This window comes from Vombatus ursinus, unplaced genomic scaffold (assembly GCF_900497805.2).
Source record: "Vombatus ursinus unplaced genomic scaffold, bare-nosed wombat genome assembly UNPS02014773.1, whole genome shotgun sequence".
NCBI lineage: Eukaryota > Metazoa > Chordata > Mammalia > Diprotodontia > Vombatidae > Vombatus > Vombatus ursinus.
This window is the reverse complement of record NW_020954551.1, coordinates 7,943,047-8,015,135: the sequence shown is the minus strand read 5'-3', so window position 1 is coordinate 8,015,135 and position 72,089 is coordinate 7,943,047. Positions and strand designations below refer to the sequence as shown.

At 40.8% G+C, this 72,089-nt stretch overlaps 1 protein-coding gene across 2 annotated transcripts; it reads right to left on the bottom strand.

Moving 5' to 3' along the window:
* Nucleotides 1–27,730: 27,730 nt before the first annotated feature.
* CUNH3orf14 (chromosome unknown C3orf14 homolog) lies at nt 27,731–46,416 on the bottom strand. 2 transcript variants are annotated; one of them, XM_027864004.1, is made up of 8 exons: nt 46,330–46,416; nt 43,590–43,683; nt 41,859–41,988; nt 34,806–35,000; nt 33,636–33,720; nt 32,956–33,083; nt 30,180–30,254; nt 27,731–28,177 (listed from the first exon to the last, which is right to left on the bottom strand). In XM_027864004.1, the coding sequence occupies exons 1-8, from the start codon at nt 46,403–46,405 to the stop codon at nt 28,043–28,045; spliced, it is 918 nt and encodes a 305-aa protein (XP_027719805.1). In that variant the 5' UTR covers nt 46,406–46,416; the 3' UTR covers nt 27,731–28,042. The 2 variants fall into 2 exon arrangements, with proteins under 2 accessions (XP_027719805.1, XP_027719806.1); XM_027864005.1 differs by having other exon boundaries at nt 32,956–33,080.
* Nucleotides 46,417–72,089: the final 25,673 nt, after the last annotated feature.

The following is a 72,089-nucleotide window of genomic DNA, read 5'->3' as shown; positions in this document are numbered from 1 at the left end:
AGATGAATAAACGTTGATTGGAGGGACAGTTGTTTCCAGAAACTAAGGGACTCATTTTTGATTTTCCAGTTTTCTATTCTTCCCGTCTTTTAAGTGGGGCCAGTACCACATAAGGGACTTCAATGTAGGGTGATTTTTTTAAGGGAGATTTTTCTTTTCCTTTCAGGGAAGGGGTGGGGGGAGGGGAAGCTATGTGAGGGTCACTCTGTTATAGGGAACTCCTCAGAAATTCTCTCCACTGACACAAATTGGCCATTCCTCTGTCATTCACAGTCTTAGTTGCCCAGGGCACTGAGAAGTTAAGGGACTTGCCCAGGATCACGAGGCTAATATGCAAACAGGCAGCCGAAGCAGCATTCAGACCTCTGGTTTTCTGACTCCAAGGTCAGTCAGCTTCTTGTCCACTCCACCTGCTGCCTCTCCTCGGGGGGTGGGGGGTGGGGGGGGGCCTTCCAATAAGTGCTTGCTAACAGCTATCACATTATTTCTGAGGATCTCACAATCTTTCTCTACAGTAACAACCCACATTTCAATAGCACCTTAAGGTTTGCAAGACATTTTCTTCATGAAAAGCCTGTGAGATAATGCAAGTAGTGTTTTGCCTACTTTAGAAATGAGGAAACTAAGGTTTTAAGAAAGCATGACTAACTCATGTTCATAGAACTAGCAAACATCTGAAGTGGAATGAAACCCAGGTCTCTTGAGTTTGACTCCAAATCATGTCTAGATGTAATTAAAGGGGCAAAATAAACATGCCAATTCAAAACCGAAACAGTTCTATAGCTCTCTTCCTCACCTTTGGCATCTTCAAATGAGTGCACATAATATCCAAATAAAGTCTGTCTTATTCAAAATAAAGGAACTATATTTTTTCTATTCTCATAAAATATCTTCATTCTACTAGTCTCATCCTGATAGAATTTTACCCAGTTATTTCCTTCCCTCAATCTTCTTCTCTCTCTCTCCTCCTCCTTCTACTCCTTCTCCTCCCTCCATTTCCCCTCCCCCATATCTCTTCCAGAAGACCATACAAACCCCCATCAGCCCCAAGTGGGCATGCCTATCTTCCCCTCCACCTTTCTTTGATGTTTTCAAAGACCACGCTCTTGCTGAAAATAAATCAGTGTCTCCATTCCACTTAACAATGGGTAAAGAAAATGCCTTTATGAAAATATGACTTTTGTTTAAAAACTGAGATTTCTAAGAAAATGAGACATTTACAAATGCAACTTCTAAGAAACTCAGAAAGTTGAGACTAACCTCATCCACTGAACTTCAACTCTCCTGCAAAGTGGGTGAAATACTTGAAAGACACTTAGGCTTCATTAGTCCAAGAATGTATAAACTTAGAATCTCTTTGGCCTTTCCTCCGCTGATGAAGATGTTGTCTCCTCTAAGCTTTTGGTAATAGCTTCATGAGTTTCAGCGGTCAAAATAACTCATTCCCCAGTGGCCTGCTTTCCAGTGAGGAGTATTTCTCTGCTTAGCCCAGCTGGACACAGACAAATGGCCTGTACCCTTTCCAAGTGTGATTATGAATATCCTGGGCTTTGTTCACAATCTTAGATCACCCCTATCTCTCTGGGAGGCGTTGGAACACGACTTCAGTACTGGATATTTGGGTTATTCTTGAAAAAGAAAGCTTTAGGGGGCAGCTAGGTGGTGTAGCAGATACAGTACCAGCCCCGAAGCCAGGAGGACCCGAGTTCAAATCTGATCTCAGACCAGACACTTGACACCTACTAGCTGTGTGACTCTGGGCAAGTCACTTAACCCCAATTGTCTTACCCTCCCCCCAAAAAAGGCTTTAAATTTCAAGGTTTTTTTTTTACTTCTTCAAGAATCTGTCATTTTGTTGGTATGATTGATTATTCCCTCCATTGACGCAGATGGCCATTTTTCTATAATCTAGTACATTCTAAGGCCATGGATAAAGAGCTTGAAACTCAGAGGACATCAAGTCTACCCCCATCTGATAAAATGAAGAATTTACAAGTGGTTGAGTGACTTGTCCAAGGTGACACAAGGTATTAAATGTTAATGGTGGGGTTTGAACACAGGTTTTCTGACTTCCAAGGCCAATTCTAGGTGGCTAGGCTGTGGAGTCAGAAAGACTCGAGTTCAAATCTGTTCTCAGACATTTACTAGCTACAAGACTTTGGGCAAGTCACTTAATAACCTCAGTCTCAGTTTCTTCGTCTGTAAAATGAGGGTCATAAGGAGCATGAGGATCAAATAAGAGAATATTTGTAAAGTGCTTAGCAAGCACCTGGTACATAGAAGGCACTTAATAATTGCTTGTTTCCTTCCTCCCTTCTTTTTCAACTATACCATGCTGCCATTTTTAAGAGCTGCTGTGGCTAAAAAAAAAAAACAACAATCTTCAGCCATCTTGGTGATGATCCTTTCTGAACTTAGGCTTGTCCTGGCAAAATAGGCAGAAAATTCATGCCAGTCACATAACTGCAGCCATCTCATTTTGGTAAGATCTGCCATAGCTTACATTCTGCTGGCAGTTATGAGCTACCAAACTAGGATCATTTATTCAGAGCTAGAAGAGAAGACAGAGGTCATCTAGTCCGAACCCCTCAGGTTATACATGAGGAAACTGAGGTTGGGAGAAATTAAGTGAAATGTCCAAGGTCATTATAGCTAGTAATTGTCAGAGGCAGATGGGTCACCCCATCTCTAGGTTCACTAGCTCATGCTCCTAAGAACGTAGCAGAGAGAGAATTCAAATGCAAATCCACTAAGTCTAAATGGTAAAGATTTGGTTTTGCTTTTTAAAACTAAGCTTTTTTCATAAATCACTGTGAATTCATTCTGTATTTATTCTGTATTTTTGTATTATTTATGTTATTATATTTTGTGTTATTGCCTGTGGACATAATGTAGATGACCCAGGCTCCTACATTTTTATCTGGAAAGGCCCTTAGAGACCGTCTAGTAAAACCCTTTCATTTTATACACAAGGAACTGGCTCTCCATTGAGGCCAAGGAACTTGTCTACATTCTCACAGATAGTAAGTAGCAGAGCTGGAATTTGAATCTAGGTCCCTTGACTCAAAATCTGGAATTGTGTCCAATATACCACATTGCCCAGTATTTTGTTGTCCTTTTCCAGTGCTGCCCAGAAGTATGGCCGGGTTTTATCTTTAAAGGCTGTAACACCTTTAAAAGGAGAAGCAAGTCAGCATGCAAAACTTTGCAAAGGTCAGGCATCATGGCAGCCCCCTAACGATGAGAAAGCCATCCCTCTGTGCAGCCTCCAACGGGTTAAATATATATTAGTTGCCATCCAAATGAAATGCTTAGGGAAGCCCATTTCAGAGAACTGGTGGAGCATGACCAAACAAGGAGGCCATCTTCTTCAACAAGTGAGAGGAAAATTAAGTCAGTCCCTAGGCATCCCCATAGGTCAGAAGGTTAATCCACCCAATACCCCCGGCAGCTAAGCTGCACTGCCCCCATGTGGTCAAACCAGCAGTGGCATGTGTAACATTCCTTTTATTAAACCTGGAAATGAGGTTGGTTGTAAGGCAGTTCCTGGAATGAATCAACCTGAATCTAATCAAATAAATGTATAATCTTTAGGGGAATCAATTTATGTTCCTGTCTGTTACATGCAAAGTTCTCAGGAGAGGGTTTCCCGGGTGGGAAACAAAAACAAGACCGACACCTGGACACACTGACCATTGACACTGACGAGAATGTCATCCCCCTATGCTAGGTTGCATCGTAATTGATCAAAGTCACAAATTTTATAGAAAGAGATGTTGCTGCCATGTTTTAAAGCGTTAGGTTTTCTAGCCAAGTCTCCAGATGGGATCATAAAAGCAACACATCCTATGACTTAAATGTGGCTGCTTAACAGTTATATTGGGTAGGCCATATTTCCTACAAGGAGGTGGTTGCTTGCCTTAGGAACTTGAGACTCTTAACAGACTTCTGGGTGAGAGCTTTCCTGGATCTCACCCACTTCTTCTCTTTCAGCCTAACCACTAGAAAACCCTACTATCTGTATTGTCTGGTCAGGATTCTATCCTACATTATTGGCATCATGGTGGACAGGGCATTGGACTTGTGATCAGTGAGACATGGGTTCAAATCTCATCTCAGGCACTACCTGGCTTCTTGATCCTGGGCAGTTTCTCCATCTGTAAAATGATAAGGTTGGACTCTAAATCTATAATCCTTTAATTCATTAAAGGATTCATTTAATTCATCATCATAGCTAACATTTATATGTACCTACTATGTGTAAGGCACTGGACTAAGTGCTCTACAATTACTTATTTCATTTGATTCACACAACAACCCTGGGAGGTGATCACTATTTTGCCTTTTTTTTTTGGTGAGGCAATCAGGGTTAAGTGACTTGCCCAGGGTCACACAGCTAGTAAGTGTCAAGTGTCTGAGGCCACATTTGAACTCAGGTCCTCCTGACTCCAAGGCTGGAGCTCTATCCAATGTGGCACCAAGCTGTCCCCCCCTCCCATTTCACATATTAGTAAACTAAGGCAAATGACTTTCTAAGACCACAAAGGTAGTAAGTATTTATGTCTGGATCTCAACTCAGGTTTTCCTGACTCCAGGCCCTGTGTTCACTTCAACATCTAGCTGTCCCCATCATGCCAGTAAGGACTATCATTCATTCATTCATAAAGAATTTATTAAACATCAGCCACACGCAAGAAACTGAGCAGGATACAAAGACAAAAACCAGCCCCTGCCCTCAAGGAGCTTACAGTCTATCAGAGGAAACATGTGAGTGAATACAAAACATACACCAAGTTATTTCTGGGTGCACTAGCAACTGGGGTAGGATTGGGGAGGAGAGTCAAGAAAAAATTCCTGTAGAATGTGGCACTTTACTCTGAAGGAAGCTGGGGATTCGGGGAGGGGGCGGTGAGGAGCGAGTGCATTCCAGGCCTGGGGGACAGCCAGTGCAAAGGTTCCAAGATGGAATGTCATGTGTGGGGAACACCAAGCCCTCCAGTCTAGCCGGAACACAGAAGGCATACAGAAAGGGGAGTAACATGCACTAAGCCTGGAAAGGTAAGCTACAGCCAGATTGGGAAGGGTTTTAAACGCCAAATAGAGGAATTTGTATTTTATCTCGAAGGCAACGGGAGTCACTGGAGTTCTCTGACACCCCGGAACCATTCTCAAACATAAGTTACATGTATTTTTAAACCTCCTCAAAATAGTTCTGAGCATTAGGATTCTGAAGTTCCAGAGAGTTTGGATTGCTTTTCTTTCAAATGTCAGTGGAACTAAGTGTTCTTATTTCCACCTGAGTAATTCCTCCCGGTGCAAAAGCTTCTTTTAAGCAGACCTTGATCACTCACTGTTAGAAGGACTCTCGGAGATATCTTGCCAAACCACTTCATCTTACACTTGAGGAGTTAAGGCCAAGAGATAAAAGTGAAATGTTCAATCAATCAACAAGCATTCACCTTGCTTAGTAAGCAAATGCCTTATGGGTTTCCATGGATTTAGATGTTCCTGAAATTCTGAAAGCATATCACCCTTCTTTAGACAGAGACACGGGAAACTATGGATGTGTAATATCACATATACTGTTGGAGACAATCAATTTATCATTTGGATTTGCTCAGAGTTTTCCTTCTTACAAGGGATGACTCCATAGGGAGTATACTGGGAAATGATTCTGTTGGGAAAAATGTAAAAATTAAAGTTATTAACTGAGAAAAAACTAAAATGCTAAGTCCCATAGAGCATCTCAAAACAGGTATTTAAAACATTTGTTTATACCATAAATTGGGCTAAAAATGACAATATATGTGTACTGATTTATTTCTATTTTTATAGATCCTTTCAGCAATTCTATCAAATCATTTTCCAACACATATATGTATACAATACACCTATATACATGTGTCTACATATATATGTATATAGAAACACAAATCTCTATAAATGTAGACATATATGCCTATATGTGTATATATGTGTATCTCTCTCTCTCTCTCTCTCTCTCTATATATATATATATATATATATATATTTATACTCTTTCCTACTGAATTCTCTTGAAACATTGGGCAAAAAAAAACCCCAGTTAGATAAAACTAACAGACTCTGTGAATGTGTCAGAAAGTGTATCTGACATTCCGAATCTGTAGTCCCCCATGTCTCAACCAAGAACAGGGAAATGTTTCTTGTTTCATTATGTGTACAGTACCAGGATCAGTTCTGGTAATTAATCAAAATTCAGCTGCTTTTCACAGTTGTTTTCGCTTGCAAGTGGATCGATTTAGACAAACCCCATCTTCAACTTGTCTAGGGCTCAGAGGATTTTAATAACCTAGTGTAACAATAGCAATACAGAGGGTCATTGGATTTTTTTTTTCCCTCTTAGAAAGATATGTCATTTCATTATTCCTTCAAAGTACTCCTGGGACTAAATTACCAACCATATTTCACCGAAAAGGACCCCAGGAATATAATTGCTTAAAGCCATGCCATGAAACAGTAGGACAACTACTTTTAATTCTGAGGCAGTCAGAGCTTCATCCTCCAGATCTGGGCTTTTCCAGGATTCGAGCTGTGGATTGTTGGGTTGTTTTTTTTTTTCCCCTCCCGTCTCCAAATCTCCACCCCTGGTGTAGTATTCAGGCAAGGCCTAGGGGTGATGGAGCTGAAGCCAATTAAACATCTGCCAGGGCACATTTTCTTTCCAGAAACCTGTTGTGATGCCCCCTGGTGCCCTAGAATACTCAGAGATGCAGTTTTAAAACCTGGGTCAGACTTGGAAGGCACAAGCCCCAGAGAAGCTGTATAAATACTACTACTGAAAACAGAAAGACCCAGTCCATTTTGAAAAGGCACAGAATTCACGAAGAAAAAAAATAGAGCTAGCTAGCAATATCTCAAGTGGTTACTGCTTTCTGAAAATTCTTTTTTTTTCCATGAGTGACCCTTTTTAAAAAGTCCCAGCGTCCAGAAATTTATTTGTTTGTTTTCAGTCCAGAATTAAGATTTCATAAATATAGGGATAGCCCTCCACTGATACAAATCAGAGGATCATGGATTTGAAATCTTAGGTGTGGAGTTCAACCCTCTCATTTTACAGATGAGGAAATGGAGGCGTAGAGAGGTTAGGTGATTTGGGGGCCACACAGCTAAGAAGCGCCTGAAGTGGGATTTAAACTCAGGTTTGATGGATTCCAAGCCCAATACCCTATGTACTAGGATATGCTACTTCTCGGGATCACTGATTTAGAGATGGAATGAGACCTTAGGAGTCCCCTAGTCCAATCCTCTCTTGTTTGACAGAAGAAGAACTGACACCCAAGTCTTGTGAACGTGTCCAAGTGAGATGATTTGAACACAGGCTCTCTGACTCCATACTAACACTTTTTTCATCCCATCGTGCTCCCTTTTTTCTGCAATTTATAGTCTTACAGAGATGCCTGGTTATGTTATTGTATCTGTTCTTATTCGTCTTCTTCTTCTTCTTATTATTATCATTATTCAGTCATGTTCAACTCTTTGTTGACTCCATTTGGGGTTTTCCTGGAAAAGATAATGGAATAGTTTGCCATTTCCTTCTCCAACTCATTTCCTCAGATGAGGAAACTGAGGCAAATAAGGTTAAGTGACTCGCACAGGGTCACACAACTGGTAAGTGTCTGAGGCTGGATTTGAACTTGGGTCTTCGCAACTCCAGGCCTGACACTCTATCCCTGCAGCACCATGTTGCCTGGTTTATAGTTGTCCGTGGTCACATAACTAGTAATGTGTCAGAGGTAGTTCTTCAATCTGGGCCTCCCGGACCCCAAGGGTCCTCCAACCATTGTGCTACCAAACAATGACATGGATATAATATAAAGTGAAGGATAATATTTACAACAAAATTTTTAGCTCTTTTTTCCCTTAGGAGGTGAGTTAGAGGCAGGTGAGAAGACAGGAAGAACAGAACCAGTCCATTGGTTCAAGGTACGACGCATCTGAGCCTGTAACTACTGATCTAAAATATGCTGAGTTTCTTGGTGGTGGGTTTCATTTTTTAAATAACAACCTCTCGCTCATGTTAGGTGCTCAATGAATATTTGATGAATTGAATTAAAATCTATAAAGGTGGCATTTAGTAAGTTGCTGCAAAAAAAAATATTGGGCTGCTAATAAAAATGTGCTAATGTGTAGAAAACTGTTCCAGCCTCCTCCGAAGTGGGTTCTTCAAGCGCAGGACTAGGAACGTAGCTCTACACTGAAGGGGACCTCAGAGGTCCTGTCTAGAGCCCAGCCTGCTCACATCACATAGGAGGTAACCAAGACTCTGACAAATTAAATGACTTAGCCAAGGTCTCCCAGGTAGAGAGAAAATGGCAGAGCTAGGATTTGAAACCAGGTCCTCTGAGTCCTAGAAATACCCTAATTTAAATTCGTTTAGATTATAGGAAATCAAAGTCTTTGGACGTCACGTCTACAGTTTATCCTTAGGGGTAAAAAAGGAAGTTATCAATACTTAAAATTACCATAATTTCAATGGAATGTGGAAATTACAATTTCATTTTTGTTTTTGTATTGCTATCATTTAACACTCCGCCTAGCCCTTAGCAGGCACTGAATAAATGCTTGTTGATTGATTGATGAAGAATATGGGAGCCTTGGGGGCAGCTAGGTGGCGCAGTGGATAGAGCACCAGTTCGGTAGTCAGGAGGACCTGAGTTCAAATCTGGCCTCAGACACATAACACTTAACTAGCTGTGTGACTCTGGACAAGTCACTTAACCCCAATTGCCTCACCAATAAAATATATATACATACATACACACACATATATACATACACATATATATACATACATACATACATACATATATATACATATATATACACACATATATATATATATGGGAACCTCATTAAGCCCTATATCTCAAATCCATTCTATCAGTGGTTCTCAAACTTTTTGGTCTCAGGACCCCTTTCCACTCTTAAAAGTTACTGAAGATCCCAAAAAGCTTTTGTTAAGATGGGTTATATCTATCAATAGTTACCATATCAGAAATTAAAGTCTTTAGTATTATAGTGAAAATAGTTTTGACTTTGTAGACCTTCCGAAAGGGTCTCAGGGATCCCTAGGCACTCCCAGAGCACACTTTGAGAACCGCTGCTCTTCAGCATACAGATAATCTCCTGGTCTAAATGGCATAGAAAGATTCTCCTATAAGGACCTTCTTACTGATATCACGGAATGAACACATTCTCTCTCAAACCAGGGAGGTGAAACACAGATAGCAAGGATTTATCTCCCTTAGTTTCTTTGATTGACTCCAAATGTAATCACAGATTCTCTAATCCCCCCATAAGGTTTCTTCCAACTTGGAGTCAGAGTACAGGAGCAGCCTCCTTTCTCCGAGGAGGCACAACACATTCATTTGACCTAGGAAAGATCTGTCAAGAAAGATCTTCCAGAAAGCACTTCATTGAAGGTAAGGAAGACAGGAGCCCTAATAACTTCTGGTTGTTTCCAGACTTAGATTTGTCTATAGAGTTAAAGTATTGTGATTTTGAGGTCTCAAGCTCTCTCCTCGTTTAGAGTGGTACAGACTTTATGTCTTCTGATTGAAAGCTCTCTCTGTTTTGTCTTCTGTTTTGAGGTCTTCTGTCTTTCCGAGTAATTGGAAGTTGTTCCAAAAGTGGTCCAGTTACATGGAGCTTTGGTCCTACACATTTCTAGCCCAGCAGGAAGTTTTTTTTTTAAAAGTCAAAACAAACAAAAAAAAAAAGGTAGAGTCAAGAAAGGGCTAGAAATCTTGCTCTAAGTTTTCTTGATTGATGTATCCATTTGCAATCCAACTTAATCCAATAAACATTCATTAAGTGTCTACTATTCGAGGCACCAAGGACACAAGGACAAAGTGAAAAACCAAAAAACTAATGCTTTCCTTCAATACTTCCATTCTACTGTGTTTCATAACTATCAAGAGTGATGTGCAATTGGAAACCTTTTTGCTCAGAACACAAGAATCAGCAGGAACAGTCCTTGCCCTCAAGTTCAGTGCTTTTTCTGAGATGTTCCTTTCCTTCTCTTCTGCCTATTCTTTTCCCTCTTTTTTTTTCAAAGTATGTCTTTTAGCTCTGGAGATATTTTTTCTTTTGGTATCTGTTTGAAAATGTGATCTTATTTTTAATTTCTATTATTATTATTAGTTATTTATTTATTAATTATAATTAATTATATCTGAAAAATATCTCTAAAATTTTGACTCTGTCATCTCTCTCTTTTAGGTGTGTGAACAGGCAAATAGCAAGAGAACTCAAGCCCCCAAAACATTTCATCTCAACTATCCAAAAAATGGGTACAAAAGTGAAAGAGAACAGGAGGGCAGAGATTTTCTAGAATTCTAGATGATGACCTAAATTCCCTACCAATATTTTGCAAGCCTTTCTTATGACAAATGAAAAACATTTAAACTTTACATTTATAATTCTATGTACAAACAGATTGAGTTTTTACTAACATCCAGTGCAAATTCTGAAAAAGAAATTGAACCTTCATCTCTCAATACATTCTACCTTGGGTCAAATTCGTTTTAAATCCACTCTAGAATGTTCTTCAATTCAGTCACATTTAAACTTGTTTTTCAGAAAAGAATAGGAAAGAAAAGAATCTCTCTGCCTCCCCATGACGTTTATAATTGATTATCTAATTTAAAACATGTAGAATCCACAGCAATAGTCACTATGGAAATAGTAACATATAGGACTCAATTCTAATTCAAGACACAGTGTATATAGTTGAGTGGTGAAGATTTCCCAGCATGTTTTGGAAAATCTGCTACAGTTTACAAAGGCAGAGGCAATTTGGTGAGTTTTAAAGAAATGGGACCTCTGTGGATCGGCCTGAAATTAAATTCACTATTGAGATTTTTGAAAGATGCAGTATTCAATAGTCTTTCCTTTTCATTTCCTGGTATTTTGTATTCCAAATGGTCAGGGTTCTTTTATTGGTATTTTTAAGGATGGAAAAATCATTAATTTAACCAAGGAATCCAAGATAAGTAACATTATCAGGCATTTATTTCTCTTTTTAAATAATATTTTCTTTTTTTCCCAATTACATGTAAAAACAATTTTTAACATTTGGTTTTTAAAATTTTGAGTTCCAAATTCTCTCCGGGCCCTCTCTTTCTTCCCTCTCTCTGGGACAGTAGGCAATTTGATATAAGTTACACATAAGTGCAATCAGAGACATTTCTTTGTAATGTCTGTCGGTTCTGTTGGTTTGACTTCTCAAATTCAAGGGTCTTATTAAAAATACCTGACAAGTATAGAATGGATAACAATGAGTTTAAATAGAATTGCCACTCGCATCTTAATTTACACCTAATTATCAAGCTTATTTCAGTTTTAGGAACTGTTTAAAAATATATTTGCTCGTTGAAAAAAATTGTCAGCTTAAAAAAAAGATAATAATAGAAATAATTTATTCTGAAGTTAAATATCGACACAAAAAGGACTTTCTATTTGTCAGGAAGTTTTAGGAGTTAAAAAAAAAAATCAAACAAAGTTCTTTATTCAGAGAAGTAAAACAAAAGCTTTTTGACCTTCCTACTCTTTGCAAGCATTCAGGGTCATTTCCCAAATCACATTAAAACAGAGAAATCCACTGTAACAACTTGGCTTTAAAGACCATAAGCAGTGTTACAGATTGATACATGCTGGTGTTGTTTTATCATTAGGTAGTTCCATTTCTTCACGGTGTTCAATTAAAGGTAAAGTTCTCCCCATTCCTCCCTCTATGCAAAGACATTTAGACTCAGACCACTTTTTCTCAATACAGCCAAGAAACCACCAGCAGAAAGGTATCTTAACCACTGACAGTGAGGGAGGTGGTGACATACGACTTTTGTCAGCCCCTTACTCATTTATTTCTGGTCATCAGTTCAAGGGAGAATGCCCCAGCCTCCATTTTACTACTAGAAAGATCTACTGTACAAATTAAGCCAATTTTTGATGCCTTTTCCCCTTTCCTTTTCTCCATGTGTTTAGTTGCTACTAGCATCTTTTCCTCTTCTTCGCTGACTTTCAGCCTCACCCATTATTAATGGGGAAAAGGGGAGGCCTCTGAGGGCCGGTCCAACGCTCTGATCCTACTTTTGTTGCTGTTGTGGAGACGTTTCAGTCGTGTCTGCCTCTTCCTGACCCAATTTGGGGTCTTCTTGGCAAATATACTGGAGCGGTTTGCCATTTCCTTCTCCAGCTCATTTTACAGATGAGGAAACTGAGGCAGGCACGGTTAAGGGACTTGCCCAAGGTCATACAGTTAATGTATCTGAGGTCACATTCGAACTCAGGAAAATGAGTTTTTGTGATTCTAAGCCCAGCACTCTATCCACTGCACCACCCAGCTGCCCTCTATGATCTTATAGATCTGCCCTTTTCTATGAAGGGTACAAGGAGAAGTGGATTTCCAGCCAGAGATCTTGGGTTCAAATTCCTGGTCTGCCACTTTACTACCTGTGTGACCATGGGTAAACTGTTCCATCTCTCAGGGCCTCATTATCCTTATGTGTAAAAGGAGAGAGTTGGACCTCTAAGGTCCTTTTCTGCTCTAAACCCATGATCTCTTCATGTGACTAAATGAATCTAGAAAGCATTTTCCAAGTCCTGTTCAATGTTGAGGTCTCCCCATAATTATCTAGGATGCTAGGGTCTGTCTCAGCAGCAGCTGACATTTCGTGGAGGCTTATTCATACTGCCAAATGTATTAGGACGAGAGATGTGTGAAACTCAGAGATGTGTGAAAAGCCTTATTTTTTTTTTTTGTCCTGGTTCAAATAGGTTTGTACCAGGCTTTAATATGCCTTTACATTTCTGTTTCTGTCAGTCTTTCTAACTTCACTCATTCACACTACACAATGCCAAATCAACTGATTTGACTTGGAAAATGAAACAAAACCCGGCTATTGGTTTTGGGAGCCCTGTGCAAATTTCAGTTCAGTCTTACGAGTCTCTGTGAAAGCTATGGAATGATATTTGATATTTCTGTTTGAAGGATTCATTAATGATTTCTTCTCTACATCTAAGCACAGGGGAAAAAGAAATCCCCCATTGTATTGCGTTAATACTGGAAATCCCCACTTGCCAACAAAGGGATTTAGAGTATCTGCTTAGTTATCACAGTATGTGACAGACAATAATATAGCATTTGTTTTAGGTCTTAACAACATACTGGGATCTCAAGAAGCAAAGTGACCTGATGGATAGGGCACCCACTCCTGTTTGACTTACTAGCTTCATGACATTGGGCAGATCACTTAACTTCACTCAGTCTCAGTTTCCTCATCTGTGAAACAGAAATAAATCCTCTACCTGCCAGGACAAATGACCAAATGAGATATATAAAGCTCTTTGCAAATCTTAAAGCTCTATATAAATGCAAGGTACTATTGTTGTTGTCTGACAACAAAATATTTCATCTCAGTTATCTGAATAATTGCCACAAAATTTAAAACATTAAAACAAGATTTTGACCCAAAAAAAGGTGTTTTTGATGGTACTTGGCATATATCTTATTATATTATGTGTTGCTTTAGAAATTTATAAGATCAATATTGAAATATCATCAGACAATTTTGTGTGTTTGGGAGGAGAGGACTTATGCGGTTTATTTTTCTTAATAAATAATAAATAAATTTTGGGCAGTGCAAACTGTTATTTGATTTGTGTGAGGAAACCCTTAGAATGGACCTCTCCGACGTGTTGGTGTTGAGCAACTTGTCTATAATTTAGAGTCTCAGAACTGCCCGAGAAGTTGTGACTTACCCCTGGAGATCTGGATGCCAACGCTCAGCACTCTGCCAGGCTGCTTCTTCTTCTTCTTCTTCTCTTCCTCCTCCTCCTCCTCCTCCTCCTCCTCCTCCTCCTCCTCCTCCTCCTTCTTCTTCTAAGGCAATTGGGGTTAAGTGACTCGCCCAGGGTAACACAGCTAGTGTCAATTGTTTGGTCTGAGGCCGGATCTGAACTCAGGTCCTCCTGACTCCAGGGCTGGGGCTCTATCCACTGCACCACCTAGCTGCCCCCAGACTTCTTCTTAATAATAATATTGGAAATAAAGCCAGTGGGAATACAGGATCCCACCAAAGGGCACACAATACTTCCTAAGGCAAAAGTTCTGAGTATTTTTGTGGATTGGTTTGCTTGTTTTATGAGCTTACTTGGCAGTCCCATGAAACCCACGAAACTCTTCTAAGAATGATGTTCTTATGTGCATGGGATTACAAAGGAAACCAATTACATTAAAAGGCAGTTATCAAAATATTAACAAAACAAGTTCACAGACCCCAGTTAAGAACCCCGGTCCTACAGAGAGATGAGATTGAGAATCCAAGGATACTTGGCGATCTCTTCAAAGAAGATATATTTATGAGTTTCTGATATTTATCTCTCTCTCAATTTGATTTGCCATTTACATTAAAACAAGATTTTGAAAAAAAAAGTGTTTTTGATGGTACTTGGCATATATCTTATTACATTATGTGTTGCTTTAGAAATTTACAAGATCAACATTGAGATGTCACCAGACAAACATCCATGCTTGTGCTGTGATAGACAGTCACAAGCACCTCCCAAGGCAGCAACAGATATTTATACTGAACCCAAATAGAAAACTATGGCAATGTCAGGAGCAGCACATTTCATGTCGCTGTAGAGGCAGCTGAGCCTCAGCCTCCTTCTTCATTTGCTTACCAGTGACCAAAACGTACATCTCTTGTGCTGGGATCATTTTGTGTAGGCATAACAAAGACAGAGGGAATGTCGCTTCCCACTACACCGGTGTCAACAGATTTTGGTGAGGGTCGGAAGTGACTTCTCCCCCATGTACAGAGAGAGATGCCGGCTTGATGGGATGTGACTGTGTGATGGAGGAGTAGCAGCCCATTAAAAAGTGAAAGACCTAGGACTCAGCTGTCTTGGGACTCAGCTCGTTGTTTGCTCTAGGATGAAGCTGCCTGACTTGTCTCTCCTCCTTCCTCCGCCTCCATGAGATTAATTGAATTAGGAAGTTACTTTGGTGGCTTATGTACACAGGCTGTATGCACAGAGGGTGACTGGTTTGATTGCCTTTCCTCAACTGGCCAAGTGATTCAGCTAAATACTGCTGTGAATGATTTTTCAAATGGAATCAACCGGCTGTTTTTGCTGACATAAGAGCACAGAATCCTAGCTCTAGAGCTGAAAGGGAGCTCAAAAGCTTTCTGGTACTATCACCTCATTTTGCACATGGGTAAACTGAGGCTCAAAGTGGTTAAGTGACTCATCCAAAGTCACACTAGGATTTAGAGCTGGAAGTCACCTCAGGGATTCAGCTGTTTCTAGCCAGAAGGGACTTTAGAGGTCATCGAGCCAAGCCCCTTTATATTGCAGATGAGGAAACTGAAGCCCAGAGACTATATGTAACTTGCTACTATGATGTAAAGCAGCAAGAGATCTGAACTCAGGTCCCGAATAAAAAGATCAATGGACAGGGAGTCATGAGACTCAAACTGGGCAAGTAGCAACTTCTCTGGGCTTCCTCTGTAAGATGAGGTCTCTTTCAGTTCTAGACATGTCATCCTATAAATGAATCCAGCCTTCTTCCCCTGCACCAACATTGGTGAAGAAACTGAGGTCCAGAGAAGGGGACTGACCCGTTCAGTCACATAGCTAGAAAACAGAAGAACTGGGATTTCAATGCTGGTCTTTTGACTTCAAATCATACGCTCTCTACCAGAGTGAGAACTAGGATTGAGTGATGAGAGGTTTGCTCCAGGATGCTAAAATTTAGAGGTGATGACAGCATTTACACTCCCACAGGAATAAATTAAGTAAAAGGGAATTCATTACACGCCAAGGAAGTCCATCGCCATTCCGGACAGTTCTAACTGGTAGGCAGTTCTTTCTTTTATTGAGACGAAATCTGTGCCTACTTATAAATTGCTCCAATGCTCCACTGGAGCCAAGAAGTCTCACCACTCTTCCACATGACATATTTGAGGAGAGAGGTCTTAATGCCATAAAATGATAGACGTACAGCTAAAGAGGATCTTAGCAGGAATCTAATCAAACCTCCTCCTGTTACAGAAATGGAAACTGAGGCACAGAGAGATTAAAATGACCTGCCCAAGAAACAAAGCAAGATATCTGAATGAACCCAAAGTTTCTGACTCCCATTACCACACCCCTGTATCTCACTGTCAAGTGCGATTTCCCTACGTTCTATATTCCTATCATGTGGTGGAAGACAAAGGAAATGACAAACACCATTAAGGAAAAGAGAAATGGGAAGCCTTAATGGGAGATTTGAGAGAACTGCCTAAGAATCACAGATGGTGTCCTAGATGGGCAGGACTGAGCTAATGCCTATGTACAATTGGCCAAATATTTTCCTGTCTTAAAGACTATTACCTGCTCCTCCCTGCCCCACACACACGGCCAGCATCTGGAATCAGAGAATGAGGCACCCTAGAGACCTGGTCCAATATCTTCTTCTTATACAGATGAGGATACCGAAGAGCTGAGAAATGAAGGGACTTGCCGAGGTTATTGATGGGGCCAGGTTTATAATCCAGGGATCATTTCCAGGCCAGTGCTCTCTGTACTGTGCCATAAGCTGATGGCTCTTTGAGCTTCCCCTCTGGAGAACCTTAGCCAAAATAATGCCCTACCGGATCTTCTCATTTTGAAGCTAAACGTATATCAATCCCCTCCTCCAAATGTTGGCTATATGACAATAAGACATGGAAGACATAATTAAATAATTAAACATGTACATCACACAGAGTGCAACGGAGAGGTATAGGTATGAAGAGGCTACAATAGATAAGCAATGAGGAATTCTGAACAGGTGTAAAAGATGTCATTAAGGAATGAATGAATGAATGACAAACCATGAACTAAGCTCTTACTATGTGCAGAACGATGAGGATACTAGGGATGCTGCTAGGATATAGATGAGAAACACAAATCCTCTAACCCTCCTGAAGTGCACAAGGTCCTCCTCTGGTCCAAGGGGCGAGAGACAGAGGCCTTGATCCCCCATGCTCTAGGCAATTTCCTCTCGGGCTTGACTGGACTGCTCATTCTTCCCTTGCCACTGGCATCTCCTGGGTTCTGAACTTGTTTGCTATTTTATACAAAACCCTCAGGGCATGACCAACTTTCTTCAGCCAATCCCAACATACTTTCTGTCTGGCACCCTTTAACTTTAGTACCAGATTGATCAAGGATTTTTTCTAGACCTATTGCAGATACCTTTGGTTGATGGATTCAATGAAGAGGTTTAGACTTTGCCCACACCTAATTCATCCCTCTGGTTGACTGAAGTCTGGGTCTCTATAATTATTAAGATAAGGGGATGGGCCACCTCTCTTACACCATGAACCATTAAAGTAAAATCAAATGGAAGCCCAGGGAGGAGAACATTTTCCAGATAAACAGTATGAAACGCTGGCTTAGAAGGATGAGGGCAGAAAAACACTATTTGGTTTTGCCCATTAAGAAACCCTTAATGACTTCAGAGAGAGATCCTTTTGTTAAGTTTTGGCGACAGAAGGCAAATTGCAAAAGGGTAGAAGAGCAAACAGGTGTACAGAGGTAGAAGGAGGTAATGGGGTTTTCTTTTATAGGATCGGAGAGGTATGACCATGTTTGAAACCTGAGGAAAACATGCACCAGAGGTAGAGACTGAAAACGTATTCAAATGTGATTGATGGAAAGTTAAAAAGGAGATAGGAGTGGATGAGCCATATTTCTAACACCCTTCTTTGTAAGCTCCTAGAAGGAAGGACAAGTATCTGATACTTTCTGTAAAGAATTATACTAAGTCCTGAGCCGCGCTTTCAAAATATTGCCTGGAGACAGCGTGGTAAGTGGAAAGAGCAATGGATTTAGAATCAGAAGTCCTGGGTACAAATCCCTATTCTGGCTCTTACCACCTTTGTGACCTTGGAAAGTCCTTTCAACTCTCTGGGCCTCCATTTCCTCAACTACAAAATTAAGAAGATTAAAATAGCTTATTTTTAGGATCCTTTCCATCTCTAAATCTATGATCCATTTATCCACTGGCTGCTGAAAATTATATTAAGGATGCCATGATTAAAGCTATTTCACTAGTTCAAACTGACTCCAATCCATCAACAAGCATTTATTCAGTACCAACTAACTATGTTAGGCACTAGGGATACAAAAACAAAAGACAAAACACATCCTTGTCTCAAGGGCACAGCATTAACATAGTATCTTTAATTGATCAAATAATACATGTTATATATAATATAAAATATAAAATAATACATAATAAGAACTAACATTTATATGTGTCTACCATATGTCAATTTATGTATTTACTATGGGCAGCTAGATGGCACAATGGATAGAGCACCAGGCCTGGAGTCAAGATCTGACCTCAGACATTTAGTTGCTGTGTGACCCTGGACAAGTCACTTAACCCTATTTGCCTCAGTTTCCTCACCTTTAAAATGAACTGGAGAAGGAAATGGCAAAGCATTCCAATGTCTGTGCCAAAAAAAACTCAAATGGGGTCATGAAGAGTTGAACATGAATGAAATGACTGAACAACAAGAAAATGTGCCAGGCACATAGTGAGGCTAAGCATTTTGCTACAAGGAGTAGTAGTGGTAGTAGTAGTAGTAGTGGTATATAATTATTATATTTAAATATCAAGTCTCTACTATATAGTTTTAAATATTAATTTAAAAATTTCTGGGCATATGAAGATAATCCCAAGTTAAGCATACAGATGGACGGACGGATAAAAATTCAGTGCTACATCATAAATTAGATATATATTCATGGGCTCATCATTGTTTCAACTTACCTTTTTCTGATTTTTTCCACTAACTTGTTAAATTCAATAAAAATTGTTGCAAAAGCAAGAAATTATCAAAAGCCCTGTTTAATCCAATAATAATATGTCTATGACAACTATCTCTGGGTATTCATTCACCTAAGAGCAAGAAAGAATAAATACAAAAGAAACACTACTGTTCTACTAATTTAGTAACCCAGGCATAAAAGAAAATGAGGTTGGTGAGGCATGATTTTTCTTGATGAACCCATGCTGGTTCATAGTGATCACTGTTCTACTTTCAAAAGGCTCACAAACCACCACTATAATAATCCATTCCAGTGTCCTTATCTACAGGACAACAGTCACACCAACATATGCATGCCTTCCAGACATAAAGCATATTTACGTCAAGAAAGAAAAGACTGTGGAAAATGGTGGAAATGAGGATTAGCCTCAGATACAGTCATCTCTGAATTGGACCAAGGAGTCGGGACAGATCAAGGAAAATCCACGATTTGATCTGTCAGTTGAGCAAGCAGCCACCTAAAGGCTGAATAGCTGGCATCAATTCTCAAAATGATGCCGATAATGCAAAGAACAGCAGGCCAGGGCATTGTGAAGGGCTGGTCCATTTGTCACAGGTGGAGGTTCTTTGTGCTATAGATTATTTACAAAGACCCTAAAATCTGTAAACCAGCAGAGTGACAAAGGCATTAAGTCCCTTTCATGCTCTCAACCTATTAAATTTACGGAGTTAAAAAACTAGCCTTTCTGTACAATTTGGTTTTAACTGGTAATTGCCTTCCCATGGTTATGCAGAGGAAGCAGTATAGTGCGCAGCTGAGAGGACAGCCTCGGAAGGCGAGGTCCTCACAGGTATCCTAGGGGAAGCTTTGGTAAGACTTTGATAAAGTCAGTTAATATCCCACTGGTTTTACTTCTCCCTCTGCAAACTGGTGATTCAGAGGCAACGGGGTGCCATGAAGGCGGGCTGGGCTTGGGTTCAATTCCTACCCCCGATGCATACTAGCTAGGGAACTACAGGGGAGTCACTTCACCTCAGTGGCTCAGGTCATTTTCTGAAGCAGTCGCACTGAGCCCAATATCTATCAGTGGAAGGAGCTGGACCCAGGGAGCTCCTGACACTGATGAGATCAGCGTTCCTTGTACCTCTGCCCCATTCCTCCCCCCCCACACACAATCACAAGGTACAAAGGCGTTTTGATGTGTTAGGATTATTATATAACTTGCCGATAGTTATAGTCCCAAGGCCCTTACAGACACAAAGTCTTTGACTTCAGAGCATCTTCCTCCTTTTTGAAGCATTATGGCAATTCACTGTGATGTTCCCCTTGCCTTTTGACCCAACTTTTTTTTTTTTAACATTTACACAGGCTGTCATGAAGGTGCATTTTTAAATTAAGATTTTGGCCAACATATAAAGCCTAGTTACATGTTATTCCCATTTGCATGTTGTAATCCAGCCAAACTGTCATCTTTCTGTTACACACACACACACAACCACTCCATCGCTGTCTGCCATATGCACCTTGGCACCAGCCCACCCCAATGCCTGGAATGCACTTCCTCCTTCCCTTTACTTCATTGAATCCCTATCTCCCATTAAAGATCTATGTTCTATTGAACAGAGGCATCTATCGTGAAGCATGTCACCTACCTCTGGACAGAAAGGTGATGGATTCAAGGTACACAGATATACCTTTTTGGATATGGCCGATGTGTCAGTCAGTCAGTCAGTCAGCCAGCCAGCAAGCATCTATTAAACACTTACTATATGCCAGGCTCTGTGCTAAACACTGAAGATACAAATACAAGCACCAAAACAGACAATTCATACCCTCCCTCGAGGTGCTTATATTCTAATGGAGAGACACAGTACACAAAAGGGGTTGGGAGGGGCGTGAAGTCAGAGGTTCAGCCTTGTGAGAAAAGAAGAGAGGGTTGGCTCCTTACGTGGAGCTTCTGGGAGGAACCGTCCCAACAGAGGGAGGGGCCCAGAAGCTTAGAGGATTTGTGAGGTTTGAACTCCAGGATTAACGGTGATCTCTGGGGTATCTAGAATCTGGAGTGCAGCCTGGCGAGAAATGCACACATTTATTTTGCTTGACTATGTTCATTTGTTAGAAGGTTTGTTTGGTTTTTTCCTCTGGAAACAGAGAGAGTTGGGGAAAGGCTGGGATTATCAAGAGGGATGCAAAAAGAAAAACGCCAATGAACCATTTTTTTAAAAACTACACAGATAACAACCGAAGGAAGTTCAGAAAGAAACCAAGACAAGTGGGAGAGTACTGAAAGTGAAAAGAAAGCCAAGTAATATGAAATAGAAAGCCACAATTTCATCTACAGTCCCATTCTGTGTTCTTCTGTGCGTCTGGAAATGTTTGGTTTCCCTCCCCCTACTCCGTGGGTGGAAGGGTTAAGTTCAGAATTTTTAAAATGCTACTTCATTGAAGTTATATCATAAGCAAAAAAAAAACCCCAACTATTAAGAATGCCTGTAGATTGATTCATTTCTCACATCAAAACAGACTTAGGCTGGGGAGAGGGGAATTAGGGTCGATAGAGTTATATGGACTATATTTTGCCATTACAAATGTTTACTTACCTTTCACGTACTTCCTTAAATTCAAATACTTTGTCCTTCAAATCTCAATGAAGAATCTGAAGGACTGAATTCTATCCTATATATTAACAGACAAACAGAATTTACAGACCATATTTCAGAATAGTGCAAAGAAAACGGGGTTTGGAACCAGAGGGCCTGCTCCTTTCCCTCCCTATGCGACCTTGACCAAACTGTTTCATCTTTCTGGGCCCAAGCTTCCTTATGGGTAAAAAGTAGTGGGGTGGCCTTAGATGGTAACTATAAATAATCCTATGGATCCTATTACATGAATGTAGAAAGTGAGTTCCCTGAGGGCAAGGATGATTTTTTTGAGGTCCCCAGCACTTGGCATATGATAGATACTTACTAAATGCTTGCTGCAGTGGCTGAATTATAAAATCTATTTGTATTAGAATTCTATAACCCCAAAAATCAGACAGCTGGAAGAATATACAGGAAATGTCTAGCTTATCCCTTCATTTTCTAGTTAAGGAACCAGAGGCCTGGGGGAGTTGTCCATTGGTCAAGGCTGAGCTAAATGTTTGTAATAAGTCAGGTGTTTGCATGTATTTCCTCTTTTTCTTCTCCAAAACATGTAAAATATTCAGCATTTTCAAATGACAGTTAATCTAATGATAGGGAATAAAAGAAAACCATATCAAACACTGCCTTATGCTCCTGATGCAGTCTTTCTAGACAGGAAATAATCCATTGGCTCCCACCTTTATGGATTCCGGGAATCTTTATTCCAACTTCCACCTGCACTGACAAGTTGGGTCCCCAGGGGCAGGGCTAACTACTGCTCCCCCTCAGGGGCCTATGGCCACCCCTGAAAGGCAGTAACATTTTCTCAAATGCAATTTATTGGCTCAAGTCCCCATTCTGGTGCATCCTCCTTGATATTAGCTGCCACTACTAGCATGTTCCTTACATTATCAATATTCTTAATTGATTAATGACACCCCAGTGTCATTTATCCAATTAACATCAACTAGCTTTTGCAAATGATACAGCATAAGCAGAAATCACAAAGCATTTTCCCCAACACCGGTGGGCACACTCTCCCCTCTATCATCTCCCTCCCTAAGGACAGCAGGTTCAATCATAAAATTTTGTTGTGGAGTCATTTCACTCGTGTCTGACTCTCTGTCACCTCATGTGAGGTTTTCTTGGCAAAGATGCTGGAGTGGTTTGCCAGCTCCTTCTCTAGCTCATGTTACAGATGAGGAAACTGAGGCAAACTGGGTTAAATAACTTGGATCACACAGCTAATGTCTGAGGTCAAATTTGAACTTAGGAAGGTTCACCTTCCTAATTCCAAGCCCACTGTTCTATCCACTGCATCACCTAAATTAGAGAATTTAAATGCTGCAAAGCATTTGCTCCTCCAAGTTCATTTCCAAATATGGCATGGCTGATAGAGAAGTCCCCGTCACTACCTCTCAGCTACCCTTCATGGACCACTTTCCTAGGTCAAGCAGGTGACCCAGGACTTAACTCTCTCTCTGCAAAAATTGACCAGGGCTCCAGTTCCCGGATGTCTGGTGGCCCACTCTCCTGACCCTTACAAGGCTAGAAGGCAGCAGCCTCGTCTGACATCCTTCTCTTAATAGAATAGACACAAGAGGCTGCCCATGGGCCACTTGGTAGGGGGATGGGGAGGGAGATCAATGGCCCAGGATTCTCTTCCCACCTGGAAGCTTATGGTATTTCTTATCTGGATGTTCAAAGGATGCTCTGGCAAGGAGAAAAGTTTGAGTTATCTTTAAGTATAGGAAATGGATGGACAGAAGGTCTGAGAGTGGTCATGCTCTCAAACAGGATAGAATAATGTGGGATTGAAAGAACAGAAGAAACATGTAAGAGAGTGTGTCTAACAATAAATAGGATCGAATTGCCCTAAGGTGATTGTGACATTAGAAAAATTTTAACCTTGCCTTTTTTTTTGTTATTATGAATGCTACTTTTTTTTACATCATTTATTTCTCAATGACTACCCCTGCAAAAAGAACTCTACCTTGTAACTGAGTATAATCGAAACAGTCCAACACATTAACCATGTTGACGGCACTTACTCTTATTCAGCAACGTAGTCCACCACCTTTCTACCAAGATGAGTGACACATGTCTTCATCAGTCCTCCATAACTTGGCCCCAAAAAAGTCAGTTTGGCTGAAGAACTAAAAAATTCTTTTGTCCTCAGAGCATTAAATCAAGATGAGAATAAATTCATATCATTAAGGCGAGTACTCTCCAAGGATCATTCTTTGAAGTAGGAGACAATTTCATTGCCTTTTTCAATTAAAACTCCTCATTCCTCTTTCCCAGTCTTTCAGTACAAAGACTTCAGCAGTATTATCTTTTTAAGTATTAGTTTAAAACATGTGTTTTATTTATAAAAGTGTATATACAACAGGTGTACATACTTTATCTCAAGCTGAAGTCTTTCAATCGCAAAGCAGGGAAATTTAACTCTGAGCAGTAAAACGATGTCCGGAAATATTTTTATCCTCCTTTCTTTGGAACACACTTTTTTCCTTTTGTTTAATTTTAGCAAGTATATAATCTCAGTCTCATTCAAAGAGAGATCACAATACCAGGGGTGTCAAGTCAACAAATTATCTCCCGTCTTGGTTACTGAAATGTGACGTGTCTCCATATTTATGCCAGAAAGCTTTTTTATTAGCAATGGGGGATTAAATTTCAGTCAAGAAAATTAGGTCCTGAGTCACGGGAGAAACAGAAATCTCTTCTTCCAATTTAAAGCCCTCTCGAAAGAAATCTCCCACCGCCTCTTCTCCTTCTCCCTTTTTTATTCATTCACTATCTTCCTGTTCCAAATCTCAAACTGGCTTCTTTTTCTGAGGGCTGAAAGTCATTAGCACTTCGAATAACACCATCTCAATACCTCAGTTCTATGAGAGGTCACAGCAGGACATTCTGACCAGCATTATAGACTGAGGTTCAGAATCTCAGAGCCGGAAGGGATCTAGGACCATCAATCAAGGTTGGCTAATTCTAGGTTAAAAACAAAATCAAAACCTCCCGTTTTGACTTTTAAACTATTTAAGCCTCTACATCAGTGTCAGTTTCACGAGGGTGAGGTCTGTTTTGTTTTTATATCCTCAAGCTTAGCACTGCTTGGCATATGGTAGGTGCTTAATAAATGCTTGTATTTTGATCCAAATCTCTTTTTCCAAAATAAATGACTGAGCTGTCTTACAGAAAGATGCCAATTAATTAACGATGAAAGGAAAAATAAGGCATCAAATCTTCTAGGAGAAAAATTCAATAATCAAATTTATGCTTTTGTGCAACAAACGTACACACCCTAAGTCCGTGTTATGGCTACACTGCATTCGGAGGCGGGGAGTGCGGTACAGTGGAGAGAGGGATGGGCTAGGAATAAGCAAAGAGGCCTGGATTCAAATTCAGCATCTGGCATTGACTAGCTATGTGACCCTAGGCAAATCATTTAATTTTTCTCAGTTATCAGGATCCTCATCCATAAAAGTAGGTATGATACTTGAGGTACTGACCTCATATGGTTATTTTGAGGATCAACTGACATAATGGATATAAGGCTATTTGCAAATGTTATAGAATTATATAAAGAGCAGGTATTATTTTTACCAAACCCTAGGATTTTTCCAATTATCTTAAGCAGACTCAGAAAATTCTCAAATTTCTCATTTTAAAATCAATATAAAAACCAGCATGGCATAAAACATTTTTTTTAAGTGGGGAAGGGGAGGCTTTATGCCACAACTCCAGAAAGGGTTGAGAACTACTACCCTAAACATTAACCTTAGTTCCAAACAGAAAACCAAGCCAGCACATCTCATAGTTAAAGAAGTCATAAGCCAGGATTCTTTCAGGAAAAAAAAATAGCTTTGAATATTTATGCACTTGCGACATACTAAGAAAGATTGCAGTCCCAAATTCTTGTAAAAGACTTCCCTTCGAAAACTTCGATTATTATTTTAAATATGATCCCCATCATTTCATTAGAGAACAGAGAACATACTGACCCAACAAACAAGCAAAAGAAACTAGGGAAGAAAAGGGAAATGGGTGGGAAGTCAAGAGCTAGAGTTAAGGATATTTCTAAATGATTCTTTGCTGATATTCTACTATCAAGAATGCAGAAACAAAAATGTTGCTTAATTCTTTCCTTACTTAAAACACAATCTGCAAATTCCCATCTAATCGGGTATAATTTGCAAAGAATATAAAGCCCTTTAATGGGGTGTGTAGGTCCCACTGAAGATTTTTTTTTAATACACACCATGTGGTGCAATCTGTTACAGTCCAAAAGGCAAAAAAAAAAAAAAAAAAAAAAATTAAAATTCCTCTTCAAAAGTCTCTGTTGGAACCAGAAATTACAGTCACCTCTAAATTTCTCGAAGGTTTTTAAAGTATCCACCGATGGAGAAATGCTATATCCAGGACTGGAAAAATATTCTTCGTAAACTGCCCATTACTGTTAACTTCAGCTATTTTGTTTGTCAAGTTATTCAATTTAGCAAAAATTCTTTGAAAAGATCATTTTAAATCCCAAATGAATGCAATTTAACTAAGCTGTTGAGTGATTTAATTTACAAAACCCAAAGGAAATTTATGTTCAAATATTTGTTTGTTAACTTATCAACCAGTTTAATTCTGAAATGTGCCTATTTGCTTGACATAATATTTTACCATCTTAACAAATGTTTAGAGGTTGTTTTTTTTTTCCCTCTTGACTAAAGAGAAATAAGTTTCATATTGCTTTAATTCACCTTCTTATGTGCATATGCTAGGAAAGATTTGATGTAAAAAAAAAAAAACCCTTATCAAGTTCCTTTCTACTACATCTAGATCTGTTTACAAATTCAAAGCTGCTAAAAAAAAAAAAAAAAAAAAAAAAAACACCCTGCATTCTCCTGCTAAATCGACTGGATGGCTAGAAACCAAACTGTAATGTAACAGAAGAAAAATTACCAATTTATCTTCCTGACAGAACATTCTTGAGAAGGTATAAAACTGTGGTGGTCTCTATGCCAGGTTTTTTTTTTTTTAAGGCTTGCAGCTTTTAAGACTAAACCTAATTTGATATTTTTGTAGTTCTATAACAGTTCTAATATTTTGTGACATTTTGTATTGTGACACTATAGATGAAATTGTCATCGGACTGACACCCTGTACTGTTTATTCCTTAATTACAACTGTTAACACTGCAGAAAAGCGTGCTAATCTGCCATCACATAGTATGAAAACAACGTTATTGTTACAAACACCAACACCCACTCAACAGGATATTTCCAAGATGGCAGTTTATAGAAACTTATCAGCATAATGGACATTTCATTATAAAGTTGTTGTTTTTTTAATTCCTATTATTGTATTATTTTAATATGAGCCAAGTTAAAATGAAAATGATCAAAAAATAATTCAAGTAAACATAGATTCTCATTAGGAGGAATTCCGTCTATGGCTATTGGTCCTTGGCTTCTAGGATCTAAAAACTAGGGAGCCCAAACTCACTCTTCCCACTGCCAGCCTCGGCAGTGTTGGAATGAGTTTTAAAGTATATTGTTTAGGAATTGTAAACAGATGCCTCACTGAGAACTCGAGGAGAGGGAAAAGACAGTTAAAAGATGAAAAGAGGGAGAAGAGTTCATTACTCTCCTTAATAAGAGAAGCAATCTTTAGAAAACAAAGTAAAAATCCTATCAGAATCCCTATTCTAACAGGTTCATTTGAAATATATCCAGCTCCCTCCAGTAAAACAAAGGGTTAGCTAGGTTCTGGCGATGGTTAGCCTTTGGCCTTTATGGCCCAGTTCTCTGAACTGACAGATACTTTAAAATTATATTGTAGGGGATGTTCTTACTTTTCTAAACACAAGAGACAAAGTGTTATGTAGAATGCAAAGAGTATTAATTACACTAGGAATAAGAAGATCAGTCTTTCCACAGGCCTGTGACCCTGAGCAAGTCACTTTGACTCTGGAGTGGTGGTTTTTGTCAGTTATGATAAATGGCCTTCCTCAGGGCTGGGAGACTCACGCCAGATAATCTATTCAGGAACTAAATTATAGAAAGAATTACGCAAATAGAAGGTGCTAGGCAAACCACTCTGTTGTTTTTCTTTCTCATGGCAGGTAGAAAATAGTTCGGAATGGTAATAATCACTGCTTTTTGTCAAAAGGGGTTATGGAAACAAGACAGGTATGAAAAGGACTGAAAAGTGTTTTAAAATGAAATAAGTCACATAAGATACATTTTAACCATTTATTTAATTCAGTCCATCTTTCAAAATTTTCTTTTACATTCTTAAAAGTTTGATGAAATGACAGATTAAAAGTAAAAACAGTTCTTATCATTCTTTTAAAAGACTGTAATGTATTTCAATCCTGGTTTGACAAAATTTCCAGTAAATTTTAAAATTCTACCAACTGTCAAATAGATAGGTAACAGAATACACATTAATATATTCCCTTGGATGAACAAATTCTTTTGGATTTATACAATGTCCAGGTAAGCTTTGCTTGCCTGAGCAGATGTTCTGGATCAGAGCCCCAAGGAAAAACGACACCTTTCCTGTGGTCATCTCTCTGTGGCATCTGTGACGTCATTTCCTGCTGGATTTTGATATCTAACACCAACGGGATATTGTGCTCCTCCTAAAAGAAACTGCTCCCACTTGGGGGCCTCTTCCTCTACTGATGCCCAGTAGAGAGTCTGAAAAACAAAACCCAAAAAGGAAAAAAAGCAAAGCAAGCAATGGGATTTGGCTTTTCAAAACAGTCTAAATGTTTATTCCCTCAAATACAGACACACACTCATACATGCATATAGATGTGGAATGCAATCTCCCTAAAGAACATTTTATGTTAATTTTAGAAAAAAGCTGGCTACTTACTCCTCAATTTTCAAATTTCTCAGCAAAACCACAGAGGTTGGCAGAAATTCAGGTTTTTGATTAAGTTTTGTGGTGTTTTGATACGCCCTCTTGTGGCTAACAGCATGATCTGTTATATAGAACTGTGGTACACTTCTTTGCTTAGTACTTTCAAACCCAGTCAATCAGTACTTACGAAGTGCCTACTATGTGCCAGGAACTGTGATAAACACTGGGGATACAAAAAGAGGCAAAAAGCGGTCCCCGACTTCAGGGAGCTCACAATAAAAATCAAGCACAAAATGGTTTTCCAGGATGAAAATTTCATACTGGAATTATAAAATGTAAACTACTGCTCTGAAACTCAGTTTTAAAGATATAACATTAGGCAACAAACCACAGTCAGTATGTTGTAGTTTAGAACTCAGGTGAATTTTGGAGGGAAAGCAAATGATCCATTTTTTATCTTTTAGAAAAATACTCTTCATTTTACAAGCAGCATTTTTTTTCTTGTGACTTGAATATAATAACTTCAAAGTCAATCACAAGACTTTCCACACAAACAACACTGACCCCAATAAGCCACAGTGGCCTTCACACAGGAATAAGGCCAATAAGGTTTTACTGGCATTAACCCAGCACTCTCTGCTTCATCATCTATCGGAGTTTGTATAGACAGCATTGACAAGTCCTGCAAGCTGGGCTGTGGTTCTCAGGTTACTGCTATAAGAAGCTAAAAAGAGCCAGAACATCACAGAGAACTCTTTCTGGGGCATTTTGTTAAGAGTTACATGAATGCCATTCTAGCTTTGGGAAATAACTCTTGTGCAGAGATGGCGTTTGGGGACACACAATTAGACAGTGAGGAAATTTTAAAATATAAGGTTTTATAAAAGTAAAATAACATAGGTCTACATGGATCCCATAAAACTATGTTATGTGGTCTGAGTTAACAGCCTGACATGTTCATCCTGCTGTGCAAGGCCAACTAAGAAAAAATAACAACTGTGGTCTAGGGTTGGGAGTTTCTTAGGTATTCATGGCTGCATTAACCCTTACTCTGTGTCTGTGTGTGAGTGTGTCTGTGTGTGTGTGTGTGTGTGAACCCTAGACAAGTAACAGTAAGGTACAGAGTTAAACAAAGAAATAGACATGCCCTCAGTCCATCTGTATCACATAAAGCAAAGAGCTGCCTGTCTGATGGGACCAAGTTTTCTTCTACCTCCAGATTCTAGCTTTTCTTAATGTCTTAGATGGCACAGACAGCGGAAGGACAATTTAAGAGCCCCCAAATACTAGAGACTGTTTCAGCAGACAGCAAAAGAGTATTAAGACAAAGACCATCTTTCCAAGAGAAAAATAACCTCAATCTCTCCCAAACCCTGCAATCAATTCCTTTTCATCATGAACATTTTCATATATCAAATAATGTATGTTTCTGCCAAACTTCCCCCAATCTGTTCCCGAGCTTCACAGAATATAACACTTAGAAGCCATACTCCATAACAAACATATATTCAGGCCACTTATTAAACTTTCTGTGAAGAGACTGTGAACAGCTATTTTTAAATCCAGCAGAGAGGACACAGATTTCAAGTGAAATGCTCATTATGATTTCTATACCATCACCTTAAGAGCCAGTCTCCTATTTTTAACAAGACTCCTTATGTAAATAAAATTTCATAAAAAGTAAACAGGACCTCGATAAATAGATCTTTCAGTTGATTAAAATTTGAAATGTCCTTTAAAGGGATAAATCTAGAAAGTGTATACATAAATGTTTGGATACACAATGAATGACAGTCTAGATGTAGGTGTCTACAGGTGACCCAAGATTCTTACCTGAAGAGTAACCATTTCAGGATGTGACCGTAAATGTACCTTTTTTTCAAGTTTCTCTTCTAGCGTTCTTATATCCTGTAAGAGAAATCAATATTTTAAAGGAAAGTATGGGGACACAAACATACACATATTTCCTATGTGCACATGATTTACCAAGGCAAATTCCACTTGCACTGTGGCAACAATATGATGAAGAAATCAGTGCGAGAGCCAAATCCTCAACTCCATCAGATAAACAGCTATAAGCCTGGGAGCAACACCACACACTTCTGTTCCTTAAATATAAAGGCTACTTCTAACTGACCATTTAGTCTCTAACAGCCAACACTTGCTACGAGTGTTCACAAAAAGAGGCACTGGTTTTCAGACTGCTTTAAAGCCGAGTGAAGTTCAGCCACCATGCAGAGCCTCAGGCCAGTTCTGAGTCACCTGAGAGCTGTCTGAACACCCACTCACTGCTGTCTTGATGCCCTCGGTGACCCAGACGTTACAATCAGAGTATCATATGTGAAATGGACAGAATTCCAGGTTTTTTTTTCGTGCCCAGGTGCAGCCAGCTCTGCCCACACTGCAGAGGCTGGTGGGTCTGTCAGCCCAAACATCCCGAACACCACGGGCAGAGGGGATGCCATCTGCAGCAACGGAGGGAGTACAAACATAAACAAAAGTCTCGATATCTGAGGAGGTGAAGTATAAGGCACTTTAGGAGATGATTTATGGATCAAAACTGAAAACATAAAGAAGAAATTTTTGCCTTTTATAAATACAATCTTTCATGTTAGACTCTTCTAGAAATGATTTCTAGATTCAAAGTGCTGCTAGATTTTATAATATTCATGGGCCCCTGAAGCCTAAAAAATCTCAGAAGCGGGGTGTGCTCTTGATTTTAAAGACGATAAAGTAGCATCCACTCTACTTTAACTTCTGTATGAATAGGTTTTGGTTTGGTTTTGAATTTAATAGTCTAAAGCAACTATGATACCTTAACTTTACAGTTTGGTACGGTCTTACCTTGATAATACTGAGAACTAACACTAAATCTGGAGCTAAAACAAGCTGTTTACCAAACCCCTGAACTCTGCTGACCTTACCTTACTTAAAGGATCAGCACCTGGGCTTCATTTACCTACTACTACCAGAGTCAAAAATAAACAAAACAAAAAAAATCAATCTGTCAACTCTCTGAGATTCTTAAGTTGCTAGAAAAAGGGAAAGTTCTCCGATCTATGAAGAAACACTGGAGAAATCTAAGTACAGGGCTGTTGGACAGACGGAGAGGGATGGGAAGGGGCGTGGGAGTGGGGTGTGAAGAAGCCAATGCTGAACAGGAGAAAAAAGAGAGCAGATGGCAGCGGCGGCGGGGAGCAGGGAATGGGTGTGAAGAGTAAAAGGGAAAAACAGGAAATTCCCTAAAGGGACTTCCCAAAGTTGTACAACCACTGCTGCACCTGCTGTCTAGAGGAAGGAGATTTAAAGAAGGAATAGTCGGTTTAGGAATAGAAAAAGCCTATTAAACAGCTTGCCCGGCCTGTATCTGAAATTTAAAGCTGAAAACGATGGCTGAAAGCTACCGATACTGTGAAGTCAAAATAACAACAGAAACAGAAACCTGACTGGGGCATGCTGAATTTTCAGAAGACATTAATAAAATAAATATATATTTTATGATTCCGATAAAGCAAAGACTTAATTAGATACAGAAATAAAAACATATAACCCTGAGAAACCATAAACTGAGTGACATAATTATTCCAGGAATAGTTGTTTAAAGCTACTTATTAAAACGGTTAATTCAATTCAATACAACTCAGTGAACAGTTATTAAATGTCTCCTACGTGCAAGACACTGACAATATATAGTCTAGTGGGGAGGACAGACGTGTGCACAAAGAACTATGATACAAGTCAGAATATGACAGAGTACAGACAGTAGTGGCATAAGAGATTGAGGGGGGAACTTCCAATCAGGGCACGTGAGGGGAGGCAGCATGCAGTAAGTTTCTTGAAGTAGGGCCAGTTTGGTTTTTGTTTGTGTGCCCAGGGTCTGGCATAGAGTAGGGGACTTTCTAAGCTCCTGTTGACTGATCAGAGGAGGTGACATGTGGGCTGAGTCCTGAAAGAAGGGAAGGATGTCAAATGGTAGCGATTAGAGGGGGAGGATAGGTCCATCTGTCAAAGGCAGGCAGGCAGGTAAGAAGAACAGGATGAGATGAGCAATCATGAGTGAGAGTCTGGCTAGAGCACCAAGGGCAGCGTGGAACAATGTGGAATAAGACAGGTGAGAGACAAACTTTGGACAGTCTTGGACTGGAAGCCTAAGGAGTTGACTTTTTTTTTGCACAAGACAACAAGAGGATGAGGTCTGGATTACTTCAGCAGCAGTATGAAGGACAGACTGGAGACTGGAGGCAGCAAGACTAATGAGGAGGCTATTAAAGCTGTCACAAGAGTTTGCATGACAAGGCAAGGAGATCCCTGCCAGGAAGAAAGGTTCCAGTACACACCAAATACTGAGAGCAGCACTTTTCATGGGCGCAAAGAACCGGAAACAAGGTGAATGCTCATCGTCTGGGGAAGGGCTAACAAACTGTGGTATATCAACGTAGTGGAATATCACTACACTTAACAAACAGCAAATACGACGAATGTAATTTATGGAACGCAATCATGGAAGGACTTCAACAAACTGATGCACCGTGAAGCAGAACGGGGGAAATGCTGGTGATGTAAAAATAAAAGATGTCAATAAAGATATAGATACATAATACAGACATACCTGAAATAGACACAGAAACAAAAAACAGCCTGGATGAGAGGTACGAAAGGCCTGAACCAGAGCTGCAATGGCAGTGGAAAGGAGGAAAAGGCTGAGAAGCCCTGGGGTGAGGAGCACATGGCAAGCTGCTAGAGGTAAAGAACAGGAAAGAGTCAAAAATCACAGGAGCCGAGACCCAGCTAGGAGAGCCGTGGCTGTCACCAAGTGCTTGGAGCAGCAGCCTCTCCCTGCCCCCGGCCCCCCTGCGGGCTCTTCCTGACTGGCCCCATCACTACAGTGGAGAAGCAGCCCTGGGCCCCTCAACAGCCACGGCCACCTAAGACTTGGAAAAGAAAGTTTCACCTCCAAAGTCCTCGGCACTGTCAGATCATTCAGCATCAGAATAAGGACACTAACAATGTGCTTTTACACCAGCCTTTGATTCCCCTGCAGCCAAACAGGATCGCTCATCATCCTCACCACCTGCCTCGCCATAACATCCGCGTGACCACTGGGTCTTATCATCTGGTCTGCTGCTAAACCCTTAAGACCACCCTCCACCAGTGCCTTGTCATGTGCTCTGCACTGCACCTAAAGCCCATGATCCTTTCTAGCCACTCTACTAGAAGTGTGAGCTGCCTCAGGGCTGTCTCACTTTCCCATCCATATTTCCCAGATTTAACACAGTACTTTGCACATACTAAGGGCTTTAACAAATGCCTTTTCATCCGAGTCTCTGCTAACAATTTCTTTGCTGCGTGTGACCCAAGGAGTCATTTTTCTTCTCTGGAAGAGAAAACAAGCAAATTAAAAGGTGTTGTACATTTGCACTACTGTCCTTTCTCCTATCTCATTCTCTCCAAGCAAATGTTCTTAATAATAATAGTCAGCATTTATATAATGCTTTAAAGTCTGCAAAATGCTTTCAAATATTATCTCATCTTATCCTCCCAACAACCCTGGGAGGCTAGGTACCATTTTTATGCCTGCTTTACAGATGAGGAAACTGAGGCAGAGTTAGTTAAGTGTTAAGCCCAGGGCCTAGCAGAAAATATCTGAGAGCGAATTTGAACTCAGGTCCTCCTGACTTCAGATCCAGCATTCTTCAATCTTTGCTGTACTCCCAAATAACTTTAAAAGAAAAAAAAAAGATTTTTTTGGTTGTACTTAGCATTCACGGCAAGCTTCAATTTGTTCTGGACCTTAACCTTCCTGGTACTTTTAGAAGAATGCACCTCTCCTATAGTCATTCTCAGTTACATGTCCTTGCTTCAATCTTCCAGGCCCTCCTCTCTTCCTTCTGAAATTAAAACTCAGTTTCTTATTAGTTATTAGTTCCGATTAGACTGACAAAGTTCCTGATCTCAAGGGGCTTACATTCCAATGGAAGAGACAACAGGACAGAGAGATGTACACACATTCTACAGAATGAATCAAAGGCAGTTTGGGGAGGGAGCACGCCAGTAGCTGGGGAACCCTGTCAAAGGCAGAACCTGAGGTGAATCCAAAAGAAAGGAACGGCCTCTGAATCCAAAAAAGAACGTATTGCAGGCCTGCAGGCAGCTCGTGCAAAGGCCTGGAGATGGGAGACAGAGTGCAGTACGCACGAGGACCATGAAGCAGGCCACTATGGGGGAACTGTATGCTGTGTGAAGAGCAGGAAGAGGCAGGAAGAGGCCAGCCTGGGAAAAGATTTAAATGCCAAACAATTTCTATTTAATTCTGGAGGTAACAGGGAATCACTAGAGTTTACTGAACAGAGGGGTGACATGGTGAAATCTGAACTTTGGGAAATGCTTTGGCAGCTTTGTGGAAGATGGACTGGATCAGGAAGAATTCGGAGGCAAGGAGACCAAGTAGGAGGCTCTCACACTATTCCAGAAGAGAAGAATGAGGACCCGGAACAGGAGGTGGCCGTGCGGATGTATAGGAGGAGTCGAGTGAGAACACGGGTCACAACGTCTGGTGCCTGGATCCATGGGGCGATGGGGAGAGCATGCCACCCCAGCTGCGAAGCCAGGTGACGAGAAGAGAAGGTGGTGGTATCCTCCACGGCAACAGGAATGCTAGGAGGAAGGGAGATAATGAGGTCGACTTTGGGCAGGTTTCATTTGAAAGGCCCACAGAAAATCCATTTCAAAATGTCCAACAGTCAATTCGTGATTGGAGTCAGGAGAGGGATCAGGGCTTGCCAGAGCCAGCGATCGCCAGCAGAGAGGTGCTCACTAAGCCCCTGGTATCTAAGTGGTCACTAGAGGGTACAGGGGGCCCAGGACGGAGCCTGGGGTTCCACCCACCATGAGTGGGCACGCTTTGGTAAATGAATAAACACGAGAGACATAAAAGGAGCAGCTGGACAGACAAGAGAAGGGCCGGAAGAGGGCAGGAAGCAGGAGAAGAGGGCGGCACCCGGAGCAGAAGCCAGAGGAGCTGGCCGTGCGTATCGTTCGTTTGGTAACTGCTGAGAGAACGTGTTCAGGGGAGTTTTACGAAGGCCAACGCCAGTGTGCAGGTAGTTTGCTGCTGGCCAGTCGCTTCAGTCGTGTCTGACTCTCCCTGACCCCGTCAGGGGTTTGCTTGGCAGAGATCCTGGAGTGGCTGGCCATTTCCTTCTCCAGCTCATTTTACAGATGAGGAAACTAAGGCAGACAGGGTGAAGTGACTCGCCCAAGGTCACCTAGCCATTAATGTCTAAGGCTGGATTTGAATTCAGGTCTTTCTGACTCTAGGCCCCGCCTTCTATCCGCTGCACCACCTAGCTGCCTGGAGACACTCTAGAAGAGAACAGGAAGAGAGGGAGTGAAGGCACTGAGTACAGGCAAACTTTTTCAAGGAGTCTGGTAGAAAAATGAAGGAGATACATAGGACAACAGCTATCAGGAACGGTAGAATCTAGTGAGAGGTTTTTTTGTTTGTTTTTAAAGGAGGTAGAAATTCTAGCACATTTATAGAAAGAAGGGATAAGAGGGACAATAATGGGTTATAATAATGTAGGGATAATAATGAATTGGTTGGAGAAGATGAGAGTGGATGGCATAGGTGTTCATTAAACAAATTAAAAAAACTATACACAAAATTTAGAGTGAATATGGCCTCTAATTTTTAACAAATTAAATTTGGGAAGGAGACTGCAGAAATGCGTGTTATGAATGGAAATACTTATGTATCACTGCGTAGCTACATAGTTAAAAATAAGTTCAGAATACCTAGTTCTGGATGATATTGATCAATTATCACGTCAGTTCATACGATGAATTTTTATTTGATTACGACTCATTGTAATACGGCAGCTAGGTGGCACAGCAGATAGAGTGCTGGGCCTGGAGTCAGGAAGACTCCTCTTCCTGAGTTCAAATCTGGCCTCAGATACTACTGTGTGACCCTGAGCAAATCACTTCACCTTGTTTGCTTCAGGTTCCTCATCTGCAAAATAAGCTGGAGAAGGTAATGGCAAACCACTCCAGTATCTCTGCCAAGAAAACCCCAAACAGAGTCAACAAAGAGCCAGAAACAACTGAAAAATGACTTAGCGGCATTCATTGTCACGGGACTGCTGTGCAACTAAATCCTTAGAGATGAATGTTACTAGTTTCTTTTTTTCTCTATTACTTTGTTGCCTTTTGCTAGCACTGAAGAATCAGACGAACACCGCTGTTTAGAGGTGGCCACTGTGCATTCCGTACTTAAGTGGTCCTTGCCCCAACACCCCAAGGCTCAGGTGTCTTTTGTTTTGTTTTCCTCTCTCTCTCATAAATTGGCCCCCCAGCAGCTTCAAACAGTCCAGCCAGTCGTGCTAAGTACGGACGAGGAGCAGTTATTCTAGCTATCAGAGCACGAATGTCACGTCAGCTGAGAAGAGGGCAAAGAAAATGAAGGGACATCCAATGTATACCTATATACCTTTTCTTCCCCCCTAAAAAGTAAGCTTCTTAAAGTAGCTATTTAATTTTATTTGTTTGGTTGGTTGACTGCATGGAACTGGGACCCAAGTTCTGGAGGCTTAGCTAAGGAAGTATAATTTTATTTTAAAAATCCTCAATGGCAAGCCACTACAAAATATGAAGCAGAAGTGACATGAAAACATTGTTGTAGGGAGATTATTCTAACATGCTTAAATGGGACAGACTGGAGTAAGGAGATCTTGGACATAAGGAAATCATAGAAGCGGCTCTGGGCTGAACCTGACACAGGCTGGTCTCTTGGTAGTTTAGGTCTGATATTAGAATAAAGTAAGACACTGGGAGATCACGCAACAGCTAACAAAAGGAGGTTCACTCAGCTACAGCAGCACAAGAACATTCAACAAGGAAGGGCACTGAGGGCCCTTCAAGTTAGTTCAGTGAATGAAACTCCCTTTCCTGTGTTGTCCCTTCTGATCTATCAACCAAGCCTCAGAGAGAAAGCCTACAGCTCCTGGAGGCCGTCTCGCCTCTAAGCCGGCTGCCAACCAAGTCTAAACGATGGTCTCTATAACTTTTAAGAAAAAAATAAACCTAACTTGCATTAGGGGACGTGTTAAAATATTATTCCTACCAATTCCAAAAGACTCATGATGGAAAATGCTATCTACATCCAGAAAAAGAATTGATGGAGTCTGAATGCAGATCCAGGCATACTATTTTCATTTTATTTTTTTCATAGTTTTTCTCTTTTGCAAACTGTAATTTTTTCACAAAATGTTTCTTTCACAACATGACTAATATGGAAATGTTTTACATGATTGCACATGTATAACCTATATCATATTTGCTTACTGTCTTGGGGAGGAGGGAGGGAAGAAAGGGAGGGAGAAAATTTGGAACTCAATTTTTTTAAAAAAAATTAATGTTAAAACTTGTCTTTCCAAGCAACTGGAAAAAACAAAATACCATTTTAAAAATATTGCTCCTACCACAGAAGGGAAGGTGCATTTGAAAGAAAAGTTGTAAAGAGTAAGATATATTTGAAAGAAGATTCACAGAAAGCAAGGGTGAGAAGAGCATAAAATGAGATAACCTGGAGGGCTCCGGATCCACACTGGACAAGATCGCAGACCTGCTGATGTTCTACCTCAGTCAACTCTTTAGCACCGAGGGTCAAGAGGATTTGGGGTAGCCCACAACCAGCATCTCCACTCAAATCCTATGCTAAGACCTCACCACGGCATGAAGGAACCCTGGTTTCTTGAAAGTCATGCCAGAGAAATGCCAGGCTTCAGCAGGTCCTCTATCAAGCTGGAAAAGTTTCCAGAAGGGCTGTCTGGAGGACACTGTCTGAGGACCAGACTAGTTCAGTTCATGGAGGTCTATGAGGTCTACCATAAACTTGACTTCTATCTACCAGGGGTTGTGAACTGTTATCAAAAGGAGGGAGTTTCTGCCATAATGAAAACACAGGTCCTTGAAATATTTAAGTAATACTGTGGATTTATTTTTAATTACCTCACGTCTTTATATTTGCACATGCTCTCTCCTCTTACAGCATGTAAGCTCCTTCAAAGCAGACCTCATTTTTTTTTCCTTCACATCCCCAGTGACTAACACAGTGCTCAGCACGCGGTAGGCAACTTGTAAGTGGGTCGGGGTGGCCACTGATAAAGACTGATAGGTCTACAATCTAAATACAAAGTAGGTAAAATGTGCCTTTGGTGTGTTTGTCCCTCTCTCTAGAACCTTCTGATACCCATCTGAAATAGGCATACCCCACACACACATTGTATGAAGAAGTATCCCAACTTAATGCCCTCAAATGCCCTCTGTCCCCAAATTTCTCTTTTCTCTCATTATTAGAACTGAAAGGTGGCCAAGTGTAATGGCTAGTGGGTCAGACTTGGAGTCAGAAGACCCGAGTACAATTTCTGCCTCCTGACACAGACAAGCGGAATGACTGTGAGCTTCCTGAAGCCTCAGTGAGGCAACTCTACGTGGGCTGCCATCTGCCTCGGTGAAAAGAGTTTTCCATGCCAACTCGGGGAGACTTATACCAGAAATAGTATTACTCCCACTTTACAGATGAGGAAATTGAGGCTACAGAATAAAAAAATTAAAAATGCACCGTGAGACCCTAGGTAAACAACTTAAACCATCTATCTGGGTCTTCATCTGCCAAAAAAAAAAAAAGTTGGACAAAATTACTTCTAGGATCTCTTTCAGCTGTAAGATTCCACGAATCTCTGAAAAGACTTAATTTTACTTGCTTGACTGAGAAAGATCCATTTAAGATAAACCCAGTGGACAATTCTTTTTTTTTTTGTTTCCTTCATTTTAATTACTTTATTTGGAAGTCCATTTTCAGTCACTACACTTCTTTACCAATAGGAACACTTTCATGAGAGGTGGCTGATGACATACAGAAGATCTGTGCTGGGGACACAATCACATGACCACAGAATCACATACCATGATTATGTCTCGTTAATATTTCTTTTGAAATGGACCGCTGCAGAGGCAAACGGACTACTCTTTTGAACCACTACCCTCTCATCCTCAGTCCTAGCCTCTCCTTCTATCATATTACCTGTAGTCTAAGAGCTCAGTCGAGTCTTAGAAAACTTACTGAGCTCCAGTCTCTCCACCCTCAAATTCATCTTTCATCTAAATGCTAGCAGAAAGCTCATGAAACATTGTCACCACAATACTGCCCTATGATTCCAAGTTCCTCCTGCTATCCAGTCACCCACCAGGACATCAGCACAGTCACCTCAACGGTTTCCCTGGTACACTCGATCAAATGAGATAAAATTTTTAAGGCACTCAGCACAGCACCTGACATCCTGTAGGTGTTTAATAATTATTCCATGCCATTCTATGCTAAGCACCACACACACACCCATTCCCCTTTTCCCTAACCTTGCCACTGGCTTTCCACTTCTTGCTCTGGAAACATTAATCAAATGAATAGTTCCTGACCACCAAGGCAAAGTTTCTGGGAGTTCTCATGGTTGTTGCAGCTTTCTGAAATAAGTTCATGCCACCAGCCCTTCCACAGCATCATAATCCTGTCTAAAAGGAAATGCTATTAGAGAACTCTGGATGAGGATTACAGCTCTGGAGTTTCCTACTGAAAAGGGGCTGGCCTTCACCTTCCCTAGCTATAGCTTCCCCCATGAGAGGGCAGGGGTATCTCACTTCTCTGTTTGCATCCTAAGGGCCTAGAAGAGTACCCAGCACAGAGCAGGCACTTCATGAGGGCTTGCTGACTGTGGCTCACTCAAAAACTTCTAACAGTTTCTTAGCGCTCCAGTATCAAGCCTCAAACAGCTCTGCTTGGTCTGGAGGCCACACAGACCGGAATCTGGTCCCATTCCACGTATACGATCACGCTCCTCACCACTCCCTGATGTGAAAAGCCGGTGTGGCCTCCCGGGCCTAGCACTCAGCTAGGAGTAAAGAGGCCTTGGTCCTCGCTCTGCTGCTCACTAGCAGGGAGACTTTGGTCAAGTCACATTCCCTCTCTAGGGCATAACGTCCTCATCTATAACAGAGGGAGTAGAAAAAAGTGGTCTCTCCAGTCCTTCATCCCGACTCCAGCTCCAGAATTTGAACCCAGGACTCCAGTTCTGCATGCTGCTCAGTCACTATTCTGCCCCACACTCTCCGTGCTCCTCCTTTATTTGTGCTCCAAACCCTGGGCCAAAACTCCTGCTCCTTGGTCCATCTAATCTGCTCTTCTGCCAACCAAAATCCAACCAAGCAGCTTCACTGCCGCTTCCTCCACGGAGCCCTCTCTGACTGCATGAGCTCTTCACTCCAGATCTCACGGTACAGACTCCCTGGGCACTAACAACCTGCACTCACGACTCCCTACCTACTTATACCATCTCAGACTGTCCACTGATTGTTTCATGCCTGATTATAAGGTGTTTAGCCTTGGACAGCGTTTGTTTTCCCACTGCACTGAGCAAATAGGACACATTCAATAAATACTGACTAATAAGAGACACTTGAATAAGCTGAGTCCACTTGAAGATTAAATACCACTTTGGCAGGCTGCTACTAGTGGCTAGAACACAAGCCTGCCAATTTGGGTACGTTTTTTATTTTTTTCCTTTTTGACATTTCATGACAGAAATTCAGATTATCATATATTTTCTGTTTTTAAAAAAACAGTGCAAACATCATTGGCAAGGAAGACATATGGTAAACTAAGATGCTTTAGTAGCACTGTGGCTGTGACTCTCAAATTGTTGTGGCCCAAACCACTAGAAGCTGAAAAGCGAACTGACTTACAAGGGAAAGAGAAGACGGAGACACTGGGAACTTCAACCATCTCTGAAAATGCTGAAAAATACAAAACTGAAAGCTTCACTTTATAACCAAAAAGATGAATGCTGCCTGACAAACGTGACCATCATGGAACGTTCCAAGAAAGAAGATTTGGAAATGCGAGGCTGGGATGGAAGGCAAAGCTCAGGGTTAATTATGGAGAAAGAGACGCTCGATGGAAAACACAGTTTCCTTCACGTGGGGAGACTGGAAGGCACCGCAAGGCAGGCTCCTGGATGAATGTCGACTCCAGCCACCTTCTGAGTCCCCAGAAATCTGTCTCCTCCAACATGAACTCTACCACTTGGGGCTGTTACAATGTATTTACTTTTGTGAAAGAGAACTTTAAAGAGATGTGAATATAGGTCATGGTTTGAAATCCTACTTGATGCACAAAACTGATTTTGATTTCATTCCCCCACACAGAGGATGATTTTAAATAATTTCCTTAAATGGACTTCAGTTTTCTTATCTTAGTGAGTAAAAAAAATACTTCCGCTTACCTGACTCAAAATTAAAGAAATGACATTTGTAAAAAGCTGCCAGTTTCTTCTCAGCACAAAATAATTTTTAAAATTAAAATGATTTAATTCACTTAAAAATGTAATATTCCCAACCACACAAAGAGAAGTTTCAGAAAATTTACAAACCAACTACACCCATGTCATGTAAGTAACCTACCTTTAAAAGGCTCTGATTCCTTTTACTGGCCAGCTGAGCTGCTTTCATGTAAAATGCCTTCTTTTCTTCAGTCTTCTGGCCATCATGATCATTCTCCATTTCTTTAAGTAACAGTAATCTTTGTGCTAGTCTAAAAATAAGATCAACAGAGGTAAATAAGCACCTTAAATAAGTGCAATAAAACCTTTTCTTTCACTGTCTTCCCAATTCATTAAGAAATCTTTTAATTACTCTTCATTTAAGACTCCCATGATGTTGTAGGCCAATGACTATGTGAATTAAACTGAGAGTAAACAAAGGAAGTACAAGGTAGGAAGTACTATTTCCTTAGGTGACCTGGTTCCAATGTGACTTTTTAGGGTCAATCTGGGGAAATTGCTTTTATTTTCATTATCATATTCCTTATGTGTAATCTATGTACAAGACTGTGTTTTCCCACTCCCTCTTTCCTCCTGTGCAATTATTTTGGAGTTTTAAGGACATGTTTTAATTTTGGGTGAAAATATATACTGTAATACATATCTTTATGTACACATACATACTTATATATACCTCAACACACACATACATAACATTGGTTTTTAACTTGCTATATGAAACCTTCTGTTTAACACTTCAGTACCCCCTGAATCTGATGTTACACATTTAGAATTGTGCTAAACTTCCATATGTTTGAAGAAGCAATAAAAACATTTTTCTCCTTTTTCTCGGAGAAAGATGATGGTACAGGATATATATGTGTGTCTGTATATGTGACTATATGTACACGTACACAGAACTAAGATGTTTATACAGAATGAAAAACTTTAAAAGTAGGGTTACAAAAATTAGGCAGAGACAAAATACTCTTCCTATACTGGATGTAAACATTGCACATATATATGAACATTTTTCACCGGCAATATATTATTTCACAAGTAATTAATAATTCAATCTTCTAATGTCATTCATAGTAAGCAAGTCATGATACCAGTACTTAGAAGATAGAAATTTATGACTAGGACATTATGCAACAGAAAGAGTAAAGAATTTCCAAAACATGTGATCACAACCTTTGATTAGAAAGCTCTCAGGATTAGAATAAGAATTCAGAACTTAACAAAATAAGCTTCATTCATAATAACGTACACGGAAACAGTACTTTAAGATTTATAAAATACTTTACAAATAACAGCTCATTTAAGCCTCACAACAACACACAGAGTAGAGGAGGTACTCTTCTTTTTTTTGGGCGAGGCAATGGGGTAAAGTGACTTGCCCAGGGTCACACAGCTAGTTAAGTGTCAAGTATCTGAATCCAAATTTGAACTCAGGTCTTCCTGAATCCAGGGCTGGTGCTCTATCCACTGCACCATCCAGCTGCCCTCTGAGGAGGTATGCTTAACTCAAATTCACAGACACAGAAGCTAAGGGTCAAAATGGCTACAAGACGTGCCCATGGTCACACAAAGGCAGGATGGGAGCCCAGCAAGTCAGATTTCAGGCCCAGCAGTCTATCCACTAGGGCTCTGGCAAAAAAAAAAATTGGTGAACATGATCTAAAGAAAATGACAAGAATGTAATTTGTCCTTTTAAGCTCTTATTTTCAAGAGCCCATCATATGTACTTATACTCAATCTGTTAAATGAAGTAACAGAAAGAGCACTTTCTGTCATATGAAATCTCCTTGTGCACAATAATTAAATAAAACTAATATAATTTATATATCCAAAGTGCCCTTAAAACTCTTACATTTCTTCATGTTTTTTAGTAAGTCGAACTTCTCTGGCAAAATAGGCCTTCCCCTTTCCTTCGGCCAGCCCTCCTTGCTCTTGGCGAAAGCTTTCTGTTACAGTTAAAAAACAAAAATAAAACCGATAATAGAGTAAAATTACTTCTCCGAAGGTACAACAGGTAGGTAGTAAGCTCAGAAGCAGTGGACACCTGGAAAACAGCCAATGTATGTGTTCTTTCAAAACAGAGATCATACAGTACAAAGAAAGTACCCATCGCTATAGATGCAGAACAGACATCATGAAATGTGTCAGCTCCTAGAATGTATTCATACTGATGGAAGAAAATCTTTCCCGTGTGGCTCCCACTCTTCCAATGTTTAACATTTACTTAAGAAAAACTCACAAGCTAGAATTTACAAGGATTTTATCAACCCATTAAAAAAAGAAAAATATCACCTACTTTGTTTAAATTGAATGTGACATCCTTAGAAAAATATACAAAATGTTTAAACAAGAGACCATGATGAGAATAATAAACTTAAATTTTATGTTTAAACCCCTAGCTTTTTCTTTTAAGAGGAGGTAGATGCTAAGATACCATTACCTCTTTTTAAAATAGGAAAACACTATTCAGGTGAACAGTATACTACTTCCCCAACAGAATAAACGGTAAACTATGTCATTTCGTAGGACAGGCAGGTTCCCTACACCAACACCTGGGATGCTCATATTCACCTTTGAGAAGAAATTTGACAAAGAAGTTGATGCCATTGATAGGAGACCTACTCAGCTATCACACTAGTTAGTACTGGCAAACTAGCCAAACACTGGAATGTTGGTAGGCAGAATGGTAACACAGAAAGGGACCCACCAGAGAGTCAGAAAGACTCTGACCTCAGGCAACTATGTAAACTCTCGGGCTCACTGCCTCTTGTATACTAGGACAAATTCAAGTCATCCCTCACCTGTACAAACCTGTACTGAAAGCCGGCACAGTATCATGGATGGTGCACTGAAGGAGCAGTCAGAAGGATCTGGCTTTAAATCATACCTTTGACAGTCACTAGTCCGGTGGGCCTTTTTGGAGCCTATTTCCTCATGTGTAAAATGGGACTGCTATCTGTGCACCCAACTCAAGGGGTGACTTTGAGGTTCAAATGAAATAATGGATGTAAAAGAATGTATGGGGGGGAGGATCACATCTCCCCTCCTTCACATACGTAAAGCACTTTGCAAACCTTAAATCAATATATAAGTAAGTTATGACTAGAATTACTGTATCTTTGGTCAGCTGCTATTTCCTACCTGTGTGACCTTAGTGAAATCACTGCTCCTCACTAGCCTTGAGTTCCCTCATCTGTAAAATGAAGGGATTTGCGGATGTCTAGGGTCTTTTCCAGATCTTAGTTCTGGGGACCCATGGGCTTCAAGTGACCTCAATCAGGCCTCCATGACCTGCTAAGGCTAGAGAAAGAAGATGCTAACAGAAGGAAAAGGCTGCTGTGGAATCCCTTCACAGAAAAATACATTGGCTTTATTAACTTAAAAGAAAACTAGATCAAACCAGAAAATTTGTCTATATCCCATTCACTTGGGCTGGTATGGATTTTAGCATGGTACGTAGGAAGGGCACAATTTCTTTTACTATAGAACAAGAATCACTAAAGAATATTTTAATTTAGAGCCTGTGCAGGCCAATTACCAACTCCTAAGGTTACTTTTCCAAGTGGCACACTGGTTTAAGGCAAGGCCAGAAAAAAAATGGTGCCCTTTCCCCCTTCCCTCTAACCCTCCTGAGACACAATGTCATCAATTTAGACCCGGAATAAAAATAGTAATAGCTGCTAATATTTAAGTAGTGCTTACTATGAGCCAGGCACTGTATTAAGAGCTTTACAATTACCATCTCATTTGAGCCACATGACAGGTGCTATTATTATTCTTATTTTATAGATGAGGAAACTGAGGCAAACAGTGACTTGCCCAAGATCACACAGCCAGTGAAGCGTCTGTAGCTGGATTTGAACTTAGGTTTCCTGACTCCAGGCCCAGCCCTCTATGCACTGAGCCATCTGGTGGTGCAAACATCTCACTGCATAGAAGAGAAATCTGAAGCCCAGAGAGGTTAAGGGGCTCACAACGCAGGCATCGTCCTGGACTTGTCACTATCTCTCACCCAGGCAGATCCAACATGGTGCCAGGGCCTGTCAATCGCACCTCGGAATCCGCCCCCTGCTCTCCTCTGCCCCTCCCCCGCCCGTGCAGACCCTCACCACTTCGCGCCTGGCCCGCGACAACAGCTGCGGGGGGTCCTGCCTGCCTCTGCCCTCTCCCCTCCGCGCACCTCCAAGGCCCCCCCGCCCCCCCGCTCATGGGGAGCCCCCGGCCCCCGGGACGAGCCTGTGCTCGGCTTTCCCAGCCCGTCCTACGCCGACCCTGCACTGTCTCGCGGACGCCTGGAATCCTCTCACTCCTCCCAGGACTGGAAGCCCCCTGAGGCTAGGGAGGCCGGGACTGCGGTCCGGGCTCTGGGCATCCCCAGCGCTTAGCGCAGTGCCGGCACACAGTGGGCGCGCAGTAACGAGGGCTTCGAAACCGTGCCTCAGTTTCCTCGTCCGCACACGGGGACCTGGGCTCCACGGCCCCTCCCCGCCCTCGGCAGCGGACTGTGCGGACAGAACGAAGCAAGGACCGGACAGACACGAGGCGCGCGGATCCCGGGAGGGGCCGCCCGGCGTCCCCCTGCGCCGGCCTACCTCGGCGGACCCTCCTTTGGGCCTCTGCCGGAGGCTGCGGGGCCGGGGCCGACGGCCCCCCCGACGGCTCCAGCATGGCCCCGAGCCCGAGCCGGAGCCGGAGCCGGAGCAGGAGCACCAGCCTTCCTCTCGGGGACGCGCGACGTCCCGTCTGCGCCTGCGCACACACGCGCGCGTAATGGCGTCAGGACGTTGACCCCCGCCCCGGCGCCTCACGTCGGTACAAACGGAGGGCGCGCTTCGCCAGAGCGAGGCTGGCGGCGGAGGCGGCCGCAGGGGGCGCTGCGGTGCGCTCCCATAGCGAGAGCGGGAAGGGAGCCCCGAGGGCGTTGAGGCTGCTCTTTTTACAGATGAAGAAACCGAGGCAAAGAGACGTCAAATTAATTAGCCATGGCCCCAGAAGCAGTACTTGGGTCTGACCGTGTCACACACACTCACACCCCGTACCCCCATTCAGTAACTCCCAGGGGCTCCTGTTACTTCCAGGATCTAAGAGAGCCCCCCCGCTGGGCGCCCAGAGTCTGCGACCACCCCCCGCCCCCAGGCTTTTGTTGTTCCGTAGCCTCCGACCCTTCGTGACCCCTTTTGGGGTTTTCTCGGCAGAAATACCGGAGTGGTTTGCCGTTTCCCTCTCCGGCCCATTTCACAGATGAGGAAACTGAGGCAAACTGGGTGAAGTGACTCGTCCAGGGTCCCACATCTGAGTCCTGTCAGAATGACGAATTTAGAAATGTAAACCTATTCTAGAGTCCATCTAGCTCAGTCCCTTAATTTTATAGAAGACCCCGAGTGACCCAAAGTCACAAGTGGGAAGCAGGCTGTGAGTTAGCCCAGTATTCTCTCCAAACTGAGGTCTGCCCTCTGTGACCTTTATCACCTTTTACAGGTGAGGAAACTGAGGCCCTCTTTTGGGACGGTGAGGAATCCCGAAGGAGCCAGCTGGATGAGCATGAAGCCTGTGGACTAAGCAGTCCCTGGCTTAAAGCCTTCCTGGGAGCCCGGGGCCCAGCGGTCGATTCTGCGGTAGCGTTAGTATTATTATTATTAGTAGTAGTAGTAGTAGTAGTAGCAGTAGCAGTAGTAGCAGTAGTAGCAGTAGTAGCAGTAGTAGTAGTAGTAGTAGTAGCCGTAGTAGTAGTATTCAGTAGTAGTAGCAGTAGCAGTAGTAGTAGTATCAGTAGTAGAATTCACTAGTAGTAGTAGTAGTAACAGTAGTATTCAGTAGCAGTAGTAGTAGTAGTAGCAGTAGTAGTAGTAACAGTAATAGTAGTAACAGTAGTAGTAGAATTCAGTAGTACTAGTAGTAGTAATAGTAGTATTCAGTAGCAGTAGTAGTAGTAGTATTCAGTAGTAGTAGTAGTAGCAGTAGTAGTAGTAACAGTAGTAGTAGTAGTAGTATTCAGTAGCAGTAGCAGTCTCCAGGTGCTTTTGCTCGCTCTGCAAACCCTGGCCTCACCTGGTTAACGAGAGCTGATTTCCACAGCAGCTTGAGGGTTTTCAAAGTGCCTTTTTTCCTCACCTTCTCATTTCACCTTCACCACTGCCTGGTGAAGCAGGCCCCGCTGTCGTCCCCATTTTAGAGATAAGGAAATTGGGTAAGATGCCTGTCAATGAAATGGAAATGACAAACCACTGCAGCATCTTTGCCAAGAAACCCCAACCTGGGATCATGAAGAGTCGGACGTACTGAAGAGACTCAGCAAAATACAAAGATGCTGGGTGTGTATGATCCCTCCCGGTCTGCTCAGGCTCCCCACCATCTTCTCCTTCTGCATTATTTCATTGGGTGAAGTCAGTCCATCCTATTCTAGGGAGAATTCTTATTGGAAGCTGGGAAATTGACAATAATGGAATAGATTGGTCAAAGATGTGGGTAAATCCCTAGATTCACAGGCCCGATTGTGAGAGCTCTAATAAAACCCTGTCCCATAATCCCTGTCCCAGCTCTGGCCAAGGGAGGAAACAAGGTACAGTCTAGGTGTAGACCGTCAGGATTGCAGTCTGGAAGACTTGAGTTCAAATCCAGCCTCAGGCACTTACTAGCTGTGTGATCCTAAACCTTTGTTTGCCTCAGTTTCCTCATCTGTAAAATGAAGGTAATAATGTACCTACTCCCAGGGTTGTTATGAAGATCAAATGGGACCATAATTTCACCGTGGTAAACACTATAAAAATGTGAGTTATCGTTTTAAGACTGGGTCTCCCTATCTTGGGCAGGCTGGAAGAAAAGTGGCCACTCACACCCAGATTCCACTGCTGATCGGCACAGAAACTTTGACCTGCCAGGTTTCCAACCTGGGCAGACAGTACAAACACCCCATTGTCATCAGCTCAGCCTTAGTTTGTCACTGGGGAGCTCAATCCACCAGCCTCAGCTTCCCCAGGAAAACAGAGATTCCAGACAGGCAGCACCACACCCTGCTTCCCCAACACTTTCCATGGTACTGTTTGTCAGGTCAGAAAGTCCTCTAAGCCTTCACTGTTGTTTCTTTGTTCCAAGAGGAGAACAAACAGGTCCCCTGGTGACTGTAGCTTTCTCCTGCTAAACCCCCAGGAAGCCCTTCCCTCTGTAACAGCCCCTTTCTCGGCCTTCCCCGCCTCCGCATTTCTATGTCCCACTCCTGTGGGACAGATAATTTATTTTCTCCATTCAAATGAGAAAGGGAGAGGGAAGGGGCATATATCCAGGCACACATTACAATAATTTTACATAAAATTAAAAATTATAATGACAATTTTCAGCATCTTTACTTTTAAAAAATACTTAACCCAAATAAGTGCTAAGATTTTTTTAAGCTGGTATGTCTACAGAAGCAAAGCATTGTAAAGAAAAATATTGAGATGTTTTGTGAAATTTTGACTCTCCCAAATACTAAGACCGACATAATTTAGAGATGGTAAACACTGCATTCTCACTGTCATATATCCACTGTGGATTGTTGTGGTTTTTTTTTTCCCTAAGAAATGTACACATGTACTTTACTAGCATTTTCCTGAAATGTCTGTAAATTAAAGTTTTTTGTAATTCAAATAATTTGGTCATTGACATATTTCAAATATAGAGATTTAGCCTTTGGCTTTTCAATTAACGGTTAATGATATCTATTACTTTGACTTAAATGTTCCCTTTCCTGGCCAGTAAAAGATCTGTAAACAATTACCCCCAAAATTGCATCGTTTATATAGTGCTTATTAAGATTTGCAAAGCACTTTTCTCACAACCCTGTGAGGTAGATAGTGCAAGTGTTAAACCCATTTTACAGATGAGGAAACTGAGATGTCTTAAAGTCAATATGTGTGCCGGTCGGGCCGTGCACTCTCCTTCTAACAGGAGCAGGCTGCCAGGGTCATACTCACCAGTCCTCGGAGCCCACCCGGATAAACACAGAGACGAGCCGATCAGGAGGTGCAAGCACTCGAACTTTATTCAGAGACCATCACAGCAAGGCCAAGCAGGAAAGCAAGAGCAGGAGCAAGAGAGCGAGCTCTGATCCCTACCGCCCCTTATATACCTTCCTAGCCCCTCCTCCTCAGCCCACCTACTAGTGATTGGTTGTAGGTTCAGATACCGGAAGGAGACGTCTGGGGTTAGCACTGCACCAAGGGAGAGGACGTGACAAAGGAAGCTAGGCCCAGATACCGGAAGGAGACGTCTGGGGTTAGCGCTGTACCTAGGGAGAAGACTAGACAAAGGGAGCTCGTTCTCTGCCGTCCCACTCCCACGTGGCACAGCTCCCTGCCTCAGGAGCACATGCTCCAGCCACTTCCCCATATCCTGTTCCTACCCCAGTTCACCACAACTCCACATGGCACAGTCCCCTGCCTCAGGAGCGTGAGCTCCGATTACTTCCTAATATCTTGTCCCTGCCCCATCTTGCCACAACCTCCACATGGCATGTAGCCAACATCAGACAATCCCTCACAAATATGTCCAAAATCAGTCTTATTATTCTTTGTCTTAAACCTTTTCCTGCCCCCTCCAAAAATCCCTATAATATTATTGTCAATGGCACCACCGTACTCCAAGTTCCCAAGGCTCAAAACCTATATGTCATTCAACTCCTCACTATCTTACCCCCTATTTCCAATCCATTGCCAAGACCTAGGGATTTCACCTTTGCATCATCTCTTGAATATATCCCCTTCTCTCTGATACTGCTACCACACTGGTGCTGACCCTCATCATCTTAGCCCTGGGATGCTGCACTAGCTTGCTGATGGATCCATTTTCTATTCAGCTGCCAAGAGACGCACACACACACACACACACACACCCTCCCTCGACATACTCTTCCAGCCAGGGACATTGGCTTCCTGACTGTTCCACCAAGACCCTCCATCTCTCCCCTTCCAGAATTATCTCTGGCCTTCCCCCATACCTGCAATGCTCTCCCTCCCCATCTCTGCCTCCTGGCTTCCCAGGTTCCTTTTATCAAGTCCCAAATAAAATCCTACCTTCTCTAGGAAGTCTTTCCCAACCCCTCTTAATCCTAGTGCTTTCCCTCTCTTAATTAATTACTCTTTATCCTGTATCCACCTGTTTGTACATATCGGTCTGCTCCTTGTCTTCCCCATTAAACTGAAAGCTCCCTGGAGGGAAGGACTTGTCTTTTCCCTTCTTTTGTATCTCCAGTGGTTAGTACAGTGCCTGGCCCTTAGTAGGCACTTAATACATATTTATTGTTGGCCTGCCTGTGTGGCATGAGAAGTTAATTTGCCAATGATCACAGCTTGTATGAGCCTAGATGGGAGTCAAACCCAAATTTCTTGAGCCCAAGACCAGCAGTGTTTTTTCCACTGTGCCAGACTAACTCGGGTAACCAGATTGTCTTCTGCGCCCACCAAAATGTGATTCTCTTTTTGTAGTGTAGCAAAGTCCCAAATGATCCATTTTCATTTTGTAAGTTTGAGCTTTTACTTAAAAAGTTTGTTTGTTTTTATTTTTTTTGGTAAGGCAATTGGAGTTAAGTGACTTGCCCAAGGTCACACAGCTAGTACGAGTCAAGTGTTTGGTCTGAGGGCAGATTTGAACTCAGGTCCTCCTGACTTCAGAGCCGGTGTGCTATCTACTGCGCCAGCTAGCTGCCCCTGTTTGTTTGTTTTTAAACTGGCAAAGGATTGCATAAAATGGTAGCACTTACATGGTAATCTACGAAGGGCTGTTAGTGACCTGACCGGAGTTCCTAGGTTCCTCGACTGCAAGCTGGAAAGAATCTTCCCTTTTCAGCACATGTTCCGATGTAATGATCCCAACTTCCCCTGGCCCTGATGAGCTCAGGTGCCCGCTGTGTGGCTACTCTGTCCCCTGGGGCCTCTAGGGGTAGCCCTGGGGGTTATGGATATCCTCCTAATGTCATGGCTCATAAGCCAACTTCCTACTGCAATTTTCCATTAATTGTCAATTTAGTATGCCAGCCTTACATAAACTTTAGGAAAAATATTGTATAGCACTTACTGTTGTGGTCTGAGAGGTTGAGACCCTCAAAGACTGGAGTGCAGGCCGGGGTCGTCTGGAATCAGTTCACAGACTTATGCATTCTTTGAGTCAAGTTGGCAAAGATTTACTGTTAACACTTTTCAGCGGGCAAGGATTCTTAAGGAACCTGTGAGAAACTGAGGATGGTGCTGGGGTTTATATGGAAAAAGGCATGGGAAAGGAATGCCAGGGATACTGATTAGGTAATCTGAAGGTCCAGGTGTCTTTGGGAGTTATAGATGGGAAAGTGTAGGGAGTATACCAGACATTGAAGGAGTTGTCAGAGGCACGGACCTTGGGGATCTGGCGAGAGGAAGAGTCCTTGGGTCAGCCAGGGACAAAAATCCTTGGGACAGGCACCCCTCTCTCTCTCTTGAGTAGAGAATGCGTTTTGCAACAAGAGAAAACTTTCTTACAGGACAGGAGCCTACTAAGAAATTGGGAGGCTTTCAGAGACATGATCTTAGGGCTGGGGCCTAAGCAGCCCATTACTCTCTTACCCAGCTTTGTGTAACTGCACCAGGGAGAGAGATAAGTGTCTTGCTGGGGCCCCCGCTCATGAGTAATTGCTAGGCATGGTGTCCTTGGGCTGGAGGGAAACTGTCAGGGATAGTGTTTCTGAGGCTAGGGAGAAACATGGTCTTGAAATTGGGGTCCCAGTACAAGCACTCAAGCACCCCATCTCTACTATGTACCAGGCATTATGCTAAATGCTTTACAAATATGATCTCGTTTGATTCTCACAGCAGACCTGTAGTTAGTTGCTATTATTATCCCTATTTTACAGTTGAAGGCAGAGATTAAACTAGGGTTACACAGCTAGTGAGTGTCTGAGGCCAGATTTGAACTCATGTCTTCCTGACTCCAAGTACCTATACTATTATACATTGTTGATGTGTTTTGCTGAACTGCTTTCCTCTTAAAATCCTTGTTATAAAGCATGACTCTAATAAATAAAATTGCATTATGATGCATCTATATATAATCTATGATAATATTATATAATTTTTACAAGGTTCTTTCTCTGTATCCCTTTAATTTGTGCACAGATTATATAATTAGATACAAATCTAATTGTATAAATATGCTATATGTAAATTCCATAAATATATATGCAAATGAGAGTGATAATAAAAACAAAATCAACGTAAAACATTTAATTTGTGGTTAAAGATAATAAAGTTTCGGGGATAGATGATACCATCTTCCTCACAGAGAGAGGTATTTGTTCAAATATATACTTGCATTATCCTAACATCAACTCTTGCCTCTGTGTATATAATTTTACATTTGGCTAATAGTTACCTTTTTATTTTGCTGAGCAGTGCAGGAAAGAATCATTCTCTTCCCTCTTCTCAGACTCAGCAAGAAAAAAACTCCGAATCACTGTACTTGCCTAATGTAACTAATTATTACAGAACTCTTTCTCTGCTTTTTTGTAAAACTAATCTCAACCCTAAGCGTGGCCTTCCCCACCCCCAATAATCCTATCTTCAAACTGAAACATTTCTGTGGGGTGCATCTTTTCAGAAGCCATGCTCCCAGCTGTTTGAGACCCACGGCTGCATTCATCCCAATAATTGACTTTAGAAGCATTTTGAGTGTGGATGGTTTTTCCTTCCTCAATTGAATCTGTTGACCTACCCCTAGAAGGCCTCTGTTTGGAGAACATTTACACCAAGGGGTAGGGTGGGGGTAAGCTGGGTAAAGCCCCAAACACGATACCCTAAACCCCAACTCAACAAGGTCACATAGGCAGTAGCAAAACCAGAATTTCTATGCAGGGTCTCTTCCCCATTGTACCCTCCCACTCTCATGTACAGTGCTGATCTAAGATAGATGTGGGTGAGTGTTTAGGAGTCACAGGAAAGTTCTACTTTACTTTTAAAACGGTTGTATGCCTTTAGGCTAGGCTTTATAGACCGAGAAGGGACTCCCTAATACTGCAAATGAAGAAAGTGAGACCCAGGAAAGTAAATCCACTTACCTGAGCTTAACCAGGTAGCATAATAGGGTGCCATGCCCAGATCCCCATTCAGTCTTCTTACTGTACCAAGATGCCAGATTTATTCAGGCAGCTGGAGCTGCACAGAGCACTGGGCCTGGAATCAGGAAGACCTGAGTTTAAATCCAGCCTCAGATACTTACTAGCTGTGGGACCCTGGGCAAGTCACTTCTCTGTTTGCCTCAGTTTCCTCATTTGTAAAATAGGAGTCATAACCGCGCCTACCTTAGTTTCTTCAACTGTAAAATGGGGATAATAATAGCACCTACCAAATGAAATGATATTTGTAAAGTGCCTGGCATATAGTAGGTGCTATATAAATGCTTACTCCCCTACCCCTTTCTCTGCTATCCTTAAATGCAAATGAGACTTGGCTCTCTTCTTTTTTTTTTATCTTTTTAAAAAAATTTTTTTATTAATTTTGATTTATCAACAATCACTTCCATATGCTTTTGAGTTTAAAATTTTTCTCCCCCTTCCTCCCCACCACCTTCCCCAAGACGGTGCACAATCTGATATAGGCTATACATATACATTCCTATTAAACGTATTTTCATATTAGCGATGTTGTAAGTAAAAATTAGAACCAATAGGAGTAACCACCAGAAAGACGAAACAAAACTCAACAGAAGAGAAATAAATTAGCAATTCAACTTCCATAGTTCTTTCTTTGGATGTGGATGGCATTTTCCATGACGAGGCCTTTGGAGGGCTATCTTCTTTAAAGCAGGTTTTGTTGGGAGGATGTTGCATTAATGGTTGGTGGGCAGGGTAGGCCAGCTGATTAATTCACAATTACCCATGAGACTGATTTTTAAGCCAAGAGAAATTGATTACTCAGATCCTCATTTGTGGATACAATCAGGTGAAGGCCTAAACTTTGGTGCCACCATTTAGAGATGGGCTCGCATGCTCATAAGGACCCCAGACTTGGAGCTACATGGGATGAGATTACCAAGCCAGACACTTTGCCCAAACAGGTCCAGAAAAGCCAAATGACGTACTCAGTGTCACCCAGTAAGTGGCAAAGCTTGGATTCAAATCTAGAATTTGGGGTTCGATAGCCAGTATTTTCCAACTACCATTAATTGCCATTTTTTTTTCACGAAATCATAGAGTTGGAAGGGAACTCTCTCCACCTGAAGTGTGGGTGCCCTTTAGCATCGTCCCTCATAAGGGGTCACTCAACTTCAGCTTGACACTCACAGTGATGCAGAACTTATCACAAGAGAGCCCCGTTGCATTTTAACCCAGCTCTATTTGTCAGGGAGTTCTTCCTCAAACTGAGCCAAAGATAGCAAACTCTGAAGTGCTACTTAAGTGCTAATTACTACTCATTATTATTGTAAGTATTATTGCTATGCCTTATAATGTTCACCCTTTGGGCCTAGTTCTGCCTTTGGAGTTAAGAAGAACAAATTTAATCCTCCCACGTAATCTCCATGTCTTCCATCTCCCTTTTCCCTAGCCTACCTCCACCTCCTCTCCTCCTCCCCAAAAACTGCAACTTCAAATTTCCTCTTCTAATGCTCTGATGGCATAATCATGAGACTCCAAACCACTCTGGTTGCCCTCCCCTGGATGCATTCCTGGCTATTCCTGTACCTCTCCGGGCTGCCCAGTTATGCTCCGTAAACTCTTAGGTAAGGCTGAGCAAATACATGGCCCCATGGGAGATGAGGTCTTTGCTCTCGAGCTGTCAGGGGAAAGAAAACCCTGTAAAAATAATCCAGCACTTTGCAGTATCTAGCAAATTGTAGGAACTTAATAAATGCTTGTTGACTTCATTTTATCAAATATAGATATATGTGTGTTGTAGAATTACAAAGAGGAAGTCATCATTTTTTATCTGGTATAGTCAGAGAAGGCTTAAAGGGGGAAGGACTTTAATAGGAACTGAGGTGGCATGGAGGTGTATTTAAGTTGGGGAAAAAAGCATGTAAAAATGAGAGTACAGAATGTTGCGGCGGGGCTGGGGTTGGGGGGAGGGAGGCTGATTGAAGGTGTTGATTTTTCTCATTTTGGTAGAAGGATGGGCATCTATGGGAGTCCAAGGTTGGACGCATCTTCAGGCAACGTTGATTCCTTGATTTTGCTTAGGGGGAGGCATATTGGGAAATGATTGGTGTGCAAAACAAAAGCCATCAGAGAAGCTTTAAAATGTTTTATTGGGGCCTTTTGTCTTTATGTCATAGCCATAGCATGCGCGCACGCGCGCGCGCACACACACACACACACACACACACACACACACACACACACATGCCTACGTTCCTCCATATTGAACCCTCCCTTGTGACAAAGAACAGCAATTCAGCAAAAACATCCAATAGAGTGACATCTGACAACGTGGAAATCTGACAATATTTTATTCTAGTAATTCTCTGCCTCTTGGGCATAAGAGGAAAGCTATATTCCAGCAAGACTGTTTTTCACTTTCTTTGTATCCTCAGCACTTAGCATGGTGCTTCATAGATGCTAGTTGACTGATTCTGCGACCTTCACTTTATTTTTAGTCAGTTTGACTTCCTTTAAGGGATCTTATCATCTACATTTTTGTTGTCATTGTGTATATTGTTTTCTTGGTTCTGCTTATTTTACCCTGCAGAAATTAAAATAAATCTTCCCACATTTCTGAGTTCCTCATGTTAGTAATTTTTATTACATAAAATTCCATCGCATTAATAAAACTTTAAATCAATCAATCGATAGACATTTGTTAAGTGCCTATAGGCACCATGCTAGGCACTGGGGATACAAAAAGTTGTGACAGACAGTCCCTGCCCTCAAGAAGCTCCCAATCTAATGGGAGAGACAGCAAGCAGACAGTATGTACAAAAAAAGTCATATGCTGGATAAACAGGAAATCATTAACAGAGGGAAGGCACTAGAATTAAGAAGGATTGGGGAAGCCCAGTTGGGGAAGAAGAGGGAATTATATAGGGAAGCCAAGAGGCAGAAATGAGGAGACGGAGCATTCCAGGCAGAGAAAATGCTGGGAGCCGAGAGATCGAGAGTCCTGTTGGTGGAACACAAGACCGGTGGAGGAGGGAGCTAGGTTATAAAGGGCTCTGGTTGCAAACAGAGGGTTTTGTATTTGATGCCTCCGCGTCCCCCGCTCTGGCTACTGACCTCCCTGGCTGACTTTTAGCCTCAACTAAATTCTTACTTTCTACACAGGAAGCTTTCTTCAACCCCTCTTAATCGCCTTCCTTCTATTAATTATTTCCTATCTATCCTGTGTATAGCTTGCTTTGTGTATGTTTATTTGCAAGTTGTTGTCTTTCACATTCGATTGTAAGGTCCTTGAGGGCGGGGACTGTCTTTTACCTCTTCTGTATTCCCAGCACTCAGCATAGCGCTTGACACGTAATAGGTGCTTAATAAATGTTTAATGATTGGTTGGCCGGGAGACATTAGAGTTTATTGAGTAGGGGAGTCATATGGGCTGACCTGCACTTTAGGAACAGTTTTTTTAAAAATTAGTTTTGAAAGATTCTTTGGCTAGGTCATTTCAATTTGAGCATTTCATTGCTAATCTCTGAGAATGTGAAAATGAAAACTTGACAATAATGCGGAAGGGACAGAATTAGCAGAGGTTAGAGAGATGTTCAGGAGAAGACCAAAGAAGGCGGGAAGAGAAATGATGGAACAGGTTTGAAAGAGAAAGACTTTGTTGAATTAATTATGTGATCCTTCTCCCAATGCAAAAATTACTTTGAAAGTTCTAAATTTATAATAGAATTTATTTAATAGAAGTTGTAAAATTTTTGATTTTATATTAGTAAAATATAATAAATATTTATTTATAAAAATAAATTTTATTTAAAGTACAGTAATTTATAATACTAGTATATGTACATATATATATATATATCACCCTTTTGATTCTTTGCATTCATAATGAACAAATACCAAGGAAGATGCATGTCTATTGACTATACAAGAAGATTTTTTTTCTTTTCTTGGAAATTTAGTAAAGTTTAGTAAAACTGCATTTCATCTATTTAATAACGATAACTGATATTTGTATAAAGCTTTAAAGTTTGCAAACTGCTTAGCATCCATTATCTCATTCAGTCCTTACAACCTTAGGATACAAAACACACACACACACACACACACACACACACACACACACACAGAGTTGTTATTGGGTTGGGGGTGGGGAAAGGAAGTTCTACTCTTTATCATTACTCAGTTTAAAGTAATTAAAATCAGTAGCATCTTATTTTGTTACATTTTTCTTTTTTTTTTTTAGTAAGGTAATCGGGGCTAAGTGACTTGCCCAAGGTCACACAGCTAGTACGTGTCAAGTGTTTGGTCTGAGGCCAGATTTGAACTCAGGTCCTCCTGACTTCAGGGCCAGCGCTCTATCCACTGTACCACCTAGCTGCCCCATATTTTTTTTTCTAATAAGAATAAATGATCAAGCATCTCATATCTCCGGATAATATTTTTCAGATTGATCCCTGACACGTTTTGATCCCATGTGAATTATAATCCAATGCCTATTTGGGAGCTTTTTTCAGATGAACCAGCTATCAGTTTAGAACCATTTAAATATCCACAATAAAAAAAAAAATCAACACAACTACTAGTTCCATTAAGTCTTTTTAGTTGAGAGACTATAATAATGATTTTTCCTAAATAGATAATACTTTACAAAGGTTTTTCTCACAACAACCTCGTATATAGTAATGTGATTATTATTATCCCATTTATTATTTTTTATTATACCCATATTAAAAATTTTGCAAATTAGTTCAGGGTGTTTAAATGACTTGCCAAAGAAGCATAGATAATCAGTGGTAGAGCTGGGGAGCCTGTGCTAGGGCATGACAATTTGCTCAACACATCAGCAGCTTCATGCTTAAAGTGAAGGGAACTTTCAAGTTTTTCAGTGACATATCTTTTTCTTTCATGTTTCAATTAACTCCGCTCTTGGGACAGCAAAAATAAAACTCTACAAGATGCAAAATGTCTTCAGAAAGCAAACTAAGTTCATTTGAACTTTTAAGTTGAAAGCACAAAAAATGAAAGTTCTTCAGAAATCATTAATATGCTTTGGACATAGTAAGTCTGTGTTCATTTTGTTTTATTTTACTAAAAAACTCCATAATTTAAAGCTCACTCAGTCCTATTGTCTCTTGGCAGTAAGAGTCACACGAGCGCAGCTGTGAGCAATTTCCAAAGGCATCTTTGCAATCCAGTCTCCTTGATTTTCCAGTGTCTTTTCATACACTCAGAGGTCTCTCTGTGACTCCTCATCACAGGCCTTTCTTGAAGAAGTTTTCTTTTTCATAGACTTCCTGTCTTTTCCTTTCTTTTCTGCATAGTTCTTTCTCTGATGTTATATTTTTGCAGCAACCTTATAATTAATCTACTGTGTACCAAGTAATTAAGTAAGACCCTTCTGAAATGCAGACTCTTTTTTTTATTAAAAAAAAAAACTTACTTGTTCAGCAAAATGTCCCTGTCACATGCCTTGGAGTACTCCGAAACCGAGTTTGTCGAGGACATTCCAAGGTTCTTTGCACAAACAAATCTTTCACCATTGTCACTTGTAATATGAACCCCGTAGAAATGCTTTATTTAACTTCCTTTGAAGGGAATAAGAGGCAGGGCTGTGATTCGGTTTTATAGAAATGCTGCCCGTTCTCACATCTATGGGTAGAAGCTTCTTTGCTGCTGGATCTAACAAGATGGACAAAGGTTGCCAGAAAATTCTACCTTTGGTTAATGGGGCAGTTTTAAAACCGGAACCAATTGTTAAGCACAGAACAATATAAAGAAAACGATTTACTGAATCTTAGCTTCCAATGGCAAAAAAAAGGACTTATTTGCTTTAGTTTCAAGATAAACCCCAGGCTTAATTTTGAGTTTAGGTTGTATTCTTCCCTTTAAATCTTTTCTACTTTGATAACACTTTTCAATATTATTTCTCTTTCATAGAAGGCATCTGAATGTATGTCCTGAAGGTTCGTTCTCCTGGCATAGGTTCCATTTACAATACATATTCTGATGAAATTATCCTAACTTGCCCTGATGAGGTCAGGTGCCTGGAGAGTGGGTACTATGTCCCTTTAGGGTTCTAAGGGTAGCCCTGAGGGATTGTGGGTATCTTCCAAATGCTATAGCTCATAAGCCCCCCCCACCAAAAAAAAGTGCCTCCTGTTATAATTGTCAGTCAATTATCAATTTAGTCAGCCAGCCTGGTTTTTAGGGGAAGAAAAATTTATATGGTGCCTACTATGTAAATTGTCAGTTTTTGATGTTGAGCCATTTGATGGAGCCAAGGACTTTGGTGGCAAAAATGTCCTTTTCTGAGTCTTCAGTAGCTCTGATTATAGAACCTGCAGCAGGAGTCATCAGGCTGCATCTTCCCAGGATGATGGCTGTGGGCATTATGCTAGAAGCAATGCCCTTTCCCAAGGCTCTCGGGGTTCAAGGTCCTGGGCTGTCTCCACTGGGGTCTCAAGGGAGATAGTGGTCAAGACGGTGGTGGTGGGTTGACTTGCCTGGCCTGTACTGCCTCCTGTATCTCCCTCAGCTGCCTCAGCGAGGCTGGTGTGCCTGCCTGGGGGGGTGGCAGTTGGTTGCTAGTTGGCAGGGGTGGCTGGCCCCACTTCCAAGGACTCGCTTTCCCTGATAATTGCTGTGGGGACAAGGATGGAAGCAGGATCAGGATCTGTGGGGTACAACCACTCAAAACATCTTGTGCTTCCCTGCCTTTTGGTAGCAGCTGGTTAAGAACTTGTTGCTAGTGGTGGTGAGGACGATGGGTCCTTTCTCCATGATTTATCCCATCAGTGATGGCCAGAGAGGCTGGGCTCAAAGTAGACCTGATAATGGGGTGGCACGCTGACATTCCCCAAGCCCTTGTGTTCATGGTCTTAAGTTGTCTCAATCACAGTCTAAGGGGAGGTGGTGGTGATGGTCATTTGATTTGCCTGATCCATGCTTTCTCCTGACTGTCCCTCGAGGTGTCTTGTCAGCTAGACTACGCTAGGATGCCTGTAGGAAATCCCGAATCTTCAGGACCCTTTGAAACCATGAAAGGTCATTCTTTGGCTAGGGTGAAGTGCAGAGGAGATCAAGACTCAGACGAAAATGTTCCCTCTTCCTTAAAGTGACTCATTCTCAAGGGATTTAGCTGGAATGCTTTCTTCCCTTTCTCCATGCAGTGGAATCCAAATCTCTTGATGATCTGAACTGTGTTCAGAAGAATTAGTCTTTTTCATAGAGAGTCCCCAGAGCATAACTAAGTTTCTTTAGCCAATCTGAACACTCTTCCTGTCAATGTCATTCCAATTCATTCAAGAACATGTCATATTTAATCTAAAGCGTTTGAGTGATTGGTTGGTTGGGATTTGTTATCACCTTGTTAAGGTATTAAGGTGTGTTATTACTTTAAGTGGGATAGGGTGACTTGATTGAATCAATCTCACCTTTATATTTTATTTTTTTATAGGCCACTTAACCCAAGTATCATTTAATTTTAAGAGAGTCAGTGTGTGCCCACAGTGGATAAAGAGCTAGCTTCCTAGACCTGGGTTTAAATCCTGATACATCCTGGCTGTGGGACCCAGACAAGTCACTTAACCACTCACTCAGTGCTTCTGGTGATTCTCTAAGACTGTAAGTTATACAGGAGGTGCTGAACTGCATTGGTTAAGGAAATTGCCCACTGGAAGCTCCCAAAACCAATTGAAGGTCCGGTCCTTATCCTATCATTCAACCATCAACCATGTGTAAAACATATAACTAAGCCAGATAACAGATAAATTTACAATTTTTCTTGTTCAGTCTTGTCCAGCTCTTCTTGACTTCATTTGGGGTTTTCTTGGCTGGAGCGGTTTGCCATTTCCATTTCATTTACAATACAGGGTTGTTATTATTATACAATGTAACACTGAGAATCAAACTTTGCTCTTGCATGTGTTATACTCAATTGGCAAGATAGCTTTTCACACTGACTTTTAAAAAAAAGGAACTATATTATTTTTAGAGAAAAATGAATAAAATAAATATGCTTAATTCAATTCTTGCTAGAGGTGGTGGACTACAGGTGCACAATGTCATACATGCTGTCAAGTCAATGTGTCAGTTGATTTTACTTAACTTACGTTTGTTTCCTCCCCTATTACAATTAAGAGTGAGGATTTATTTTATTCTTTGCATTTATATTCTAAGTGACTAGGTGATGGATTTTGTCTTCCTTCCAAGGAAGGACCAGGTAGCAAAGCAAAGAAGACACCTTCCAACAGAGGAAACGATTGTAGACAACAGTTTCTCTGCAACTTAAAGTCTTAGTTGCCCGGGGAAGTGAGAGGTTATGTGATTAGCTCCAGTCACATGGGACTGAGTCCAATTAATCTATTATTAATCTATCAATCTACAGATTCTGCTATTTCTCCTCGTCAACACCTCTAAGTTTCCCTGGCCTTTCTTTGTAGCTCAGATCCCACCTTTCTGTAGGAGGCCTTTCCCAACTCCCCCTCACTAAACTTCTCATCTTTGTAATCACCTGAAAAATAAGTACGTAGATGTCGTCTCCCAACTAGAAGGTGAATTCCTTGAGGATGGGAACCATGTTTTTTTGTTTTTTGTTTTTGTTCTTTCTACAATGCCTGGCACACAGTCAATGCTTAATAAGTACTTGTAGGCCTACTGCTGGCCTAGATTATAGATAACAGGATTTTAATAAATACTTGTTGATTGGATTGTTGAATACGGATTGGATTGTTTTTGTTTGGTATAAGGAAAAAGTAGGGTAGCTATTAGGTAGTGATAATAACACAATAAAATATTAAAAATAAAACAACTATTCCTTTATTTCTTGGTGTTTGAGGCTTTTTTTTCTTCAGCTCTTAAAAATGACAAATTCCACTTAAAACATGAAAATTAAATTTAAACTTTTGTTATTTACGTTCCTGTAGGCTTAATTGTATTTCGATTTGTTTCCCAGCTTGTTTCAATATAATATAAATGTGTTTTAATCAAATTAGATGTCAGTCACAATATTAAGATGTGTAGTAACAGTTGTGGAATACTTTATAAACCATAAAGGGCCATTCAAGAGCAAACTATCATTAATTACACAGGTGACAATTTTAAATTAATGACATCTCTACAATTGGGCTGTTCAAGTCATCTCTTTAATTGGCTTTTGGGTCGTTTGCATATTTGTTTATCATCAAATGTTAATTTTTTATTTTAATCCAAACCAGTTTTTAATGTCAAAAAATATTTTATGAAGACCTTAAAGGAGAAATGGATTCATTTTAACTCTAGATGGCAGTTAAACACAGCTAACAACCTTATCTGTTTAAAATAAAGAAACACAAAAATAGTAAAACACATTCTGTTCTGCCATCTAGTTAATTATACTCTCAAAATGATGTCTCAGATTGATATTACTAAACAAACATGTATAAAATGTAATTACACACAAGTGAAATAAATAGTGAAGCCCTGTAATTGCAAGATTTTTTTTTTCCAGCTAGTAATATAGAGTACACCTGTGCATGGTTTATGTCTCCCGTATTTTATTTTGTCATTTTTACTAACATTTAGTTCAGTGTAGTTTCATTTTATGTACAATTATTTACCAATATCGATTCAAACCATATGTCACTTTTTAAACTATTTCGTGCTTCATATTTTAAATTTTAAACAGAAAGACAAAATCTATTTAATAAGAGAGTGTATGCCATAAAAACTCACTCCAAAAAGCTGTTATTTATCTCTATATCTGTGTATTTCTGTATATATATACATACACATCACATATATGTATATATGTATGTATTTGTGTACTGTAGATCTGAGAGTGTATTCTTTTCATCTTACCTTGCAATTTTAAAGACCTGAAGATCTCTTTTAAAATGCCAGTTTTTGATTTATGGCGGTGCCACAAAATTATATCTAATAAGATATTTCTTGTAAACACTTCACTTGTTTTTACTTTCTTTTCTCAGCAACTTAAATAGGATATCTAGACTTATACAGACTTCCAGGGTACTGGCACTTTATTCTAATTGCGCACACTTCTCATTTAGATTCCCCTTAACTCCCGTTAGAAATAGGGACCAAGAGCAGCTAGATTTTAGATGTCTTCAGATCGATTAGAGAAGAGAATGACTTTGCTTTTTTGTTTTAAATTATTTAAACTTAGTTTATAGGTGAAATATTTGTGTTCCCACTTTCATATTTTATAGGGTGCTCATTTCAATATATCTTGGCTGCTATGTGTTAGTATTTTAAACAGCCTGAGAACTCTAAACACATTTAGTATTGGTAGAATGATGCGTAGGAAAAAACATAGTTTAGAATAATTTTGATTTTGTAAAATTTGTAGGTTTTTTTATTGGGGCTCATGTATAATTTGCTATTAATCAGGACCCCAATTTTGCTTGAGTTTTTGATATGAAATTTTTGAGTAACCTTGAGATAGTTGTTCCATCTTTTGGAAAAAGAATCATTCTTACCTTTTATTTTTTTAGGCAATTGGGTTTTGCCGAGGGCAAATTTGAACTCATGTCCTCCTGACTTCAGGGCCGGTGCTCTACGAGCTGCGCCACCTAGCTGCCCCACATACCTTTTATTTTAGAAAAAAAGCTTTTGGAGCTCACTATGGTGGTCCATACCTGTAATCCATGCTAGTGGGGAGGCTGGGACTAGTGGAGCATTTGTGCTTAGGACTTCTGAATTAGATAGGACTGAAGTCCTATTGTCAGTACCCACTGAATTCGGCCCCAGTACAGTAAGGCCCAGGAGATCTGGGAGCATCAGACTGGTTAAGGAGGGGCAAACTGATTCCAGTTGGGAAGAGGGTTGGTGAAAGCTTCGATGTGGGAGCAGGCTTGTGGGCAGCTGTGTACTTGCAGCCTGGGTGAGAGAGAGACGCTCATGCTCCAAAGAGAAAAGAAGGAGCTATTTGAATTTTTGAAAAGTTGGAGCTATCTGTAAACTGCATTTCAGGTTGGGGTGGGGAGTAATGAGGAGGAATAGCACCCTCAAAATTAACAGAAAAAAATTTAAAACCTTCTACTTTACGCCAGCCTAATAGCATTAAGACCTTGCGATATAGCATTGCTTGCCATAAGCATAAAATAAAAAAAAATAAGCATAAAATAAAATGACATATGCATAAAGTAAAAAAATGCATACTTAAGTCTGGCTTGTGCCCAAAGAAACCATGGGAGGCTAGTACTTTCTACCTGAGCAATTACAATGTCTTGATTTTTATATAGAGCATCTCTTATGAGAGGATGCTCAGCTTTTTGGCGAAACTGCTAGGTGGGAGTTAGGGCAGAGAATTATGATTACCATAAAAAGAAAAAAAAGATAAAATTAAAAGGTTGGTTTATTTGCAGAGAACTTTTGCTATTCTTTTATGGAGCAGATCACTGGGCAGGACATACACCTGTGCAGGGGAAACAATCCAAGCCTCCTAGAGTTTGTGATCTGGAAGACAGAAAAGGACACACTCAGAGTAGAAGTCAGAGCAATCAGGCACGTAAAAATAACCCCAAATTTAGCATATCTTTTTGGGGAGAATTCTAGTACTTGGATGAATTTAACAGATGTACCAGCAATCAAATGTTTAACAGGTAATTATAGAATGTATTTAGGGTAATTAGTTTTGATTTAATCGCTTCTCAGCATGTTAGTTGTGAATTACAAATTTATTTCAGACAGCTCCTGTGGCCTGCTTCCCCTAAGCTGAGCACTCTAAACAAATGATTGGAAATTCTCTGTTGTCTTTGCATATTCTGAAACCTACGGGGGTGGCTGTGGTTCCCATCTGTCTAGTAAATGTGACTTTGTTTTGCTTTCTACTCCATCTATAAGTGCCCATGTGAATTCAGGAGGCCTTTATCTTTTTTTTTTTGGTTTAGGAGTATGGTATCGGCACATGCTTCCAACGGTTGTCATGATGGATGAAACTTCTGGCAGTTTGTGTGTGTGTGTATAATATATATATGTATGTGTATTTGTATATTTATGTGTATATGTGGGTATGTATATATATGTATATATGTATATGTGTGTATATAGGTAGATAGATAGATCTGATTTATACAGATGGCCTCCTTAAAACAATCCTTACTTTGTTCTCAGGTCAATTCAATTTAATGAACATTTATTGAGTGCTAACTATGTGGCAAGGCACTAATTTAAAGCAATATTAGTAGTAGTTATATATATATATATATATATTACATACATATGTATTGTTGCTCAGTTATTTCAGTTGTGTCTGACTGTGACCCCAGGAGAGTTTTTTTTTGGCAAAGATACTTAAGTGGTTTGCCATTTCCTTCTCCAGCTTATTTTATAGATGAGGAAACTGAGGCAAAACAGGGTTAAGTGACTTGCCCAGGGTAACAGAGCTACTAAGTGTCTGAGGCAGTATTTGAACCACCTAACTGCCGTCATTCATGTATATATGTATATATTTATATGTGTGTATTATACATATATGTACATGTAAACAATTTACAAGTTTTTAACTGTCCTAAAAGAAATATTTCTTACTTAGGTCAATAAACTTAAACCAATCAAACAAATATTATGATTAAAATATAGATATAAGTTAAGAACATGTTAAGTTTTTAAGCCCCTACACTTAAGTTTCAATAGTGTCATGGTCAGTTTCATGAGTTTCAGAATCTTCTGCAGAATGGATTTTCCTTATTTTTATGGCAAGAGATCATAACCTGGGGCCTGTGAACTTGGGTTTTTTAAAAATATTTTGATAACTCTAATAATTGATTTCCTTTGAAATTTTATTTTTTTTTATTCATTTAAAAACATCATTCCGAGATGGGGTCCATGATTCATCATCCTACCAAAGGGGTCAGTGACACCAAAAAGTTAAAGAGCCCTGTGGCAGATAAAGTTGATATGACATTTATTCTGCTCCTGGCCACCAGGCTGTAAGAAGTGAGCTTTCTCTCAGCCTTGCCAGGAATCAGGGCTTGCTAAGCTGTCACTTAGTGCTCAGCACTCCCCAACAGCTCCCTTTTCTGTCTTGTTTTCACCCATTAGAAGGTAAGCTCCTTGAGTTCAGGGATTTGCTTGTATTTATATTCCCAGCATTTTGCACAACGTCTGTCGTGTAGTTAGTACTTGATAAATGCCCTATGTGTCCGTTGCGAAATTTAAAAATTGATGAAGGAATAACAATAATTCATTTCCTACAAAAGTTGAATGCAATATCAAAGCCATGCCTAAACAATACCTCAGATTAAAAGAGATGGTGAATTCAACTCAAGGACCTGTAACTATGGAGTCAGGAAATCCCTGGGCACAGGCATTCTCTCTGGTCATCCCCTGCGCCAGGAATGCACCCCCTTCCTCACTCCAACTGCTCCCTTCCCTGTTTCCTTTGAGTGCCAACTAAAATCCCTCCTTCTTCAGGACAACTTCGTCAACCCCTCTCAGGTCCAAGGCCTTCCCTCTTAATTATTCCTTATTTATCCTCCATGTAGCTTTCTTGGATTATATTTGTCTGCATGTTGACTCCCCCATTAGATAGTAAGCTCCTTAAGGTCAAGGGCTGTCTTTTGCTTCTTTTTGTATCCACAGTGCTTAGCTCAGTGCCTGGCACATAGTAGGCACTTAATAAATATTTATTCATTGATTGATTGATTTGTTAGCAGGGTAATCAATGTTAGAGGAAATATTTGGAATTAGAAAAATGCTTCAGGAAAGAAGTGACCTGCGAGGTCTGGATGGTAATGGGCCTTCTCCAGACTGATGACCTGGCTATCATGAACCTCCTTCTCATCAATCCTTTTAAATACAATCTATCATGGTATTTTAATGCAAATATTTGCTTTATTTTATGTAGAATGAATGAAGAAAAATAGGACTAATTTTACAAGTAATAGCAGTCAACTTTTCATGCCTTTATGTAGGTACAGGGTCTGCCTTTTCTATTGCTGAAATAAAACAATGGTAAGAGCCGTTGAATCCAGATTTAGAGCTGGAAGAGACTTGGAAACTCTTCTATTTAACCTTCTCATTCTCCAGGCCCAGAAACACTGGGTGACTTGCCTAAGATCACATAGGGAGCACGCAGCCCAGCCAAGATTTGAACCCAGCTCTTCTGACTCCAGAGTCAGTACTCTTTTCACTGATTCCAGCTGCTCAAGAAAAGCCGATGTAATTAGATAAAAGTAGAATTATTAGACTTTTTCTTGAGTGAATTATCCTATACAAAAAATATTTTTTAAACAGGAGGAAGGAGGAAATAAGTATTTGTTGTTGTTTAGTCGTTTTCAGTCATGTCCGCCTCTTCGTGACCCCATTTGGGGTTTTCTTGCAAAGATACTGGAGTGGTTTGCCATTTCCTTCTCCAGCTCTATTTGATAGCCAAGGAACTGAGGCAAACAGGGTTAAGTGACTTGCTCAGGGTCATACAGCTAGTAAGTGTCTGAGGCCAGATATGAACTCAGGTCTTCCTATCTCCAGGTCAGCTCTCTATCCACTGTACCACTTAGCTCACCCCCCCACAATAAGTATTTATATACCGGTTATGTGCCAAATACTTTACAAATATTATCTCACTTTCTTTTTCTTGAAACAACTCTGGGAGGTAAGTACTATTATTATCCCCAGTGTGCAGATGAGGAAACCAGTGCTTATAAAGGTTAAGTGACTTGCCCAGGGTCATACAGCTATGGAGTGCCTGAGGCTGGCTGAATGCAGGTCTTCTTGACTTCATGCCCAGTGCTCCCTCCACTGGGTCACCAGCTGAGTAATAAGCTTATCTTTGTGGCTCAAATGCAAAGGAATTATATAGTTTATTCTGTAAACAAAAAATATGTAGTTGTAGATCCTTCAATAGAGGCTCGCCTTAGCATCATGTGTTTGCTATAGCCTGGAGTTTGATAAAAGGCAGGTTTATTTTGTACTGGCAGTTTAGTTACTGAGTATCAAAAGAATCCCATTACCAGGTGGTTTCACCTAGAGGATGATTCTGAAGCTGAACAGTTTGATGAGAAGTTTTATTACATAAGTTAATATCCACTGAATGTAAGAATTGGGAAAGGATGGGGACCAGTCACGTATCAAGAACAAGGAATAAGAAAGGAAATGAATAAATGGGTCTGGGGAAGCATTTGTGAAATGCTTATTATATGCCTGGCTCTGTTCTAGGGACTAGAGGTACTGATATAAGGACCATATCCCATGCAGACTGACATCTCATCGTCTGCCTGTCTTTTCTGACCTGTCTCTCCCCACAGGGTCCAGCTCCCTTCTCACAGTACCAGAGATGTGGGCCTTCATGCTGGTTCCTTCCTGAACCCATGCCCCAAATTCCTGGGGAAATTAACACCCAAATCTTTGGAGCCCTTGCTCCTGGGCCCAATCCAGCTGAATGAAGATTGAGTTATGTGCAAATTAGCTTATTAGTTCTACTGGCTGGAGCTAGACTCAGCAATGCATCATCCTCACATATCCTCATCAAGCCATCCACCCATCCAGGTCATCTCACCATCTGCCTGCTGGAACTCCTTACCCAGCCATTTCCATTTCAGGGTGAGAAGGGAAGCCCTAGTCACTTCTCTAAATGTAATACCTTCCTCCAGTTAGAACTTAAGCTATTTGAAAGGAGATACTGTATCTTTTTTTTTTTTTTTTTAAATATTACATCCCTAATGCTTAGCACAGTACCTGGCATATGCTTAATAAATACTTTCTTCATTCATTCATTCATGAGAGACAGGCCCTGCCCTCAGGGAGCTTTCATTCTAAAAAGAAATACATAGGGAAGTGATGGCCAGAGAGGAGAGTTTTGGTCTAAGAGGAGTCACATAGAAGGTAGATTGATGTAGGGGGTAGGGTAATCATTTGATGCCCCTTTCTGGAAGTAATGGTTTGATTTGATCACTCTGCCCAGAGCAAGAGGTGGGAAGCAGGGTTGGAAGATGAGATTGTGTGTGTGTGTGTGTGTGTGTGTGTGTGTGCGTGTATACCAATAGCCTGAGAGCTATAATGGTATCCATGAAATGTTAAAAGACCTTTTAGAATGTCCTCCAGCATACTGAGTAATTCCTTTTATTGTTTGTTTGTTTTTTGTGAGGCAATTGGGGTTAAGTGACTTGCACAGGGTCACATAGCTAGTTAGTGTCAAGTGTTTGGTCTGAGGCCGGATTTGAACTCAGGTCCTCCTGACTTCAGGGCCAGTGCTCTACCCACTGTGCCACCTAGCTGCCCCTGAGTAATTCCTTTTAAAGAATATAGATGAGATCCAAGCTGTATGGCTGGAAGGAATCTTTGGAGCTCTCAGATCCAAACCTATCACTTTGGGGATGAGGCAGTTGAGGCCCAGGGAAGTGAAATGACTTGTTTAAGGTTTTCTTCGGAACTACGCACACACATAGATGACAATTGCCCACTATGAAGTATGGACAGGTTGTGATTTCTACATCAGAGGGAAGACCCACATGGATGAGATCACAGGTACACTGAAGCATCTCTTCAAAGATAATATTACATACAAATAAAGATAAATCTCCAAATAAAGGGCCCCCTAGTTAATGTATTTTATTAACCTATGAATGATTTCACCCTGTTTTTAGATTTGAATAGTACTTTAAATTCAAATGCAGTAATTCAAAACTTTCAAGTAATCATTCTTCATGCTAAAACTTATAAAAAGTTACTCTCAGATGTCACCAAATGAGTGTCTGAACTTGATTTTAAAATATATCTAAACCCAACCCCACAGAGTTAACAAATGCCTCAGACTTGAAGGTATTTCAACGAAGCTTAAAATTATAATGCTATTTAATCCCCAGATGTATGAAAAAAGATTCACAGTTATCTCTGACTTACAGCTCACAAGGAAGCTGTGCCACTTTTATTTAAATCTTACAATTTAGATTTCAGGATGCTTGATCTGAGTTTGACTTTCAGAGATGAACAAGAAAATTCCAATCTGTCTTAGAGAAGTAGACATAATTCCAAGGAATGAATATGTAAGACAGTGTTGGCTCAGGCCATTGGTCTATTTAGCCTAATAGTCATCTCTGACAGTGACACCAAGGGATTCTTTGGGACTTGAAGGCTTTTGAATGGATTCTAATTGCCTACAAGATCAAATTTAAACTCTAAAACCGTTTACAATTTGTCCTCTCTCCTATCTTCCAATCTTTTCTCCTATTACGCCTTTCTATAAAATTTCTGCTGCCAGCAGGCTTATCTATTCACTACCCTTGCTCATTTTTGCTTCTTCCTCTCTTTGTTACCTGGAATTCCTTTCTTCTACCAAGCCCTATTCTTCTGAGGGTTGTTACTGAATGTTCTCAACTCACGTGCCAAAAAACATTTTTATATCTCTCTAACATTTCACAAACAAAAAGGCCTTCTCTTGACCTTGACCCAGCTGCCTTCTCATCCATCCCTTACCCTGAACAATCAAGCTTCTTAGGAAAGTAGCTGTTACCTAATGGCTCTATTTCCTCATTGTGAACTGTGTCTTCAACTTCTTGAAGGTCATTCATTCATTCATTCATTTATTTGCTCAGATTGTTTCCTAAGTACTCACTCAATGCCAGGCACCTACTAATTGTTAGGTGTCTGGGATGCAAAGACAACAATAAAAATAATCTTTGGGGCAGCTAGGTGGCACAGTGGATAGAGCACCGGCCCTGAAGTCAGTAGGACCTGAGTTCAGATCCGACCTCAGACCAAGCACTTGACACTTACTAGCTGTGTCCGTGACCCTGGGCAAGTCACTTAACCCCAATTGCCTAAAAAGCCAAATAATAATAATAATAAGAAGAATAATCTTTGCCCTCTACCGAGGGTGGAGGGAAGGGACAACATAAGTAAATAGATAATAGAAATAGAAAATAATTTCAGATGGGGTGAGGGATTACTAACAATTGTGGGCATTGGAGGTGAGAAGGGAGTGGATTCTAAAAAATGGGGCCGGTCTGTGCAAAGACGTGGAAATGGGATATGGAATCTCCTATGTGGGGATTAGCAAGCAGGCTGATTTACCTGAGCACAGACTGTGTAAAGGAAAAAAATGTGCCATAAGCCTAAAAAGACAGGCTAGAACCAGCTGTGTGATGGGATTCACACCTTATGATGGAGTCATTTGTATTTTCTCCTTGAGGCAATTGGAGCCACTGGAGTTTTTGAGTGCAGACCTATGCTTTAGGAAGATAAATTATTATATACTTACAACTTCTCAGCAAATGACGCCACTGCCACATCCTATCATTTCATGTTATTTGGAAAACAATTTTT

Excerpts from the sequence above, each read along its gene's own strand:
- CUNH3orf14 (XM_027864004.1), bottom strand. The coding sequence starts at position 46,405 with ATGCTGGAGCCGTCGGGGGGGCCGTCGGCCCCGGCCCCGCAGCCTCCG. Across the intron at positions 43,684-46,329 it reads CCAAAGGAGGGTCCGCCGAG|AAAGCTTTCGCCAAGAGCAA; the intron begins GTAGGCCGGCGC and ends TAACTGTAACAG. Across the intron at positions 28,178-30,179 it reads CTGAAATGGTTACTCTTCAG|ACTCTCTACTGGGCATCAGT; the intron begins GTAAGAATCTTG and ends TTTGTTTTTCAG.